Raw genomic sequence first — 68,974 nt, 5'->3', positions numbered from 1 at the left:
CAGTAACTTGGCTTTCTCATGTCACCCGTGTTGGCCCCTGAGGGTCTCTGCTGCTTGTTTTCCCATGTTGGGGGTGTGTCCTGTTGGGTATTGAGAGACAAATGGGGGGCTTTCCCCGGTTTTGTTCTTGCAAACGGCACTCACCTTACTTCTTTGCACACGTGGGCCCCCATCTCACCAGATCACAGCCTATTTGGGGAAAATGTGAGCGGACCTTGGAACTGGGGCGGCTGTGCAGCCCAGAAGCACCTTCCCCACCAGTGTCCGCTGTTGCCAAGAGGCTCTCCGCTCCTAGGGCAGCTGAGCTGAGCTGTGAGCACCCTTGTGAAGGAGGGCCACCCACCGCAGCCAAGAGGCAGTCCTCGCCTGGCACGCCCTACCCCCCCCCCCCCCCCCCGCCGGGAATTCCCGGAGACAAGTGACTAGAGCTGAATGGAGAGGTGAGCAGTGGGGGGAGAGAAGGATGGGGGGGGCTCTAGTGGGGTGGGGTGGGCCGGAGGGGCTTCTTTTTGGGGCACGGAGAAAGTGCCCGTGAGGCTGCCAAAGCATCCAGTGCCCTCCCACACCAGGAAAGACCCAGTTTAGGCCTGGCAAGAGTCCACCTTGTAAGCCAAGGACCAGCCTGTCTTTTGCCAGCACCTTTCTCTGCAAAGCCCCAGGCAGCTGGTGGGAGAGTACAAAGCGGCCTGGAAAATCCATAAACTGCATAATCAGCCCCTGCATCTTGGCCGCTTGACTCTGTTTATTGCTTCCTGTCCCCGAAAGCCCTTTACAAACAGAGTGGCTTTGAGGGGGGTGAGTTGGACCTGGTGGGTGGCCTGCCTCTGCCAGGCCCTGCCCTCAACAAGCCTGGTCCCTTGTACTGAGCCCCCAGAGGACCTGAGGGAGGGGGAGAGAGAGGAGGTTGGCCGAGGATCCCATTTCTACAATTTCCTTGAAGGCCTGGAGGTGAAGCTTTAACGAGCTGCAGGAGGGGAGCAGGTGAAAACCTTAGCCTCTGACTGACCCCTGCTTAGATGGGCGTGGGGGCAGCAGGGGCCCTTCCCAGGCATCTGGGGACGGACCTGGTTCCAAGGACAGATGTGGCTCGTGCAAAACCTGTTCTGTTCTCGTTGTGTTACTTTTCCAAAACACGTTTTCCCCTGTTGACTGACTTCTTCCTGCCCTCCCCCCTTCCTCCCCAAACTTCATCCTCTCTGCCCCCAGGATTAACTAATGCACTTGACAGCCCTTCCTGCCGCCACTGCCCGTGGCCAGGATGTGACTCTTTCAGGGGAGGGCTGCCACCCTGAAAAAGTCCGTCTAGATGCTGCTGGGGTGCCTGTGAGGGCCGTTGGCCGCACTTCCCTCGCATCTGGGTGACACGGGCAGCAGCGGCACCTGCGTGGTGGGAGGCGGGACGGTGGGCAGGCTGCCCAGAGCTGGGGCTGCCCCTCCCAGCCAGATGTGTCAGAGCCACCCCTCTCTCTGACCTGGGGCTCCTACCTGCCAAGGGGGTGGTGAGGCCCGAGTCCTCCGCCCCACCCCGCCTCCCGCCGCTGCTGTGTTATTTCCTTCCTTTACTTGGCTTCCCTGGATGGTTGACTACAAAGCCCTGATTTAAAAAGCAGTGAAGGGGTGTCTGAGTGGCCAGTCATTTAAGCACCTGACCCTCGATCTCAGCTCAGGTCATGATCTCACAGTTTCACGAGATCGAGCCCTGCATTCGGCTCTGTGCTGACAGTGCTGAGGCTGCTTGGGATTCTCCCTCTCTCCATCTCTCTCTTCCCCTCCCCTGCTCGCTTGCTTGCATGACCCACTCTCACAGTAAATAAATAAACTTAAAAAAAAAAAAAAGTCAGCGGACATGGCTTGGGCTGCGTCGTTTGTGGGTTCCTGCCCCAGGGAGAGGCCGTGGGTTTGCTTGTGCTTTTCCTCAAGGGGCTTGTCTATACAGACTTCCACATGGGACCTGTGTGTGTCTGAGCCTGTGTTTTTGGTTGTGCAATTCTGAGCCAGCCCCACCCTCCCAGCTTCTTCCTGAAAGTGAAATGTTACAGTCCTTGCTCAAGAACAAAAGCCCCAAGTTCAGCCCTGCATGTTAATGATTTTCAAGTGTGGCCACTTCCTCCTGTGGGGCCTGCGGCAGATTGTTGAGGCCAGCCCAGACCCTGGCAGGGAGGTCCGGCAGGGGGTGGGAGAGGGAGCCTGGTGCTGCTAGGGCAGAGGAGGCGTGTGGCGGGCCAGGCTCAGCTCTGAGCAGGGCTGCACCCACTTCTTTTCTGTTTCCCTGCTCCGGGGCCTCCTCCACGCAGGGCTTCTGCTCCTGCTTCAGGATGCCTCACGGGGGCGGGGGGGGGGTCATTGCCAGGCTGGCCAGAGCCTCAGTTTCCCCGTTTGCCCCACGCAGAGGTCAGAGACCCTCTTGACAGTGCGGTGCGGTGACAGTACAGGAAGTGGTTGGGAGCGTGGGCTTTGGGGAAGAATCCTGACTCACCACTTCCTGGCTGGGAGACCTCAGGCAAGTCAATTTCTCTGTACCTCAGTTTCCTCATCTACCACATAACCTATGTCCTGCCTTGGAGGATTGTTTTTGAGGATTCTGTGCAGGTGGAGTGCCCCACCCAGAGCCACGGCGAAGCCCTCTTGAAGGGCCCGTGCCCAGCCTAGAGCCTGACTGAACGGAAAGGGCTGTGGACCCTCCCCCAGCACTGGAAACTCTGAAGTGCAGAGCCCAGGGAAAGCACGGTCATTTGGGGCAGTCGGCACGCTCAGAGTGAGAGAATGACCGGTTTCAGAATCCTTAAAGGAGTAGAATCGGCAGGCCCTGGCAGTGATTCCCAGATGTCCCCCACTGTAGAAGTTGGGTTTTCATTCTTGCCTTTTTTTTTTTTTAATTTTAGAGCGAGAGAGAAAGCATGAGGGGAGAGAGGCAGAGGGAGGGAGAGAAGATCCCAAGCAGGCTCCACACTGTGAGCACAGAGCCCAATCTGGGGCCCGAACCCATGACCCTGAGATCATGACCTGAGCTGAAATCAAGAGTCGGGCGCTCAACTCACTGAGCCACCCAGGTGCCCCCCGTTCTTGCCTTTCTTGTTTGTCCTTCCCCTTGGTTAATTCTGTGAGAACACATAAAAGTTCACCATAAATGTAGCGTGAAGCTGAATTCACCCTGTGTCTGTGGGCTGTGGGCCTGGGTGACCCCCCCACCTCCACTGTTAAGGATACATAGACCTTGAAAGACGAATCAATCACATATTTGCTGCTAGTAAGCAATGCTTGAGCACTAGCTGGATACGTTGTGTTTTAAGTGGTGATTATCAAGGAACCCGGGGACTGAGGAATGCCCGGCTGCTTTTTGAAGGACCCAGCAATGGCTGGTTGCTTTCCCAGGCTGTTGCTTCACACCCCTTAAGTCTGGACACCTTGCAGCCCACTTGCCACCGCTGGGGCCATTCTGGCCATAACCTCTGTCTGACCCAGCCATCCCGTGCCCATTCTGTGGAGGGAGGAAGGGCGTGCAGGGCCCGCACATCCCAGACTGGGTGCTTTCCCTTGAGAAACAGCGTGGGTGCAAGTTTGGGCTTGTGGGGTGATTTGGCAGAGCCTTTGTTTGCTGACTGTTGACTAAGCCCAGGTGTGCAGACACAGTGTTTACAGAATCCTGGTGGCTCAGGCCGGAATGAAGAAAGTAGCTACTCAGGGGAGGGGGAAGTGTCGTGGATAATCCAAAAGCCATTTGTTTAGGGCCTGGAGCCAGAGATAAGGTATTTTTGCAGATCTCCCTAAATGAATCAGACTGGAACTCCTTTTAAGGTGTGCCTACAGCGTACATTGGCGGCTATAGGGAATGAACAGTCCCTAAAATTCAGTTCATACACCTGTGGACCATCTGGGGCCTTAGGGTGGACACAGAGGATGTTAGAGGAGGAGAGGTCTGGAGATTATTTAGTCCTCGCTGCCCATTTTTCAGATGGGAAGCTGGAGGCCCAGGAGGCAAAATGACTTGCCTAAGGTCACTTAGCTGGTTACTGATGAAGCTAAATCCAGAATCAAAGGTTTCATAATGCATCACCCTGTAAGATAGCGGTCCTTACGCTTCACTGGGCACCAGAATCATCTAGAGAGCTTGTTAAAATGCAGATTCCCAGACCACGTCCCCAGAGATTCTGATTTCGTAGTGGGCGGAAAATATATGTTCTTAGCAAACACCTTGGGGTAGTCTGATACCACTACCCTCTGGGATACTGTTTTTTATTTTTTAATGTTTGTTTACTTTTGTGTGTGTGAGAGAGAGAGGGAGAGAGAGAGAAAGCGGGGGAGGGGCAGAGAGAGAGGGAGACACAGAATCCAAAGCTGGCTCCAGGCTCGAGCTGTCAGCACAGAGCCCGATACAGGGCTCGAACCCATAAACTGTGAGATCATGACCTGAGCCGAAGTCGTACATGTAACCGACTGAGCCACCCAGGCGCAGAGATGCAGACAGCTCAGGAGATGAGAGCATGGGGTTACACCCAGCCTTTAAACCTCTTGCAAATAATTAGGGTGTCAGGAGATTTGGCAGGCACACCGGTCTCTGCCATGGGAGGCCATGCAGGTTGGAGGTGGCTCAGCCCTGGACAACCTCTAGGTCCCACATGACTCCAGAAAGTGGCTCTGATCATGGTAGACGGCAGTGATTTACAGTTCTGGGTGATGGTGAGGATCAGCCGACACTGTGCCTGGGCAACATCGCCCACCACTCCGTGAATGGCAGGCTCTCTGACGATGCATCCGCTCGGGGAGGGGGAGCGAGGGTGGGTTTCTGCTGAGCGTCATTATAGAATGCACTTCCGCCGAGGATTTCATACAAGGAAAGGGGTTTGGGTCTGTAGCTAAGAGGGTACCGGTCCTTCCAGCCCTAGGGAACTGGGCTCCGGCCGCTTCCTTCTGCAGAGACACCATCAGGGTTTGTAACTAGTACAGTGGTCCCTTTCTCTGGCCTCGGTTCATCCCCGACCCCACCCCTGTCCTTGCACCCCTGGGAGATTTCACAGATGGGAAAGCAGGCTGTTTCTGCTTCCAGAGTGGAGACCGAGATACCTGGAGGCAAAAAAGGCAGGCTATGGGATGCCGCAGAGCCCCTGCACCCTTGCTCTGTCAGATTTGAGGGCCAGGGCTACCCGCCCGGGCTGGCCAGAGGCCCTTCCCCACACTCCGTTCCAGGAGCTGGTCCTGCCTGCGAGCGGGAGGGCCCTGCCTCCGCCAGCGTGCCTGCCTGCCTGGTTCTGGCCACTTCTGCTGCCGGTCAGGTCGGCCTGACCTCACCTTTGCCACACGAGACGGCATAAAAACAATTCTGGGCCCAGAAGGGGAAGAGGGAAAGGGTTTGGGGCCTCCAGTGGCCCTGCCTAGTGAAGGGAGTGGCCTGCACGGGCTGCGAGAAGGACAAGGCTGGCGTTTGTGCGGTTAGTGTGTGCGGAGGGGTGTGTGGCTGTAATTTTTTTTTTAAATGTTTTTATTTATTTCTAGGAGAGAGAGAGAGACGGCATGAGCAGGGGAGGGTCAGAGAGAGAGGGAGTCACAGACTGAAACAGGCTCCAGGCTCCGAGCTGGCAGTCAGCACAGAGCCCGACGCGGGGCCCTAACCCACGAACCGCGAGATCATGACCTAAGCGAAAGTCGGACGCTTAACCCACTAAGCCACCCAGGTGCCCCAGTGTGTGGCTGTGATTTTAAAAACACCGCTTCGGAGTAAGGTGAAGGGAGAAATGAATTGGCTGGCTGGGAGCATTCAGGAAAAATCTAAGGAAGGTTGTTGTGTCCTGTGGCCATATGCGTGAACGGGTCTGCGTGAGCTGGTGTGTGTAGCACACGCACGCGCGTGAGCTGCTCTGGAATTGCTAGCGTGTGCACCACACGGGGAGGGAGCACTGGCCCAGGAGCCTGGGGTCAGTCACATCGCAGGCTCCGTGACCTTTGGCAGCAGGCACCATCTGGAAGGGAGACCATGAGGTTTCTTCCTGGCTTCCCACCCCGGCCTCTCTAGAGGGCGTGTGCGGGCACATGGCTGTCTGGAGGGAGGCAGGGTGGACAAGTGAAGGCCTCAGGTGGGGAGGGGACGCCCGGCGGCTGGCTCCTGGGTGCCTCAGGCTGTGGAAGGGGAGCTGTGCTCTGCACAGACGGAGGAGGGGCCAAGGCGAGGAGGGGGGAGCCGCCTGTGGTCGGGGAAAGTAGCCGGCCTGCTAAGTGGCTCTAAACAATCCCATCTGCTGTCTGGGCTGGCCCTTCTTGCTGGCGTGGAATTTCTGATGGTGTCTTGGCTGCCAGAGCGGGAGGGCCACGGCCCTCCCAGCCACAGCTGCTGCCTGTTCTTTGGAAGCTCAGGGCCAACCGCCCCCTCCCCAGCCTCTGCTTCCCTGCCCTGAGCCTGCATTCCTCAGCTGCCGCAGGCAGCCCTTCTGAGGAGGCCGCTCAGCCCGGGGCCTGCGCTCCCGCGGCGGGTAGCGAGCCCCTACCAGAGCGCCCAGGCGGAGCGGGCGGGCCTGGGCGACCCAGACCCTGGCAAACTCCAGTCACCGCCCCCACCCGACGCCCCACGAGGAAACACAGCAGAGAATGGGCAGGAAGGGGGCCACAGAGCCCCCAGCCTGAGGTCCTGAAGGCCCCTAAGGGGAAGCCTTTGTGCTGTACACCGTCCCTTCAGGGCTGGATTCAAGATCCTAACCTCAGGTTTGGCTTGGGCCAGGCTCTAGACTCAGCGCCTGAGAACTGGGTGGCCTTAGGGCCTTACCAACAGCTGCCCCGGGCTGAGAGCGTCCCGTGTGGGGCCTGTGTGTGCCCAGGGCATGAATTCCCCTCAGAGAGGGACCCATCCGCAGAGGGACAGGCGACCTGTTCTACGGGCGACGAAACTCACTCAGAGAAGCTGCACTCAGCCAAGCAGTGGTGATCAGAATGTAGGCCGAGGTCGGCCAGAGCTAAAGCTCTGCTTGTAACCTCTGTGCTTTACGGCCTCTTGTCCCTGACTCCACACTATTCAAAAACCAACTTGTGGGGGCACCTGCGTGGCTCAGCCAGTTAAGCATCTGACTTCGGTTTAGGTCATGATCTCGCGGTCAGTGGTTCGAGCCCCGCGTCGGGCTTTGTGCTGACAGCTCAGAGCCTGGAGCCTGTTCGGATTCTGTGTCTCCCTCTCTCTTTCCCCCTCCCCCACACATGCTCTGTCTCTGTCTCTCTCTCTCTAAAATAAATAAATGTAAAAAAAAAAAAACCAACCAACTTGTGGGAGTGCCTGGGCAGCTCAGTCAGTTAAACGTCTGACTCTTAATTTTGGCTCAGGCCATGGTCTCACAGCTCCTGAGATCAAGCCCCATGTCGAGCTCAGCACCCGACATTCTCTCTCTCTCTCTCTCTCTCAAAATAAATAAATAAACTGAAAAAAAATCTAAGTTAACTTAAAAAACAAAACAGAACAACAACTTGCGCTTTCCTCTCTGCAGGGAGCTTCCTGGCCAGACCTGCCCCTGCCCTGCCCCAGGGGGCCCCCACTCTAAGGTCCCCTACACCCCGTAGCGGTCTAACCTCTGAACCGGCTGTGGCATGGGCCTTCATTCTGCCCCGTGAGGCCACCAGGGTTGCGCGGGTTCCTGAGCATGAAGGGGCGCTGTGAGAGGGGGGACGCCAGGTTCCCACTGAGTCAGGACTGCGGGAGACCTGCTGAAATAGTAGAGTCCGAGATTCTCAGGACTACAAAAATTCTAGAGTCGGAGGCTCTGTGGTTCGCTTTTTTCACACACTTTTCTTCTGTCACCATTCAGTTTTTGTTTTTTGTTTTCTTTTGTTTTAGAGACCCAGTGTAAGGTGGAGGTTAAGAAGAGCATGGACTCTGGGGCCAGACCGTTTGGACTCAGATTTTGGCTCCATCACTGACTGTGACCCCACGTAAGTTATTTGAACTCTCTGGGCCTCAGTTTCCTTATCTGTAAAGTGGGTATAATAATTGCTTTACTTTGAGACTTGGATGACATAATGCATGCCAAGTGCTTAGAAAGTAGATGGCATACAGTTCACATTCCGACGTTTGCTATAATTATTATTAGAAAGTAATTCACGTCCACTGTAAATAATATACATATGCAAAAGGAAGATTAAAACGTCACTGGTAATGCTGTCTCTTTGCTATTCTTTATAGGCTCTTATTTTATTATTATCTTTTTTTATTTTTTAGAGAGAGAGAAAGATGAGCAGGGGAAAGGGGGTGGGGGGAGAGAGAGAGAGAGAGAGAGAGAGAGAGAGAATCCTAAGCAGGCTCCACACTCTGCATGGAGCTCAATGGGGGGCTTGATTCCACAACCTTGTGATCACGACCCAAGCTGAAATCAAGAATCAGATGCTCAACCAACTGAGCCACCCAGGTGCCCCTACTTATTTTCCTTTTAAATTAATAAATGAATGTGAATCAAAACTTAAAAGATCTACAGAGGTTTACAGAGAAGTTTTCCTGGTCTGTCTCTTAGGACCTAATCCTTCCAGTGGAAACCTATAGAATTGGTTTCTTATGAATCCTTTCCGAGTGTCTTCTCCATACACACTGACATACACGCACTGTAACGCACCATAGTGCAGTCTGTACCCACATTCCCCTTAGCGAAGGGTCTTGAGCATAGAGACACATAAATATGCTGCATTCTGTTCACTCTTGTGTAGTATTCCACTATACACAGTATACGAATTCCATAGAAGTGGGGTTCGTGGATCGGCGGGTGGGTGCACAGCGTGTGTTAGTGTGGGGGAAATGGGGCAGGAGACGGACTTCTCTGCCCACCCTGGGCACCCCTCCCTAACCTTGGCTCCTTGGCCTGGATTCCCGGGCATGCTCAGATACCAAATCGTGTGGCGGCATTGACTGACCGGCCGTCCCCGGGGGCCCAGAGACATCTGTGACTGTCTGGACTTGAGAGCTCCGTCCCAGATGGCACAGGCCCTGCCTGTGGAGGGGTCTTCAGCCTGACCGCCTGAAGGAGAGGCCCAGGGAGGGGCTGCCGGCCCCTCTCCCCCAAGGCGCTGGGCCCGGGCCAGCATGAGCTCACGTCTGGAGCCAGCCCAGCTTTACTGCCTTGCACCTGAGCTGCCCGGGGCGCCCTTCTCCGGGTCTGGGCCACTGACTGGGCCCCAGGTACACATACATGGCTGCCAGCCCTGCGGGGGGGCTTCGGTCCCCTAGGTAGGTCAGCGGGGAGCAGCCCCCGCCCCGTCCACTGAGGCCTGATCTCCGGGGCGCCTCAGCTAAGCCGGTACAGTTTGTTGACGGGGAGAGGGATGATTGTGGAAATCGTTTTTCAGCAGCTCAGGTGGAAGCAGAAAACAGTTGGTCGCCCAGGCAACTAGCACCCTCGGTGGGGTGCGGAAAGGGGTTTGGTAAGGAGGCTGCCCTGGGTCTGGCTTTCCTTCAGGACGAGGCTTTGCCTGCCAGCGTCCCCTCCCCCTTCCCTCACTCCCCCAACACAGACACCAGGCATCCCCAGCCTCTTGAAGGGCAGCTCTGCCCCATTGGGACTCAATTCAGTCCACAGTGATGGCGTTCGTGCCACGCGCCTGGCTCTAGGAGTACAGAGGGGTGGCTGAGCTGGACGGGTGTGTGGTGCTGGCTCTGGAGTCAGACCTCCCGGGCCTCGAGGTCAGCCTGGCTGTGCGACCTTAGCAAGTTACTCGGCTTTTCTGTGCTTTGTTTTTCTGTCGGTGAAGTAGAAACCGCAGTGACCACCCGCACCGCATAGAGCCGCAAGGAGGGGATGAAATGAGTTAACGTGCATAAGGCGCTTGGAATATGGCTACTTGTAAAGAACTGGGTGACAGGGTTATGTTCCCATTTTCCTACCAAGATGCGCCGCGCACGTGACATGTTCCTCGCGCCCAAGGAACTTCACCTTGGGCCTTTTCAGCTGGACCGCAGAAGCGGTTTCCTGACAGCAGCCACGCCCTGCATGGGGGCCTCAGGAGCTGAGAAGACGGACAGTGCCCTTGGGACCGAGGCTCCCACAGGGGCCCGTGCTTCCATAGGGGAGGGACCATGTTAACCCCTTGCCCTAGGTCTTCCCGTATACGGCTCCTGTTGGCCACAGACCTGGCCGTGGGAGTTGAGGCAAGAGAGAGGAAAATTAGGAAAGACAATGTCATTCTTTAACTTTTTTCTCTTCTACAGACTTTTAAAAGATTTTTTTCTGGGGAGAAGGGATTTTTTTTTTCTTTTCTGCCCCAGCCTTAGACTGGGCTGAACCATGGGGTATGGCCCAGAGAAGGTAAGTGGGCAACCCAAGGTCACACAGCAAGACATGACAGAGCTGAGTCTGTCTCTCCCTCTCTCTTCCCTCTCCTGTCAGGTCCAGCCAGGCGTCCTTCCCCCTGCCCCTCCCCTGTGGCTGTGCCCGAGGGTCTTCTCTGCCCAAGTGCCACCCAGAGGGGGGCACAGGTGTGGCCGCCCAGCAGCCCAGTCGCCTCAGAATGAGGCTGGCTTTGTCGCAGCCCCAGCAGCTGTGGCCGCTTGAGTTTGCATTGAGCCTTTTCCGCGCCTTGGGCAGGAGCCGGAGGCTCGGCATTTAAAGGTCACCCGGCTTTTGAAGCTGCAGCGACATTAATAGCTTGGGAAGAAAACAAGCCTGTGCAGGGCAGGAGGACAAGGCGCCTCTGTCAGGGCCCCCCCTCCCCCCGCCGGGCGCGCACACGCGTACGTACACGCTTGCACGCTCCTGCACCCACACGCAGAGCCTGAGAGCCTCTCTCTGTCTCGTGGGCCCCCACCTTCCTTCCTACCCGCCCCCCCTGTGGCGGCCTCTCGGGCTCAGAAGCCAAGATGCTCCGCAGCCTTGCCTGCGCCCTGCCCCTGTCGCGTCCGAGGGGACAGCTGGACAAGGACGCAGCTGCCCTGGGCCTGGCAGCCTCTCCATTAGCGCTGCCATTACCCGCTTGAGGTGTCCCCGGGACTTAACCATGGTTACACAAGCCTCCCAAGGGTCATGTGACCTCGTCCTGGCCCCGCTGGCTTTTGCAGCCCGGATTCCTGTTGAGGCGAAGGAAGTCTGGCCTCGGCCTCAAGCGGGAACGAAAGGGCCGGTGCGCGGGTGTGTCTTGCTTGCCGAGCGAGTCTCATCACTTGGTAGAGGCTCCGTGGGCTCCAGGGGACAAGAACACCTGGATAGATTAGTGATGTCTGCCAAGGACCCGGGCTCGGAATTGATGGCCTGTGTGCCTTGCATTTCCCACTTGGAGAATAAGTCGTTTTGAAACTTCCCGTCTTGGATTCTGAGACCCTCGGGCTGGGTGGGTTCCTCTCCTTTTGAGTCCGAGGTGGGGGTGAGACAGATTCATGGGCTCCTGGAGAGGAGCCGCTCGGTTTGCCCTTTCCCTGGCAGGGGCCGGGCCGAGCCCTGGAACTCCACCTAGTGGCCTGGCCTGGCAGTGCCACAGGCTGGGCCCCGGAGTCCCCTCTGCAGGGCGGGGTCACAGCAATTACAGATGGGTCACAAGATCTGGTCTGTCCCTTGTCCCCCGGGGATTTTCAGGGGAGGGTGCCAGGGGTGTTAAGAGACAGAGCTGCCTCGGGCAGCCCCTCCTCCTTCTAGAAGAGAAGGGCTCGGGCAGTTGGGACCCCTGGCCTCCCAGCCCCAGCTCTCTTCCTGAGGCCTCCCGTTCTGTCCGTACATTTCAGGGTTGGGTTCTCCCCGGGGGCAGTGGAATGTCAAGTCCTATCTTGGAGGGAATCGACCTCCTGTGCCCTGGAGCTGACTCTGGCTTGGAAAGGGGACCATCCTGCCATCAGCCTTGTGTGCCTTTGAAGGGAGGAGGCCCTCGGGCCAGGCCCCAGAAGGCTCACGGGACCTCAGCCTTGTCACTGACTGCCTTGGCCTCAGCTGTTTCGTCTGTGAAGTGTGATCATAGCGCCTGCCCCTATAGACACGATAGCTTTTTTTGTGAGGACTAAACGAGAACGTAGATGACAAAGGGCTTCGGAAACTAAAACATCCTCCCGCTAAGCCCCACCTTGCTGTGAGCCAGAGGAGGAGGGGAAGGGAAGACAACCCGCAGGTGATCGTGCTCCAGCCGCTTTCCTCCCCTTCTTCACCCACCTAACGCGTCTCTGTTGTCGGTGTCGGGTACTCTTCCAGGCACTTTCCTCAGGACAGTGAATAAAGCGGACACCTCGCCCCCACGGAGCTTCCAGGCGAGTGGCGGAGATGATGTGTAACCTCTGCGGTGGTCTGTTCCCCGAGGAAAACTGAAGCAGGGCAAAAGGGGACGACGTGGCAGACGGGGCGGGGGTGTGTCTCTGGTACAGTCGTGCTTGAGTAGGGGCCCGAGGGACACGGGGGGGGGCGCGTGTTGATATCTGGGTGAAGAATGGGGCAGGCAGTAGACATGGGAGCGCGTGGGGCTTGCAGGTTGATGAGCAAGGGTCCAGGATGCCCGGAGAGGGCGAGGGGTGGGGACAGAGTGAGGCTGACGGGGAGGGCAGGTGCGCAGGCAGGGCAGCGTGGGGCCCGGCGGACCACGGCAAGGCTCTCGGCTGTGTTCTGAGGACCGGAGGAGCCATTGCGGGTTGGGAGGGGGGTGGAGCCGAGGGAGGCCATGCCCGCCACGGTGCCCGGTCTGCAGGAAGGCAGTGGGGGACACAGAGGCAGGCAGGGACGGTAGCCTCAGAGGTGGTGGGGCGCGGCCAGGTGCTGGCACGGTTTTGAAGCGAGGGAAGATTGGATTTGCTGCGCCTGGGCGTGGGGTGTAAGAATTCCGGCACTCGAGGAGCCTCTCAAGCTTTTGGCCTGAGCCGTGTGGAGTTGGCGTTCGCAGAGACAGGGAAGGCGGGGGGAGCAGGCTGGGCTTGGAAGGAATCCGGGAGTCGAACTCAGACGACCCATTATGTCAGATCTGCTGCTGGATCACATCCAAGTGAAGGTGGCAGGTCAGAGGCGCAAGTGTAGAGGTGAAGGCCATGTTCCCTGGAGGCCTCAGGGCAAGAGAAGGCTGGGAGCCCGTATTCAGCATGTAGATGGTACGTTTAAGGTCACGGGACTGGATAAGATTGTTCGGGCTGCAAATGCAGCCAAGGCAAAGGGCCACAACCTGTGCCTGAGGCCACACCAGCCTGTCTCCTTGGGTGCTTACTGGCCCCAGGCACCCGGGGAAGTTCCATCAGAGCACCCCTTCCAGGGTGTATTCTATCAGTTTTTACGAAAGAGGGAGCAGAGGTTCAGAGGAGTGAAATGATTTCTCCAAGTCACGTAGCCTTGCTAGGCCCAGTCAGCAGCGTGGAAACCGGGCCCCTGGCTCTGGGGCCCTCACGTCTCCCCAGTGGACCCGACTTGGTCCTGCGGGACACTGGCTGGGACGACCTCGGGCAAGGTCAGGAGACGAGCACGCGGGCAGCCTGCCTACCTCACTGGGCCAGGCCAGGAGTGACTCAGGCCTTGGCTGCCTCCTCCCGCTTGGATTGAGGACTGGCAGGCTGCGGTCCCCCTCCCCCCAGTCCCAGATGCCTTTGTCGGGGAGCCGAAGGCCTGGCTCCCTGGGACCTGGGGGAGGACAGGTGTGGGAGTTCTGCTTCCCAGTCCCCAGGTCACTCATAGCCCAGGGTTCAGGAGAGCCTCGGAGTTGGCCTCCAAGACCAAGACCTCCAACAGGCTCAACGGGTTTCGTTCACTTCCCTTTTCAGATGTGGGTCAGGGGTTATCTCTCTCTGAACCCAACAGCTGGGGTTCAGAGAGGTGGAGCGGTTTCCCCAAGGTCACAGAGCCAGCCCTGGGGCCAAGCCAAGAGACACTCTTTCCTCTCCCCTCCCCCAGTGCTGTCTAGGTCACATTTCCTCTGCTGGAATGTCAGCCAGGCCGGGCCCAGTCTCCTGAGCCTGGGCCACACACGGCTGCACTTCTGAGCCGCCTTGGCTCCTAGCCGGTCCAGCCTGACTTGGCATTTTTGACTCTCTATATACTGGCTGTGTGACTTCATGCAAGTTACCTGACTTCTCTGAACTGGTTTCCACAGCTATGAAATGGAGACAAGAGTGTCTATCTCTGGAGTTGTAATGAAGATTAGATGTCGGGGTGCCCAGCACGGGTTCGTAAACCTACGTTACATTGCCTGCCTTAATTCTTTCCGGGGGGTGTGTGTGTGTGTTTTAAAGTTTACTTATTTTGAGAGAGAATGAGGGAGAGAGAGAGCAAGTTGGGGAGGGGCAGAGAGACAGAGAGAGAGAGAGAGAGAGAGAGAGAGAGAGAATCCTAACAAGAATCCTAACAGGCTCCATGCCATCAGCACAGAGCCCAGTGCAGGGCTCAATTCCTCGTTGACGATCATTCCGGGAGCCCAGATAGAGTGGGACACTCAAACGACTGAGTCACCCAGGAGCCCCCTTTCATGTGTTTGAAACTGCTTCTCATTTGAGCTGTGCTCATTGCAAAAGGCAGCCTGGCCTGGATGACACTGATCCCTAGGACTGTCCTTCTCCCTGCGCCCAGGGGTGCTAGCCCAGCTCAGCCCTGGCCTCATGCTCTGTGCTTGAGCTTAGCAAGGGCTGGTCCTCTCAGAAGGGGGAAGGAAATGCACGGCCCCACCTGGTGCTGATTACAGGCAACTTGGTTTTGGGATCTGTGCATTCTGGCAGGGTCCTGTGGAAATGGTGTTTCTGAACGACGACTCCTGTTCCCTCACACTTCCCAGTAGCGTTTCTGAGCCACTTTCTCCTCACAGAATGACCTTGGATGGAAGAGTCTAGGCTTTGCCACCGCCGGCCGTACGTGGGCAATTCCGACAAGTCTTGGGCGTCAGTCTCTTCATCTGAAACGTGCTGTGGGCTGTGGGGCTGTCCCAGAGTTGCCAGCCATTAACATGTTGGGGGCACACACAGAAAATGCTGTTTTTCCAGGCTTTTCCCCTGGGGTAAATGGAAGAGGAGGCTGCCTGACCTGTGGTGTCTCCAGCTGCCCAGGCCTCCCCTGGGGCTTCGAGGATCAGCACTCCTTCTAAGGGCTGAAGGACCCCCCCCCCCTTTCATTTTCCACATGCCTCTCAGGATGTAGATCTTTCCAGTAGGTTAGAATCTGAGCGTGGTGGCCCTGGGGAACAATATGCCCTAAGGGGAAAGAGGGAATCCATGGTCGTGCTGGATCTTCTGACCCCAGGGTGAGTGACAGCCCATGTCCTGCACTTTCCATGCTCCTCTGCTCTTGTCTTTCTTTCTTTTTTCTTTTTCAAGTTTTTAAAAAAAATTTTTATTTTTGAGAGAGAGAGAGACAGAGTGGGAGTGGGGCTGAGAGAGAGAAGGAGACACAGAATCCGAAGCAGGCTCCAGACTCTGAGCTGTCAGCACAGAGCCCAATGCAGGGCTTGAACTCACAGACCACGAGATCATGTCCTGAGCTAAGTCAGACGCTTAACTGACTGAGCCACCCAGGTGCCCCAAGCTCTTGTCTTTCTTATACCATCAACTGTTTGACTGTTGGGAACTGGGCAAGGGGGACCATCATGTTGATTTGCTCACACGAACGTTTCAATGTCAGCTGTTATGATTCTGATCCCAAGTCCTAGAAAAGGGAAAACAGGTTTGCACTTGTTTCATCAAACTTAGGAAACAGTCTTTGATGGAATGGTCCCTTGATATGAAGTTGCCAATATGCATGAGAAAGTCGGCATTTGATGTTTTTAGATATTCAACTCTCAGATGACTGCACTAACAAAACGGTGACCCTCGCAGTGACTTACGCGCTTGGTTGTCCGTGGACAGAACAGGTTTCTGTCGCAGATATAGTGGCACTCTCCACAAACTGGAGGCCGTGGTAGTGGGATCAAGTTGGGGTCCTGACGTGAGACGCACAGACTGGGTGGGCTGGAGACCGGGGGACAAGATGGGGCCTGTACAGACCCCTCCCGCCTCAGGGCCTCAGGGCTCCTCCAGAGTAGGAGTAGCGATTGAAACCAGCAGCCACAGTCCTGGGTTCAAAGCCTAACTCCTCCACTTCCCCAGCATCCTCAGTTTTCCTAGCTGGGAAATGGGGATACTACTAGCGCCTGCCTCACACTAGTGTCCTGACTCAGCCCACCCGGGACCCATGGCGCCTGGCCCAGAGTAAGCCCTGGCTAACTGGTAGCAATCCTGTGCCCATACAGAACTGTGTCTGTTTAATTACTGCAGCTGGAGAGAAAGCACAAAGCAGTGGGTCTCCCGCGGCCGAGGCGGGGGTACCCCCATCCCCTTGGCATTCAGCCCCTGACTCAGCCTTCCTCTGTTTCAGGTGGGAGTGTCGGTGGAGCCGGCCCCAGGATGCCCCGGGGGTGTGGATGACCTGCTGCCCAGGCCCGGATGCCGCCGCCCCGCGAGGGCCGCTCCCGGAGGGCCGCAGGTGGCCCCGCGCCCTAGCCTCCTGACCCGGGACCCCGCGCGCCCCGCTCCCTCCCGGCCGCCCAGGGGAGCGGGAGCCACGCGAGGGAGCCTCCGGAGCCCGCCGAGAGCGCGGCCACGGCACAGGGACCCGGGGGCAGGGGCTCGGCGCTGGCCGCAAACATTTTCCCCCAGCGGCTCGGCAAGATGACCAGCCTGTTCCGCCGGAGCAGCGGCGGCGGCGGCGGCGGCGGCGGCGGGGGCGGCTCCGCAGGGGCGCGCGGGGCCGGGGCCGCCGCGCCCGCCTCTCAGGAGCTCAACAACAGCCGGCCCGCCCGCCAGGTGCGCCGCCTCGAGTTCAACCAGGCCATGGACGACTTCAAGACCATGTTCCCCAACATGGATTACGACATCATCGAGTGCGTGCTGCGCGCCAACAGCGGCGCCGTGGACGCCACCATCGACCAGCTGCTGCAGATGAACCTGGAGGGCGGTGGTGGCAGCGTCTGCGAGGACAGCTCCGACTCGGAGGACAGCATTCCCCCGGAGGTAGGGGCGCGGCCCGGATCATTCACGCGGAGCTCCAGCGCTGTTTGAACCCCACAGAGGACTTGGGTTGTTTCCCCTGAGTTCCAACTGGCGAGTTGCCGGTTTCTCCTAGGAACACCATACCCAAGGCAGTCAGTGGTCCTTTTATGGGCAGAAATCATGCAGTCATTCAACAAACATTGATCCCTACTCAGGGGTCATCAGAATCGAGGAGCTTGTTAAAAATGCAGACACTCGGGCCCTATCCCAACATACTGAAACCAATTCCAGGCTGGGGCCCTGTAGCCTGTATTTTTCTAGAAAGGCTCCCTTTGCACCTCTGGGTGTCCACGTTGGCCAAGTCAGCAGAGGTTCTGCTAGCGCAGAGCTCACAGGAGTCAGGCAATGACAGCCTCCTGCGGTAGGTGCTCTCGTGGGAGAAAGGGAAGGAGAAAGTTCCAGGATGGCTTCCCTGAGAAGGGAGGGCTAAGCCGAGGCCCAAGGAAAGAGTATGGAGCGAGGGAAAAGGTGTGCAGGCAGAGGGAACCACTCGTGCAAAGGTTCAGAGGTGAAACAGAGCATGAGTCACTAGGGAGCTGGCTGGGGGACCTTCTGTCAGGACCCTGGGATGAGCGGACACCAGCAGCGTGAGGAGGCCCGGTGGTTGAGAGCGAGCAGGGCCACATCCTTAGAGCACAGGGAGCCGTGGAAAAGGAGGGACCTCAGACTTCCTAGTTCAGTTCTTCTGGCCAAAGCATGAGGGAGGCGGGGGCAAGCAGTGCCCTTTCCTCCTTGCTCAGGGAGGCCGCTGGGGGAGTAGCCCCCCCCCCCCACTGCATCAAGGCCCACCCGACCCCACCCAAGAATCCAGTAAGCATTTGGCCGCTCCTCAGCCTCCGCAGGGCCCGACGTGCTGGGGAAGGGGCGCACGGAGTCCTTCTGTGATAGGGTCACCGCCAGCAGGGACACGCGCCCACGGGCAAGACTGAGCAGGTGGGATTGAACTCTGCTCCTCATGGAGTCCCAGCCCGTGCCAGGCACCGTTTATGTTTAGATGTATCTAAACTGCATGTTTAGATGTATCGGTCCTTCTAGCCCTCACACGCCTTGTGAGGTGCATTATTATCACCGTCATTCACAGAGAAAACCTAGACCCAGACGTGGCCTCAGGTTCGATCTCAGCACAGCCCTGCCGCATCCAATCTCCCGCCGAGTACTCCTGCAAGGAGGCCCCCTCCCCACCCCACCCTGCCTCCCTTAGTGGGTGCTGCCTGGGATTTCCCTCTCCCGGTGGGGGACTGACTGTGGCCGACGGCATCTGCCTTGCCCTGTATCACCCGCAGCACCCAGCACCGTCCTGGCACATAGCAGGGCCCCAGGGAACGTTTGCTGCTGTCTTTGCACAGCGTTCTTTAGTCTTTTTCCTGGGGAGACCACTCCTTTGACCTGCCTGGATTAGCCAGCGGAAGGAGTCTTAGAAAACCCAGGTCGTCTTTGTGGAAAGGAGGGGGGGAGGGTATGTGTGAGCGTGTGTGCATGTGTGTATGCGTGTGCGTGCATGTTTGCAAATACATCCTTTAAGCGTGAGCCAGAAGGAAAGTATTCTGCTACCCTGACCCCTTCCACAGTCTCATTTATCCCACAGTCTGGCAGGTGGGGGAGAGTAATCTTTCCTCCTGTGTGCAGGGTGCCCACCGGCCCGTGACCCTCCACGGGGCTCCACCGTCCCCTAGTTAGGCCTGCTCTGTGCGTGCTGCTGTTTTTCCAAGAGCCTTCTCAGCACCCCGCCTTGGCCGCGTCTCCAAACCCCCACCTTTGGAGCTCTGCGTGGCCCATCGGCGGGCAGTTCCTGAGCCAGCGGAAAGTGTTTCAGAAAATTTATGAGCAGCAGCTGGAATGACAATAACGGCTGACTGGAAAAAGCCCCCTCGCTGGGGGCTGATGGATGGGGGGCTGCCGAGGGGTATCCTTGCCACTGAGAAATATCTCCTGTCAGATAAATGGCCCAGACCCTGGCCCCCAGAGCACCTGGCAGGCATCCATCACCCACACCGAGTTAAGCCAAGAGGCCACAGAGCCGAAAACTTCAGCACCTTTAGAGCCAGAAGAACAACCTCTTTGTGGCTGGTGGGGTTGCAGGGAGAGAGGCAGAGGGAGGCCAGAAACACGGCTGGGGTTACTCTCCCTGGAGACTTGGGCTCGGCCTTTCTGGAGCGTGCCTGGCCCGCTGCCCGCCTCCTTGGCGTTTCCTCACTCTGCTCCAGGAGCCTCTGATGCACGTCTGGTTCTGGCAGCCCCAGGAGGCTGTGCGGAGGCACAGGAGCGGCTGCCGGGGGAGGGCGGCTCCTGGTGCAACCCCGAGGCCCTAGCTCCCGGAGTCTGGAGGCGGGCCGCTGCAGGCCACAGTCTAGGAAACCCTGAGCAGCTTCCTTCCTTCTGGGAACAGTTCCTTCTCACTCTCCCTTCCTCCCCCATCTCCTTCATGCCAGCCTCAGTGGGGCCGGCCGGCCACTGAGGGAGAAGCCGGCCTCCTGACCTGGGTCTGGAACCCCAGCCCGCAGAGCAGTGGGGTCTGAAGACCAGAGGGCGCAGGTTGGGGGTCAGAAGCCACCCATTCTCGGGGTGCGCTCGGTAGTTGCTGAGCCACTGTCCTGTGCCAGGCACCAGGGGCTCCCCAGTGAACTGGACCGGGGCCTGCTGCATTCTCTCTCTCTCTGTCTCTCTTTTTTGCTTCTTGTGGAAATGTGGGGTAAGCAGAGCAGTGGCCCGCAAAGCAGCCACATTCTTCTTTTTCTGCAAAAGCATCTGTTTAAATACTTTCCGCCTCAAAGGAAAGAACATTAGTGCATTCCAGGGCGGGAGGAGGCCTCTTTGGGTCGGGGCGGCTGTGCATGCGTGAAGTGTGGCAGTGTGTGTGTGAGTGCGGATGCACTCATGTGTGTGCTCACCCACCTGCCAGGGTGTCCCTGTGAGACCCCGGGTGCCTGGGCGTGGATGGGCTCAGGGCAGAGAGGTGCCAGTGCAGCCTGCCCCACCCAGGCTTGCAGAAGCAGCCTGGTGTGACTTCTGCAAACACATTCGGAGTTCAAGGCCCTGGGGCCTCAGGCCCATGGATACCTCTGAGCCGTTCCCATGTTCTTCGGTCCTGGAGGAGATGGGAACAGAAGTGGGGAGCAGAGGTGTAGGTCAGCTGGGGTTTGTTTGACCTTGGGGTCTCCTGGTTGCCGGTCGCCTCGTGCCCCAGACTCCCTGTGGATCTCTGGGGAAGGATCCAGGCCAGTCCACGGAGCAGGGGCTCTGGGTTTTGCTCAGCCCTTGGCTTCTCCCTGCCCACTTTCTGGCTTCTGGATGAAGAGAGGAGTCCAGGAGGGAGAGGCCACCGTCCACCCTGAGAATCCAACCAGGGTGTGCTATGCCGGCGCTGTTTCTGAAAGACAGATCTTTGCTGTGGAGACTGCGTCCAAGCTGAAAACTCAGTTCTAAAAATAGCGTACGGCTTTGTCATGTCACTGAGCCTGGGTCTCAATTTCCTTATCTGTAAAATGGGAGTAATGATCTTTATCCTACCTCACTAAGTTGTTTGAGGTTACGGTGAGCTAATTGAGGTGGAGGTACTTTGAGAGAGAGCATGAATGCCGTTCAAGTTATTTATCAGAAGTAACACATGTAGCGAAGGGCACAGGAACCATAGGTGTGTGGCTCAATGCAGTTTCCCTAGCACCCGGGTCAAGAAACATCAACGGAGCCTGGAATCCCCCTTGGGTCCCTTCACAGCCTTCTGCACCCCCCACAGAGGTCATAATGCTCTGACTTCTTTCATTGTGATTTGTTTTGCCTGTTTTTAAACCTTACTTGAATGGGTAATGCTGCCCTGAACATTCTTTCGGGGACGTGTGCTTTCATGCCCATTGAGTATGCCGGAAGTGTAGGGTCAGAGGCAGCTATGCGTTCAGCTTTGCACCAGAGCAAACAGGTTAGCAGAGTGGTGGCCGTATCCATTCCCCACCCCCTCGCCCCCCACCCCCAGCCACACAGCGAGCCCTTACTATGCGTCCTTGCCTGCGCTTGTGATTTTGTCTGGATGGTATTTAAATTCAGGGAAGGATTGTTAACATTTATTTTATTGTGTCTGATACAGATCTTGGAGAGGACTTTGGAACCCGATAGCTCTGATGAAGAGCCCCCGCCGGTCTACTCCCCGCCGGCCTACCACATGCACATGTTTGACAGGCCTTACCCGCTGGCTCCTCCCACCCCACCTCCCCGGTGAGAATCTGTCTCCTTCCAGAGTGCAGGGCAGGGGGGCTAGGGATCAGGGGGTGGGCTTGATTCACAAACACAGCGGGAAACTTGGCTGGACCCCTCAGGATATTATTCCACCAAGAACAGCCTCCTACTGCAGCAAGAGACATTTAAGCTAGGTACCAAGGCGAACTTTCACGCCCGAAGGATTGAAAGGGCAGGTAGTCACTAGATTCCGACTCTGGGTGAGGTGCTGTGCAGAACGTGATTGGGACACAGAGGTAAAGAAGGCTCAGCCCTGCTTTCTGGGATCTTACATCAAGGCCGATACAAGTGGGAGGAACAAACACAGGGAACATGTACTGACGCTTCCCCTCCTGAGCCGTTGGCAAACGTTACGAATTGATCACTGTGCTCTTTCCTGCTCAGTTGAGGCCGAACTTCAGAATCCTCTTCAACACAGCACTCCCAGAGTCCTCAGTGATCGACGGAATGGAGATCTATTCCAGATCTATTATCTATCCCTGGACTAGGTGTGCTGTGGGTGATTTTCAGCCAATGGGAGCGAGTTCTGTCTTTTTCTGGGATAGTTTGATCACTGGAGGCCAAGGAGTAGACTACTGGGTCCTTGGAGACTTCTGACAGGTGAGGGACTCGAATTTGGAGGTTGAGCAGGATGCTGGCTGCCGGCGGGGTCCCACGGTCTCTCAGGTGCTTGTTTTTCTGTGCTTCGTGTCCGTAGCGGGGCTGCTGGATGGAGCCCAGTTGCCTCTTTGTCCCAGAGCTGCGTTTCCTTAGAATGGCTCAGGGCTGGGGTGGTGAGGCGCGGAGGCGCATGATGGGCCAGGGGACTTCTCCAGCGGATCTTTCCTTCCGGAGATCTCGGGAGCCTCAGAAGGCAGGAGCAAACTCTGTTATACCTGTGTGGAGAGTAACAGCAGCTACCATTTCGTAAGTGCTGGAAACCCATGAGGCTTTGCACGTAACTGCTCAGGAGGCAGCCACTGTTACCTCATTTTACAGATGAGGAAACTAAGAGAGGTTTCGTCACTTGCTCAAGACTATAGAGCTGAGCTTTGAACCCAGGCCGTTCTGATTCCAAAACCAATGCCCTAGCTGCTGTGTGCCTCCCTTACTGAGAAAATTCTCTGCAGTTGCAGCTCAGGGGCGCTGATGGAGGCCTAGAAGGTTATAGGACGGAGGGGACAATGTTGTGAGTCAGGGACGGGAGCAGAGCGGGGGTCCTTCCTTTATTGCAGGGGGGACCAGGAGGCTGCAATGTGGGGGGTGGGGGAAGAGGCAGGGAGTAAGTGGGTTGGTCTGGGTGAGGCCTTGGCAGGACGGGCAGCCTGTCATCGGTCATGGAGCCAGGGTTAAATAGTTTTCCTTTGACTCTTTTTTTTTTTTTTTTTTTAAATATTCCAGTATGCTTTTGCAAACCGTTCCGTTTCTGTCAGGCAAAGTGTTTCTGCCTGTTTTTCACAAGCAAACACTGAGGCCAAAAGAATCCCAGCGTGAACCCAGGGACACCCCGGCGCGTCCTTCCTCCCCTCCCTTGGCTGGTGTTCAGCTGCTGTGGGTGCAGCAGGGCCGCGGGCAGGGGCGGTGCAGCTCGGTGACGGTGACGGGAGCCGCTGGTGAGGGCAGGACGACCTCAGCACTAGACCAGGGCTCCGGAGGCCTGAGATTCAGGGTCCTGACCTGGAAACGAAGGCTTCGCTGGGCCTGGGGAGGATACAGGGGCGAGAGCTTGAGTTGTGGAGTCTGGAGAAAGGAAAGTGCTCTCCCACCCTCCGTCTTTCAGCTGCCCAACTTCTGATACTTTAGGTGCTTCTGCTGTGCGGGCTTTGGCTCACTGCTTAACCTCTCTGAGCTTCGCTCCCCTCACATGTGAAGTGGGACTGCTGACCCCGGCCTGGGCACTGCTGTGAGGACTGAACGAGATAATGAGCGTGAGCACTTAGCACAGTCCCAGGCGTGGTCAGACCTACTGTCTGTGGTTTCCTGCTCCTTGCTGTCCCGGGCCGTGCGGCTGGCCTCTGAGCCCTAACGTGGAATACTGAGACCACTGCTGAGGCTTCTCTCAGCGGCCGGTGTTCCGAGGAAGCAGGGCCAGGCTCTGAGCGTGCGCCCCTTTGGCACAGGATGGCCCAGATCCACCCCTAGGCCATCTCCGGGCCTAGAACATTCATTTCCAGCATTTATTAAGTCACCTGCCGCATGCTGGTGCTGACCCATGTGTGAAGTGCTGAGATGAATATGGCACTGCTTTGACCCCCAGGGAGATCAGAGCCTGGGGGAGGTACAGAGCTGGGGGCAAGAAAATCTGCCTAGAGGAACTCATGTCTGAGCTGCGTCCTGGTGAGGCAGAGGACAAGAGGGCATTTTAGGCAACGGAAGCAGCATGTGCAAAGGCCAGGAGGCAGGAAAGGGGGAACCATCCAGGAGCTTCAGGAGTCTGGGGAACTCCAGGAAATGTGGAATGGGCCTCGAAAGCTGGAGATCATGGCGGGCGGGGGCTGGGGGTCCTCTGAGGAGCTTTGGCCTTATCCAGCAGCCAGCAGATTTAAGCTGGAGAGTGACAGGATCAGGTTAGTGGTTTAGAATCTCCCTCTGGCTATGGGACGGGGGTGGGAAGAAGAATAGCAGGAGGACCCTGAGGGACTGCACATGGTGGGGTGGGGGGTGGGGGGGCGGGAGAGGAGCTTGCCCAGCTGAGACACAGGCAGGGCGATCCCAGGGCTAAGTGGCTGGAAAGTCAGGACCCCTGAGCCCAGATTTTGTCTGCACGATCTGTGTGTCCCTGGACAGGGCCTGACTCCATCAGGGCCTCAGTGTCCGGTCTTTACCAAAATTCCTGCCTGGAAGGTTTATGTCTGAAATCTTCCTGGAGTCTGATGTCCCATGGGAAAATCTGCGGGTCTGATGGGTGTGAAGCTTGAGTTTTGGGGGCCAGGGGCCAGGAGAGCCTCCCAAGCCATCTCTCCCCTTCCCCTCCCCCAGCTTGCCCTTCCCTCTATCTCCGGGATGAAAGAGGTCTCTCAAACACAAGGCACCCCTCCACACAGGCCACCTGCTGTTTTTCCATTGAAATTACAGCCTTGGAAGTTTTTTATTTGCCTCTCAGCTCATTTCTGACATTCCTTTCCAACCACAATGGAGTTGCCTGGGCCGCCAGGGCTCAGGGCCCCCCTGGCTCTCGCAGCTGCGGCTGACCTCATCTCTGCCGGTGCCAGGGCAAGGGCCCGGGAGGGACTGGGCATCTCCTTCCTCGGGACCACGGGCCCAGCCGCCCGGGAAACAGGGCTGAGGAGGGGGGCCTCCCGCTCTGTCCCCCCTCCCCTCTTGGGCTCAGTAACTAATGGCCAGAGGGGGCCCAATGCAATTCTGGGACTCTCCTTCTGCCCTTGCCTGGGTGGCTCTGGGTGTGGTTGAGTTGGCGAGGTGGGTACCTGTGTCCTAGGCGAAGATGCCAGGGAGGAATTCTCTGTGCTGGGGCCAACCCCAGGTGGTCTGCGAGACCCTAAGAGACGGGCATCCTCTCCCCTGCCTCGGGCCCTTGGGAGAAATGAAGCCTTCAACAGTGACAGGAGGCAGAGCCAGGTGGAGAGAGATCTGCCGGGGACTCAGAGTGCTGGGTCTTCTGGAGCATTCCATCACCTGTACAGCGAGAGGGTGGACAGCGTGCGGGTTTCCTTGGCTCCCACTGCGCACTTAGCAGCTTGTTATCCCGTCTGCTGCCGCCCCCGCCCCCCCCCTCGTCCTGCCAGGCCACCCGCCCAAAATAGAAGAGGAAAGGAAGTTGTTTCCACAGTCAGCGGCAGCCCAGCCCGGAAAAGCTCCCCTCGAGTGAGGGGGCGGGCGGGATTCCTGGAGCTGGAGGCGAATCAAAGCCAGGCGAGAGCTGCCGGCCGCCGCCCCCGGCCCGCTGCCTTCTGTGTGTGTCATTTCCCTGAGTCAGCAGAACACGTGTCCTGCGGTCGCCACGCTGCAGGCTGCCGAGGAGCCGTGGGGAGCCCCTGGCCCGGCCCCAGGCTGCCCTTAGGCCCCGGACTGCAGGCAGCGGGCAGGAGGCTGGGGTCGGGGAGGGCTGTGGCCCCCATTCTCTTCCCACACTCGCCCTCCTGCACACCCTTGGCCTCTGCCCTGACCCTCGGACCTCCTGCCAGGCACCTTGCGTAGGAGGCGTGACTCCCGAGCCCCCCTGGGAACAAGAAACTCTCCATTCCCACCTTCAATGTGACTTTTCAGAACACTGTTGAAGACCAAGCCCTCGTGAGGGGCTCCTGCATGCTGGGCGGGGAGGTGGTATTTCCCTGAGGAATTCCCCTCCCCAGAGGGGCCAGGGGCTTGCCCAGGACCATCCTGCTGGCCATGACTGAGCCAGAACCGGAGCCTGGACCTGTTCTGCTCTGTAGGGACCCTGCTGTCCCCGTGTCCCCCCTGCCCCCTGGCAAACCAACGTTCGGGCAGGCCGGGCTTGGTGGCAGAGGTGTTTGGTCACTGGGAGCCCACCTGTTCTCAGCAGCCACCAGCTGGCACTGCACTAGGTGCTAGGGACATGCCCGCTGTCTGTAGAGGGCATTCATAAACATCTACCTGTAAATCCATGACACCCAACTTGAGCACCATGAACAGAGGCCCCTAGGCCTAGAGACCTTGAGGGTACAGGGTGGCTGGAAAGCAGTGACTGTCTGGAGCACAGGGAACCTGGGCCCCGGGGCCATTAACTGATTGACTGAGGTTAGCAGATGCCTGATTGGGAAGATGCGATGGGGTGCTCGGCCTTTGTCCTGGAGGCTGTGGAGGCCTTGGGAGACTTCAGAGCAGAAATGCCATTCTAAGCAGGATCCCGGTGTGATGGGCCGGGACACCTGTGTTTGGGCCTGACTGTCCCCCCCCCAACCCACGTCCCCCATTGTTCCCTCTCACCCTCCAGCATCGATGTGCTGGGCTCCGGACCCGCTTCGAGCCAGAGGCGCTATCGTAACTGGAACCCGCCACTGCTGGGCAACCTCCCTGACGACTTTCTCCGCATCCTGCCCCAGCAGCTGGACAGCTTACAGGTACCGGGGGAGGCCCCCAGCTGCCCCGGCAGCACCTCCGCTTGCCGCGGTTGGTGCCAGCCCGTTTCACTTCCTGATGTGTAAGCCTGGGCTCAGCTATTTCTGTTGCCCTGGGTTCGCAAGGAAAGAATGCTGAACCCAAAGCCTCATTTCCTGTCTGGGCCTGGAGGTTTCCTGTTCCGCCCTGGAGAGGTGACAGCCCTGAGGAGTCTGCAGCTCCGGCCATCAGCTCAGGCTGGAGGGAGGTGGGCCTGGGGGCGGCCGGCAGCAGAGGGGCAGAGCACCTTCCCTCCCACCCACGGGAAAGGGCCGCTTCTGCCTGACAGAGGCACGACCCCAGGGGCCCTTGCAGAAGGGGCCTCCCCCTGGGCCAGGCAGGACAGGGAGAGTGTGAGTGTGGGAATCCATGTGGAGCTAACCAAGCTACGGAGCAACTCGCAGCTCCCTTTCCAGGATGCTTGGGCTATAGATGAGGGATGGGCGCCCAAGGGGGAGAACAATAGATTTTAAGACCTAGCCATTTCCCCCCAAGAGGCCTCTGGCCTGCGAAGTTGGAGGTGGGCTGACCCCCAGAGCCCAGTAGCAGCTCTAGCCCCAGGGTGTGGCCGGAGGCTCCTGGGCAAGGACACGTGTGCACCCAGATGCGCGTGGCTGTCCGTGCGGCACGTGCCCTTGTGAGCATCCTCTCGGTGTGCTTGCTCCCCTTGTCAGGGTAACGCCGGGGCCTCCAAGCCCACGAGCGGGGACAGAGGCCCACCCCCCGCGGCCGAGCCCGGGGCCCGGGACCAGGAGAACCGCTGGAAGCAGTACCTGGAGGACGAGAGGATCGCGCTCTTCCTGCAGAACGAGGAGTTCATGAAGGAGCTGCAGCGCAACAGGGACTTCCTGCTGGCCCTGGAGAGAGGTGCCGCCCCCGTGGCAGGGGCTGGGGTTGGCGTTAGCCCGGGGGCTCAGAGGAGGGACTGAGCTCGGGCCCAGGCGGCCTGTGTCCTGTTGCTACATGCCCCCCACCAAGTGAGCCTGGGAGAGCCCCGGGAGTCTGCCAAGAGGGACGCAGGCCAGCAGCCAACTCTTGTCCCGGGGACTCACAGGAAGAGGGGTGTGCCTTCTTAGGCCCTCTCTTTGCCCCTGCGCATCTCTTGTGTGCCAGGCGCTGGCCGTGGCCTAGAGCTGGGTCCACAGGGGCCTCCCTGAGCATAGGACGTCAGGGCAGGGGGCTCTCAAATGTTTCTGCAGTTTGGGTTACCTCTGGCCGGGGGCTCCACTCCCCAGTTGTGGCTGCCTTTCCCCTTCAGCGTGGGAGCATTTGTGGTGGGGTGCAGTGAGAGGCCTGTGAAGGTGTGTGTGTGTGTGTGTGTATGTGTGTGTGTGAGACTGACAGTGTGTGGTTGAGGAGGAGTAAGGTGTGCAGAGACAAGGTTGTTTTATTTAATTTCACTTTATTTTTTTTAAGTTTATTTTCAGAGAAAGAGAGAGAGAACAAGTAGGGGAGGGGCAGAGAGAGAGGGAGACACAGAATCCCAAACAGGCTCTGCGCTGTCAGTGTAGAGCCCGATGCGGGACTCTATCGCATGAACTGCGAGATCATGACCTGAGCTGAAATCAAGAGTTGCTTAGCCCGCTGAGCCACCCCGGTGCCCCAGGGCCTTTCCTTTTATGAAGGGTTAGACTATACGATCTCTCAGCGTCCTTCTGATTTTGACATTCTGACATTCCAAGTGCTGGTCGGGGCGTAGTTTCTATGGTTCAGCTGGCTCTGTGAGAGCCGGTGGATGTGTGTGTGCACACATTATGTGTGTGTCATGTGAGATCTCGGGGCTTAGCCTCCGACAACCTCCTGCGTCTCAGCCCAGGGTGCCCCTGGGAGAGAGCTAACTGTCCTGACAGGAATGTGGTCCTTTTCCAGATCGTTTGAAATACGAGTCCCAGAAATCCAAATCCAGCGGCAGCAACAGCAACAGTGTGGCTGTGGGAAATGACTTTGGCTTTCCCTCTCCTGCCCCAGGTAACCTTGGCCTCCTAGGAGAAAGGCCGGAGGGCACAGAGGCTCACACCCCAGCTGTGTTTTTGCATGTTTGGAGTTTGGAGGTGGGATGAAGAAAGAGGCTGGCAGGGAGGGTTCTGACCCCACCACCACACTGTGAGGTCAGAGCCACTCAGCACACCTGGATTCTTACCAATCCAGTGGCCGCTGGGCCCCCCTGGGATTGGCTAACAGGCTGGGTGAAGTCCTCAGAAGGTGTCTGGAGCATGGGCAGGAAGGGGACATACCACACCACAAATGTCCCATGGTGGATGGGTTCAGGAAGGACTCAGAGACTTCCAAGGCTTGATCTCTGCCCTTGGGAATGTAGGAGAAACATCCAAACAGTGCATAGAACCAAGCAGCAAAGCTGAGGACACACTCACTGATGTAGCAAACGCTCATGGTGAGAAGAGCAGGGAAGGGTTCATTCATTCAGTCGCTGGGGAAATACCGTCGAGGCCAGGCCCCGCCCTAGCGTTGGAAGAAGAGAACTTTGAGGTTCATATACAAGACAGTGAGAAGCAAGAACAGTCTTAAAAGAGGGGCAGCCCCTCCCCCGCCCCGCAGGAGCCCCAACCCGCTGGAGGGGGGCCAGCAGGGACAGCAGGCTGTTGGGATGCACGAATAAGCATTGGGCTAGAGCCGGGAACATGGGAACAGAGAGGTCTAGAGGGTCTGGATCCCCTACTTGATATCTGGCCCTGCCTGTGTGTCCCTGTGTGTGTATTGTGGTCCCTAGCCAGTCAGCTCCTCCTTGTGTACGGAGGCTGCCCACCGCAAGAAGGAAGAGGCAGCGGTGGCTTTTGCCGGAAGCACACCTTACGTGACGCGGTGGAGTGGGGTGGCGGGGCGGAGGACCGGGAGCGCAGCTGATCCCAGTTCAGAGAGAAAATCCTGTGGAACTGATTCATAAGCAGCAGGCTTGGGGCTTAGGCCCCACCAGATGTGCTTCTGGGAGTTTTAACGACAGTCTCTTGTCCTTGATCCTGAATTAACTGGACGTACCAGGGCTGCTGAGACGGATCCTAATGACTCACAGGGGACTTAGCAGGCAAGGTGACTCGGGATTAGCCGAGTTGCAGGGTGGAGAGCAGGGCCTTTAGAAGGGCAGCGAGAGCCTAAGTGAGTGCTAAGTGATCCGGGAGACTCTAGGTGGCCGACTGGGTTTTGACTTTGGAACTAGCCCTCTTCTCATTCCTACTCATTGTCTAAGGAGTCTGGAGGGAGTTAGTGGAGGGGCTGACCCAGGCAGGAAGGAGAAGGGAATTGGCACAGACAAATGCCTGCTCTGTGTCCACATCTCCCCTCCATTCCCTTATCAACTCTCACTGGGTCAGGCTGCAGGTCAGTGTGCTGGTGAGTGCCTAACAGCCAGATCAGGGGCAAGAGCAGCCCCAGTGCTTAGCATCTGGTGCCTTGCACGATGGAAACACTCCCATCAAGCTGGTTTCAAGCTACCGGCATGACTTTGCAGACGCGGAGCTGGTCAGAGAAGCACATGGTTGGGAGCGAGTGTGAGCTGCTCACGCAGCAGGCCATACCCCAGCAAGCGGGGCTCGGCAGAGAGAGAAGTACTCCTCCAGTCCTTGGTGCCCTCCTGTCTTTTTATTTATGTTTATTTTTTAGAGAGAGAGAGACAGAGACAGAACATGGACAAGGGAGGGGCAGAGAGAGAAGGAGACACAGAATACGAAGCAGGCTCTGAGCTGTCAGCACAGAGCCCGACATGGGGCTTGAACTTAGGAACCGTGAAATCATGACCTGAGCCAAGGTCGGATGCTTAATCTACCGAGATACCCAGGACACCGCTAGTGTCCTTTCTTAAAGCTCCCTCTTGGTTAAGAAAAAAGACCGATCTTTGTTCCTCTCCTCAAATGGAAGGGTTGGGGCCATCCCCTGTCCTGGGACACCCCCGACCCCCACCCCGGGATCCTTGGGCAGCCGCTCTCCCTCTGCATCGGCCCTCAGAGGTGTCTTCCCCTTCCAGGAACCAGTGACACCAATCCTGCTGTGTCTGAAGATGCCTTATTCAGGGACAAGTTAAAACACATGGGAAAATGTGAGTCCAGCCTAGGCCCCCTCCCAGTCTCCCCTAAGACAGGACCTGTGGCCTCGGAGGAGGGAGGGAGCCTGGGTGTCTTTAAGGTAGTTGACTTGGGGTGAACCAAAATGACATTTTAGTCACAGGCTGGCTCCCTCAGCCTTCCTGCCTCACTTCCCTCTCTGCGGCTGAGTCTGGATACAAATTAAGTTTTAAATCCTCTTGAGCCAGCCGTCTGCAGAAAAATAATAATGTGCTGCACCCACCCCACCCCGTCCCCGTTACAGAGTTCACGTTCTCTGTGGCTTAAGGGGACTTGGCCCAGGCCCGATGAGTGGGGAGGCCCGTGCGAAGCCTCACTGTCTGCGGGCAGGAGGCCAGGGGGTCGGTGACCTCTCCCCTCAAAGTCCTGCTGGCCAGGACGCGCCTCCTCCCTCCCCCCCCCCCCCCCCCCCCCCCCCCCCCCCCCCCCCCCATGAGCACATGTGAACGAGGCTGCCATCCTTCCAGGCTCCATTTCAGGGAAAATCTCGGATTAGTCATGGAAATCCCAGAACCGCCTCTGGAGGTGGCGAAGGGGGCGGGGGAGGCGGCGGGAAAGACAGCCGAGACGCGGCAGTGTCTGTCACAGCTGGGGAAGGAGTACCCTGATCTCAGCCGCCTGCCTGGGCCTGGCCCCGCTCTTGGTGGCCTGTGCTGCCCCTGCAGGCCCCGCCAGAAGGGCAGCCTCCCTGCTTGGGGACGCCGGCCACCCGCTCCCATCCGGGGAGGGGGGTGGGGTGGGGCGGCCCGTGGCTGTGGCCCACGAGCCCAGGGCTCACCGGTCTCTCTGCCCCAGCCACCCGGAGAAAGCTGTTCGAGCTGGCCAGGGCCTTCTCCGAGAAGACCAGGATGAGGAAGTCAAAGAGGAAACACTTGTCCAAGCACCAGGCGTATCCTTTCCAGCCTGGCGCTGGGGGCCTGCGGGTGCCGGGGATGCTGATCCCCCTGGGCGGAGACCGCACCCTCCCTGGGGCCCGGGACCGGCTCTGCGGCCACCCCTCTCCTCTGCGTGCTCTGAGGCCAGCCCACCGCCCTACACGGACCACCACCGTGACCGGCCCCGGGGATGGGCCTGCATCGCCTGCTTCCTTCTGTGGGCTCCCCCGCTGTCCCCCCGCCCGTGTCTCCACTTTCTGGCCCAGCTAATCTGCTCTTGGGAGAAAAGTTGGTGCTTCCACTGACGTCAGCAAACCTCTCCCTAGTTTCCCGAGTGGAACTGACCTGTAGATCATGCCACCTCTCCACTTTCCTCTTTGTCCCCTGCCTCCTCACTTTGTCCCCTGCCTCCGCACTTTGTCCCCTGCCTCCGCACTTTGTCCCCTGCCTCCTCACTTTGTCCCCTGCCTCCGCACTTTCAGTTCCTTGAGGGAAAATAAGGTTTTCCACATTTTCACCCACACTCCCACCCATGCTTGTCACAAGGGAGCCAGGGTGTTAAGAGCTGAGCCGCAACCAGTGGGGAACAGGGAGGAAGCCCCTTTTCTCCCATCCCCAGAGATGGGAGCTGGGTGAGAAGGTCCGGCCCGGCTGCTCATCTGACCCCCAGGAGGCTTTGGGGAGCGCTGGGGAGAAGGCCCTACGGTGGGAGCCACCTGGGCTTGCGGTGGGTGGTTGAAGGCCAGGGGCGGGGAGCGCTACACCTGGAAGACGATGGCAGCCCCCCCCACACCCGCCCCCGGTCCCTGAGACGTTTTCCTGAATGGCCTGGCAGGCTGGGAGCTGCGGTGTCCACGGCTAATCTGCTGGACGACGTGGAAGGTCATACTTGCGGTGAGGCGAGGGGGGTGCAGGGAAGCTTGAGCTCTACATTGCTTGTGATGGGTGACCCTCCCAGAGGAGGGCCCCGGGGATTTCATGGGTGGGCCCACCCTGGGGGGATTACATCATGGGCATGTGGGCAGGTGACCCAAGGAAATGGGTCCTCCCGCCTGGCTCATGTTGCCTCGCCCTTCCTTCCACTCCCCAAACGGGGCCCCAGCCACACCTCCACCTAGATCTCTACCTGGAGCACAAAGTGTCAGGTGCTGTTTCTGGGGAGTCTTCTCTGGGGTGAGAGGGGGCAGGCAGGCCTACTCATGTGGAAGGGCCTCAGCTTGAGAACGAAGCGCTGTGCGGTTTTAGTCTCGGGGCCCGGCGGCCTTTCAGCATGCGTGCAGTCCCTCCCAAGGGCTGTGTGGGCCAGAAGACACTGCCTTCGACGCCAGGAGGCCCATAGCTGAACCTGATCCTAATGCCTCAGAGCAGAGGGCCCCTTTGGTCAGGAGATACCCAGAAGCAAGGGCCAGGAAGGTCTTAGAGGCCATAAGGAGGGTACAACATACCCATTTTACAGATGAGGAAGCTGAGGGAGGAACTTGTCCAAGGTCCCAGAGCTCAGCGATGGAGCCACACTGTGCCCTAGTGCCCTCACCAAACCCACATACCCGCCCCCCCACCCCAGAATCACCTTGTGCCCTAGCAAACAAGGAGGATGGGGAGAGTTGGGTCGGCTCCCTTGCCCATGCCTGGGTGACACCCTGCCCAGTGGAGGATGAGACAACTTCCCTCTGCTTTTCAGATGAAGACTTCCGGGGAAGGCATCAGGAGGCGCCCAAGATGGAGGAAGCCCTGCGGGAAGGACAGTAAGCGGTAAGGCCCGGAGTCACGGCTGTCTAGAGACTGGGCCTGCCATGCCCTCCCCGAGGAGTCTCAGGGTCCAGAGGCACTGGGCTCAGGCACTGGATGGCACTGATCCCGGTTTTCTTCTCTTGTTGTGAGACAGGACATGGTCTTCTGCATGGAATTCATCTTTTGCCTCCCTCCTTCCCTTCCTCCCTTCCTTCCAGCAAAGTAATCACACCTGCCTGTGCCAGATCCTGGGAAGAAGGGGGAAGAAGTCAGCTTTGCCCTTGATAGTTTACAGCCAAATTGAGAAGACGGTCCAGGACACACACTGCACAGTGAGAGGACCACTTAAGGGACGTGGCCTCACCACAGCCGAGCGCACACACACAACCCTCCCGCGGCCTGCCTGGGTTGGGGGTGAAGGACGGCCTCAACCCGATGAGGAACCTCTCTCCCCCTCTCTGTTAAAGTCCTGGGCCCTCAGGCTGCTTTTCCGTATCTTCTGTGCGAGGCGAGGCGGGGGCTGGGGGGGGGGAGGTGCGGCGCGGGGATCAGGGAATGTCAACACCTCCTCCCGGGCTGTTCCAGCTCCCTCCCAGTCAGGAAGCTGTTTGCCCGCCCTCCCCCTTCCCCCCTCCCCCTGGCGCTGTCCTACGAGGCTCTCCTGAGCTGACAGTGTGGCAGGTATGACCCTGGTTCAGACCGAAGCAATACTTGCTTCGCTCAGGATAGCTGTGGTGGAGGTGGACCAACCAGCCTGCGCAGCTGGCCTTCGTGTCACTTCGGGTTGACTGTCACATCCCCCAGGATGTGGGCGCACTGCGCCCCTGAGTCCCCCTGGGACAGAATGCCCAATACAGCCGGCGGGAAGGGCCGCCACCATCCAGAGCCACCCCACATCAGAACCTTGCCATCATTTACTTCTCTCCCAAGTCTTCGAGCTTTTCCTTTTCCAGCTCCTTCCTCAAGTCTATATACCCCATTCCTCATCTTAAAAGCCAAGAGGTTTCGCTATTTTCCTTCATTGCCCAACTTGCAAAAAAGTGGCATCCTCTCCACCATCCCCACATTGATACAGGAAGGTCACCAGGCAGGATCCACATGCCATGCACGCCTCCCCCCCCGCCCCCCCACCCCAGTGTCTGTGGCCCGGGACTCCTGGGCCTCCTTCCTCTCTGCTGTGTGCTTTCTGCTGCTCCCATTGCCCCTCAGGGTCCCTCTGTCCCAGCTCTCCCCCGAGCTCTGCCTCTGACTCTCTTCCAAGTGCTCTCACTCCTCTCTGGCATTCCACCGCTCTCTTTTACAGCAACAGCAGTGGTTGCCACTGCGCAGTGGGCTCCGGAGTGTGAATCTCCCTCTCGGTCAGCCCGCCACATCCACTCTGCACCCCGAGCTGTGCCCAGGATTCTTTCCGGCCCTGGGCATGAACTCACTGGAAGCCAGACAACACCTCTGGACTTCCCCGTTTCATGTCCCCCTCCCCCCTCATCCCCGCACTGGTGGACTCCGAGGCCTGGTTAGCGCTTGCTGGGCTCTGCGCTGTCCCTGCTCTGCTCACTGCATCTCCAGGACCCACTCTCCTGCCATGTCCCCCTTCCTGCCTGAGCGAGGACTCCCATTCCAGGCTTACGAACTCCCAGCCTGGTGTGTGGGCACCACCGAATTCTGGCCCCAGTTTATTTTTCTGCCCCTGAAGACCCCCTTGGTCCAGCTCATCTGAGCTACGACTGCGTCCTAAGCCACTTCCCCACCTCTCAGCCGTTACACAGCCGTTTCCCCCTGGACTTCCACCCCCTACTCTATCTCCAGCTGTGAGAGGCCCTGCTCCACTGCTGTTGTAGGAGCTCAGGTTTGGGGGGCAGGGCACGACCCCAGGCAAAGTTCCACGGCTGGCATGGACTCCCCAGAGGAAGGAGAGGGCGCCTGCCTTTGGTATCTTCTGCCCCAAACCCATCTCTCCAGGAACCACTGACAAGGAAAGACCACAGGGCTGCCCTGAAAGACTTCTTCCTTCTCTTTTCCCTTCCAGATGCCAGCAGCCCTCCTCACCAGCGATGAGCTGACCTGGCGGACGCAGCTGGAGAACAAAACCGGCCCGCAGCTGAGGGGCCCAGCTGCAGCCGGACCGAAGGTGCTTGCGTACTGAGGCCTCGGGATTCTCCGGCCCCAGTCCAGCCCAGACACTGCCACGCCACTGCCACTTTCATGGGACTTAGAACTTCGGAGTTTTGTGCTGTGATTGGAGGAAGGACCTGGGGCCCCTAGGGCCAGCAGCCAATCATAGCCCCTTTTGTAGCCAGGCTGTTCTTTGGGCGATAAGCAAAAATGCAGGAACCACAACTTGCCAACTCCCCCCCCCCCCATTTTCTTTTTAAAAAAATCCCAGAAATAGGCAAGGGTTGGAGTGCCCAAGAGGGCAGGATGGTGAAGCCTCTGCCTCCCTCCTTTCCCCATCTCTCCTTCTGGGCCACAGACACTGCCTGACACTCCCGCCTCCCCCATCCTTATCCCCAGCTCCCTCCTGGGCATCTTGGGCCCTTTATTCCCAGGACTCCCTGCATCCCAGCCTTTCCCCCAGGGCTGCTGACCCTTGGTACCACCCCTACACAGAGCTGTGGGTAGGAGAGCCCTGCGCAGTCACTCAGGCTCCCTCTGAGTTACGGGTCACTGCAGAGGAGAGGTATCTACTGACCGCCCCTCCAGCTGCCTCTGCTTGGGGTTGGCGTGAGCCCCCCAGCAGGGACAGGGGACGGTGGCCCCCGGAGCTGGAGGACTCTGGCCAGACAGGAGGCTTCTTTACTGTGGCAGAAGACAAGAGCCAGTTCTGGATGGGAAGTGGGGAGGGGGGTGCTTCAGCGTGGGGTGGGGTGGGCTGGGCTCTGAGCAGAAGTCCTGCTGTCACTAAGGGTGGGGGCAGCAGCTTCTGAAGTGATCCTTGAGAAAGTGCAGGACTGAAGAGCAAGGGGATGAGGCTGCCAGCCTGGGGAAGGGGGTGGGGGTGGGGGGCACCTGGGCCAGAAGGGCTTGCTGGGCGTCTCTTGCCGAGAACAAGGTGAATGATCCGAGGAGGCACACTCCGGTTCTACGAGCCTTACCGGGCACCGACCACTGCCAGTGGGAGGGTGGCTGGCCCAGACTCTCCGGCCAGCCTTCAAGACGGGACAGCGCTGACCTCTCCGGAGAGCTGAGCGCCTGGGCAGGCACGGGGCTTCGGGGCCCCCCCGCTGGGGAACCAGCCCAGCCCAACCGCTCGGGGTGGGGAGGTTGGGAGTGGGAGCCAAGCCTTGGAGGGGCCCTGGTGGCCGCAAGTCACCCCTCGATAATGAGGGCTTGGCGGGCGCGATCGCACCCAGCTTTCCGGCGTGAAGAGGCAGCCCCGGAGGGGATGGGGTGGGGGTCGGGACGTGCAGCGCCCAGGAGCCCGACCAAGTTTGGCACCCGCGCGGTGCCGGGGCGCTGGTGCGGGGCCGCCCGCCCTCTGCTGCTCCCTGCCACCCGCCTGTGGTCCCCGAGGAGCCCCTGGGCCGCCAGCCCAAGCTCTGGTCGGCCTGGGCTGGGGGGGGGGGTAGAGGAGGAGCCCCTGGGGGTGTGGTCGTGACCCCTCCCTGCGCATGGCGAGGAAGCCCCAGACCCATGTCTGTGTGTGTTGCTTTGTTAGTTGTTTTTCCTCCTATGTGTGGGTTTTTTCTTGGAGCTGTTTCATAGGAATTCCTGTAATAAAGACTTGGTGTTCTCTTGGTGCTCTGATGTGGCCGGCAGTGTGGGCTGGACCCTTCCTCCTCTCTTCGTGTCCTGGGCAGGGTTTGGCCCCTGGAGCCCCTTCTGCACCCCCCCCCCCCCCCGCATCTGAGGTCACCTGCTTCTCAGCTGCCTGGTTAACCAGTTAACCCACAGCCTCTGTAAGGCCCCAAGGGCCCAGCTTTCTCGCAGCGCACTCCCGAGGGGAGACCTGCCACCCGCAGGGTGACCTCGCCCACCTGCTGGCTGTGCTCTGCGCCGTCGCCTTCCTGTTTTGCCCCCGGGGAAGAAAACCGCTAGCTCATCGGCAAAGGAGGCCGCCAAGGCGAAAGCCGGTCACTTCTCCAAATATCCAGAAAGCTTCTGGAGTAACGCTGACCGGAGGCTGCAGGGAGGTGCAACGGCCCCTAGAGCTCTTCCCATTCCAGGGCCTCTACTTTCTTTCCCCTGCTCCCCAGCCGTGCAGGACTATCGCCCGTGCCAGGGCACTCCCTGCCCAAAGCGGAAGCTGCCGCCTTCTGCAGACAGGGCCCTTCTCAAGGTCAACAGGCTCTTGTTGTGTTGAGCCCACAGGCCTCCTTGTGGCTTTCACTCACGTCTTATTCTGGGTGCTCAGTCACCCAGGCCAAGGCCACAGCGCTTCCCTCTGCTGCCACCTTTGAGCTTGCTGCTGTAGGAACCATGTAGGTCCTCCCTCACCCCCAGTGAGACCAAGGTGAGACAGCTGGTGATGCTCTCCATGCATGCTGTTTGGATGTGGGCAAACCAAGCTTATCCTCTAATCCTGGCTCTGTGCATTGCAAACATATATATATATATATTTTTTTTTTTTTTGAGAGAGAGACAGAGCATGAGTGGGGGAGGGGCAGAGAGAGAGAGAGGGAGACACCGAATCGGAAGCAGGCTTCAGGCTCCCGAGCTGTCAGCGCAGAGCCCAATGTGGGGCTCAAACCCACAAAGAGCGAGATCATGACCCGAGCCAAAGTCAGCCACTGAGCCAACTGAGCCACCCAGGAGCCCCTAAAAAATATTTTTAAGTCATCTCTACACCCAACATGGGACTTGAACTTACAACCGCAAGATCAGGAGCATGCTTTCCTGACTGAGCCAGCCAGGGGCCCTGGTGTTGTGTGTTTTTTACTGATAGGTGTGTAACCCTGGAGCATAGCACTGGCACCTGGGGCCTTGTCAGAAATGCCAATCCTCAGCCCTCCCCAGACATACTGAATCAGAGATTCAGGGAGGGCAGCCCCCAGTTTGAGTCTTGTGTTTGGAAGCTACAGTGCCAGGCCACTGCCTCCTACTGGCTGCACAGTAGAATTACTGAGTAGCTGAAAAAAAAATCCCGGTGCTCAGTACCCCGGACCAATTAAATCAACAGCCATGGGGTGATTTATGTTAAAGCTCCTCATGGAATTCAAATTTGCAGTCAAGTTTGAGGACCAGCACACTAGGCAGTCTGGTAGGTGTTTCGTATCAGCTCAATTAATCCAAACCACTTTACAGATGAAATGACAATTCAGAAAGGTTGTCACTTTGCAAGATTGCAGAGCTAGCAAGGTGTGAAGCCGGGAGCGGGGCCCGGGGCTGCCTGAGTCCAAATGCTGTTCAAAGTGTGCTCTGTGGACCCGCAGCCACGGCACTACCGAGCATATTAGAAGTGCATGTGCTATTAGATATGTGTGTTAGGGGGCCCTACTCCAGATCTATGGAAGCTCAAACTGGGAGTATTTTAACAAGCCCTCCAGGTGACTCTGATACACGCCAAGTTTGAGAAGCACAGTTCTGCAACCTTGCTACCAAACTTTGGTCTGCGGACCAGCACCATCTGTATCGCCTGGAGCTTGATAGACACACACAATTTCAGGGTCTACCCTAGACTTGCTGGACTGGAATATCCATTTTATTTTTAGTTACGCATTTATTTTTTAATAGTTTCTTTATTTTTGAGACAGAGACAGAGACCGAGCGGAAGAGGGGCAGAGAGAGAGGGAGACAGAGAATCAGAAACAGGCTCCAGGCTCTGAGCTAGCTGTCAGCACACAGCCCGACGCGGGGCTCGAACCCACGAACTGTGAGATCATGACCTGAGCCGAAGTCAGATGCTTAACTGACTGAGCCACCCAGGCAGGCGCCCCTTGAATGTCCATTTTAATTTTTTTTTTCTAAGAAAGAGAGCAGGGGAGAGGAGCAGAGTGAGAGAGAATCCATGCTGAGCATGGAGCCTGATGTGGAGCTCGATCCCACAGCCCTAGGATTATGACTTGAACTGAAATCAAGAGTCGGACACTTAAGTGACTGAGCCACCCCGGTACCCCTAGAATGTCAATTTTAATAAACTCTTCAGGTGACTTGAATGCACACTGAAGCTGGAGAAACACTACTCTAGCACACCTGTTCTCAAACCTGCTCTACACTGGAATTCTTTTTTTTCAGGTTTATTTATGCCTTTTAGTAATCCCTACACTGAATGTGGGGCTTAAACCCACGCTGCCGCGATCATGAGTTGCACATTCCTCTAACCCTCTTTCCAGCCAGGCACCATATACTGGGATTATTTCTAAAACTTGGGTCCCATTCCCAAAGATTCTGGTTTCATTGGTTTGGGATTTAGCCTGGAAATCAGAGTGTAAAAGCACCTCAGGTGATTCTAATATGCAGCAAAGTTTGAGAACCACTCACTCTTTTGCCTTTTAGTTAACAACTAAAGGTAATTGTATCCAGAGAGGGGAGGTGGGGAGAGAAGGCAAAGAAAGTGTCCCGGATAGGACGGAGACGCACAGCAGATGAAGCTTCTGCTCCGTGATGAGTCCCTCTGTGCTGAACAGCATTTATGGGACCTAGGAGGGTGTCAGGCTGGGCCAGATACCCCCTTACCCATCTGTCCTCACATGCCAGGCTCCTCTGCAGATATTGGGCTCCTGGTATCCACAAGGTGATCCTTGGAGATTGACCTCCTGCTAAACCACTGAGCCGGGCTATCTGGAGTCTGGTCCAGCTAGTGCCTCTCCTCCTTGCTTCAGTGTCCCCAGGGCTCAACCCAAACTTGAGAGGAGATCATGGGTCTGGAGATTGCTGTGCCCAGAACTGGCCTGATTATTACCATCCTGGGGTCTCCACCCTCCCTCTGTTCACTTGAGGCACCCGGTAGAGACTTGAGTTTGGAGAAAAATCAGGAGGAGAATTTGGTTTGAAGAAGGCAGAAGATGGGCAAGATACGGGATGATGAAGATGATAGCTGCTTATTGAGTGCTTGCTGTATGCAACTTTTCTGGGGAGCTTTATATACATTATTTTACATAATCCCCATAACTATTATATGAAATCAGTATTATTACTTGCATTCCACAGATCAGGAAACTGAGGCACAGAGATGATAAGGTCCTTACTCAACAGGCCCCTCAGTAAGTGGTAGAACTTAACTACCCAGGCAGCCAAACTCGAAAGTTGGTACCTAAACACTAAGCTCTACATTGGCGCAGGGGGAGAGGTGATAAGACCTAGAGCCCCTCCATAGACACGATCTGTTGAACCAGAAAGTTCTGCCTGCTTAAAAACATCTCCACAGTGACGTGTGATCCAACAGTGTGCCTGGAACTCACCGATTAGCATTCTTTATTTGGTTTTAAAAACGCTCTCTTAGCATTCCCATTAAATGGAAAATATGCTATTTAGAGAGAAGCACATGAACTCCTTTGCCCATTATCAGAGCAGAGATTAATTTGTTGGATTAGCTGGCTAGGCCAGCTGGAGGAAGATTTAGAAATTTCTGGAGATGGGGAGGAGGGGAGGGAGGGGGGGCATCGAAGGGGGCTGTGTGGATATACTGCCACCTGGTGGTCATCTCTCAGAACTGGCCATTGAGAGGCCAACACAGTTCTCCCAGAAGGAAGCGAGCACCTGTTTGGCCAGAGCCCAAACAGACAGAAGGGAATTTACTCTGTTTGCATGGTTATATGTTTTGCAAATTTTGGAAAACAAAGATATTTTTGTACTTTTTTTTTTCTTAAAAGAGCCACTAAGATTATATAAGCTTTAGGCCCCACAAAGCCAGCATCTACCTTGTCATTTCTCGAGATTAAAGAGTCATAATTCTTTATCAGGTCAAGAGGATTATTCAGGGGACTCTGAAGTGAAGGGCTGTAAAGCTCGGTACAAACTCAGCTGGCTATGTCCTAGCTACTCAAAGTGTGGTCTGTGGATCCAGTGACCAACTGTCCTGGGTTTCCAGGTCTGAGTGTTCCTTGGACGTGGAAATCTGAGTGCTGAAACCGGGAAAGTTCTGGGCAAACTTAGGCCAGCTGGCTACCCTACCTGCAGTTTAGCAGCACTGGCATCAACTTGGAAGACTGTTAGGAATTCAGTCCTCCCCCCAGACCTCCCGAAGGAATTCAGTCCTCCCCCCAGACCTCCCGAGTCAGAACCTGCATTTCCCAAGATCCCAGGAGGTCCCGGTGCACATTAAAGACAGATCTGCTCTGCCTTCCACAAGGCAAGAGGGGCCCACACCGGCCTGCAACATCTGCCTGCAAGGGGTTCATCCTCTGCTGGGGAAGCTCCAGAGTGATTCCAATTGGCCTTTAATTCTGATAATAAGAGGCCAGCTTATTGCTCCGGGCCCAGCTGGCTCCCGTTTCCTTAGCTACCAAAGGAGCCATGGTGATACAGGGCTGGTGGCGGCCTACAGTGCTTCTCTTTCCTCTGCCTGAACTGGATTCTTGTTGGGGGCAGGATTGTTTGGTGAAGAAATGAATGGGCAGCCGTGTGGACCCGCCTTGCAAATTGTTAGGTGTGATTTAATTGTAGGTGTGACTTAATAAATTGTGAGTTGTTGCTCTTAAACGTGCAGGGGTCAGAAAACCTTATCATCACTCTTATTTATGGAGCCCATACACTAGGCGCGGTTTTCAGCTCTCTGCGGGTATTAACCCATTGACTCTCTTTATAACAAGGTGTATGGTGGGTGATACGATTATGCCCCTGTTACAGATAACAGAGCTGAGGCCCAGGGGTCTGTAAAATGGATCTACTGGTGAGTGGGGCACAGAGGATGGCCAGAACTAGAAATGACCAGGCTCTTGGTGGAGAGGAGGATTATTTCCATTCAACCCCAGCTTGTGCCCGCACACCCATGGAGTATCTGAGGAAGGCCTCCAGGGAGGAGGCCTGGGATGGCTCCAGCCTCATTTGTCCTAACGTGACTTTATTCATCCTCGCTGTTGATGAGAAGACTCTCTCTGAGAGGCAGCTCTGAGCCAGCAGGAGGCTGGGTGTGGGGAGGCAGAGATAAGAGAACCAGTTCCTGCCCTCCGAGAGGCCCAGCTAGACAGACTCAGACAAGAAAACAGAGGGACAGCACCAGGGTTTGGGAGGGATGGGCCCGGGAGCCAGGGAGCAGGGTGCACGCTGAGGTGTCTTCCGGGCTGAGCCTTGAGAGGAAATGGAAGCACGGGCCTCCTGGGAGGGTGCTGGGCTCCAAGGGAGAGCAGCGGCCTTCGGGGGGGGGGGGTGGTGGCGCTCCGGCCTCCTCCTTGAACACCTCCCTCTTTGCTGTCCAGCCTCCTGGGCCCCGAGCTGTGTACTGAATATATGCTCTTGTTTCCCTCCGCTTTTGAGGCGAGCAGCTAATGTCTCCCTGACCCTGGCTCTCTGCCAAAGTTGAGTAACGGTATTAACGGTTTCATCAGTACCCAGGGATCGGCACTTACCGAGGCCGTTCCCCCAAAGTGGGGATGCTTTTCCACTTCTTTGTCTGACACGCTCCCAGGCACTATTTAAATAAGGGCACTATGTACAAAGATGTGGGCACAGTGCAGGGAAGCCCCAAAGGGCAGAATTCCTTTTCTCCAAGTTTATTTATGTTTTGTAGTAATCCCTACACCCAATGTGGGGCTCAAACCCACCTACGGCGAGTGACAGAGGGCCGCGGTTTGCTGAGTCTCGGCCTTCAGGGCCAAGGGAGGGGACAGTGACTGGACCCTGCTGGGAGCTCTGCGTGAGGAGGTCGCTCTGTGGAGCTGGGCCTCTATGTTCCTGGACTGTACGTGGAGGGAGCCAGGGGAACGGACACTAGCTTCACTCTCCTCCTTCCTTCCATCCCCCTGCCAATGCCTCCCACTGGCGGTACCTATTGGAAGCCAGCTGGGAGCAGAGAGCAGGGTGGGGGGGGGTTGCGTTTCATAGAAGTCAGCCCCCCTCCTCCCCCCCGGGCAACAGAGCAGGGTGCGTGTGCACCTGGCCGGGCAAATGGGCACCATTCAGCACAAGTACGTGTGCTGTCAACGTGATGGGGCTGGACCGTGTCCCTCCAAAATTCATATGTTGAAGTCCTAATCCCCAGGACCTCAGGATGTGACTGTGTTTAGAGATAGTCTTTAAAGAAGTATTGAAGTTAAAACTCACCATTAGGTTGGTCTCAGGTCCGATATGACTGGTGTCATAAGAACAGTGCACAGGCACACACAGGGGGAAGACCACGCGAGGACACAGGGAGACGGTGGCCGTCTGCAAGCCCAGGAGAGAGGCCTTGGGAGAAACCCATCCTGCCAACTTGATCTCGGACTCCCAGCCTCCAGAATAGTGCAAAAGTACATTGCCGTGGCTTAAGGCACCCGGCCTCTGGTACTCTGTTATCGCTGCCCTAGCAAACTAATGCAATCCACATGCTAGTCAGCACGCAACGTGTCCGTTAGCAATTCGCCGGTCTCCCCCACTGGGCCGTCAGCTTGTCCAGGGCCCTGCACAGGGCCAGGCAGGTGTCAAATGCTTGCGAGATGAATGGCATCACTTAACAAGAAAATAAAACAACAAGGCCGTTTATGAAACAGCATCGAGATGCTGCAGGCCCGGGTGGCAATCAGGACATAAGAGCAATGCTGTAACTGCCACCAGACTTGTTACTTACCAGGTCTCATTTAGTCTTTGCAGAATGGTGGCTTCTACTGGCGCAGCAAGCTATACAGGGAGCTGACACTATTTAGTGGGCACATCTACCGGGGTCGGGCAGGTAGTGGAAGGGATACGGCCTTTTGGAGAGTTGACAAGTCCTATTTCCTTCTGTGTAAGATTGTCAGGACATTATCTATGGCATCAGGTAGTTGAACTATTGGATAAGACACTCCAGATTGCTGGTGCAGTATGAGGCACGAGTGTGTCAGCCCCTTGCAGCCTTGAGAAGTCCTGGTGGGAAGAGAGAAGTCTCTAATATCCAGTTTGCCTGCCCCCGGCTGCCCGACAGCTTCCTCCTTTTCATGAATGAGTGCTCCCTTGGGCATGGACTTCCTGTTGCAGGGTCAGAGGTTCCCAATTCATCCTGTTCCCACATCCCCAAGGTCCTCCTAGCTACCCACCAACATTCTGCTCTTTCAGTCGCAGAGACATTAAATACGATGCTGAAGGGGAAACTTCAAAGTTTATTAATTTATTTTGAAAGAGAGAGTGTGCGTGTGTGCAACTGGGAGGAACAGAGAGAGAGAGAGAGAGAGAGAGAGAGAGAGGGATTCCCAAGCAGGCTCAGAGCCTTCAGTGCAGAGTCTGACTCGGGGCTTGATCCCATGAACCATGAGATCATGACCTGAGCCAAAATCAAAGAGTTGGACGCCCAACCCACTGAGGTACCCAGATGCCTCAAGGACGGCAAACTTTAATGGCCTAGAAGAGGAAGTAACTTCCCCAAGAAGAACTAGAGGAAACATTCCAACCTTGCAATTCCTCCCCCATTGAGAGTTTGGGTCCTTGGCTCTCCTCCCTGAATACATTCTCCTAATTTGGTACCAGCGGTCACTGCAGTGGCCTAGGGGAGCAGGCCTGAGTGGGAGAAGGGAAGTGTGTCTGTGATCTGGGCTGGCAGCTCGCTCTGAGTTGGACAGAATTAGAAACTTGTTATGAGGCCTGGGAAGACTATATTTAGCTGGGAGCGTGTTTGCCCTCCCTAGAGCAAAGCCTTCCAGACCTTCCTGAGACCGGGAGACTGGAATCTCTACGCTTGCCCCAGCAGCCAGCCCTGTGCTCTCTCTTCTCCGCACCGCAGGGCCCCACAGCGGCGGTGAGATCCACCTCTCAGTGTAGCCCTGGGCCTCAAATCCCCCAACTCCTGCCCCCCGGGCCAGTTTCGTCCGACTTCATGGGTCTACCAGTCTCTAGCTTGAAACAGAGCTAAGGAGTCTTGTGGGTTATGGAAAGGGCCCAGGCTGTGCTGGAAGGCTGGCTCTGTCAGTGAGGTATCTGCCAAGTTACTTCACCTGCTATGGCCTCACTTTCTCATCTATGAAAGGGAAATAACAGCTACCTTCTGGGTAGACAATACAAACAAACTAACTGCTGCTCAAACATTCCTTCCCTCCTCTTCACCAGCCTCCCATGGAGTGGGAGTTCTCTGGGATGACTTGCTGTTTCTTCTGGCTGAGAGATGATAATGGGCTCCCGGGAGAGATTCTGTGTGTATGCGATTCAAAACATTTCACTGGATTAAAAAGTTCAAACATGAATAAAAACTCTAGAGGTCAAGCTCTGAAGGAAACATAAAGAAAAACTTCTGTCTTCTCTGACAGTCTCCCCGGAGATAACCAGGGTTCACAGTCTTGTGTGCCTTCCACCTAGTTTCTATCTTCATATAAACACGCTTATACAGGTGTTTTCTTTTAGCAGGTTAGGATCCTACTAAAAGGTGTTTCTCTGCAACTTCCTTTTTCATTTAAGGATAAGTTATAGGCATTCATCTAGGTGAACACATGTGGATATCACTTGTTCATTGTTAACAGCTGCATAGGATTGCATGGGACACACGAACCAGAATTTTCCATTTGATTTTTTCCCCTCCCTACGATGCTGCAGTGACGATCCTTGCACATCCTCATGAACTTGTGCTTTCATTTCTCTGGGGTACTCTCGCGTAAGTACGACTATTGGACCAAAAGGTAATCCTTAGAGGTTACTTCTCCCGGATTTTTGAGTCTCCATCTGGGAATCTGTTTCGTACACTTTCGCTTTGCCAGGCCCCCCGGAGGGGCGAGCCCGCCACGCCTCCCGCGGAGAAAACACTAGTTGCCGGGCGCAGCGGGATGGGAGCAGATGCAGGAGGCGCTCCCGGGCCTAGGGCCTCGCGGGGCGCGGGGCACAGCAGGGCACGGAGGACAGAGGCTCGAACTTTAGTGTGACCTCAGGCCAGTGACTGCCTGTCTCGGCCCCGGTTTCCTTCTGCGGAATCTGTGGCTCTAAGCAAGATAAGGCGCAGTCCGGACCCAGCGCCAACGTGATCTCAATCTTCCGTCCTGGCCTGGCTGGGTCCCCGGACGTGGGCTGCGCCTCCCTCCGTCCTTACCATCATCTCCCCTCCGCACCGCCCCACCTTCCTGACCGAAGTCAGGTCAGCAAGGCCAGAAAGGCTAAAGCAACCGCCAGCGTGAATCCCTCCTCTAGATCGGTCATTTATTGCTTCTGCCCGGCTCTGGCCCGCTTCCTCCCTTTCGGCTCGGCTATCGAGTGCTCCCGTCTGAGCCTGGCCGAGGGCCGCGCCAGTTCGGCCCATCCTTTGCTTCCGCCTGGCTCGGCTCTCCCGCTGGGGCTGCGGAGGGAGCGCCGCGATCCCCGGCTCCGCCGGCAGCCTACGCCCACTTCGCCCGCCGCCGGCGCTTCCGGTTCCGGTAGCCGCTGGCCGTGTGCGTCGCAGGCACCAGCCATGGCAGGCAGCCGGCTGGAGACCGTGGGGAGCGTTTTCTCGCGGTGTGTGCGCGGAGGCGGGGTGGGCTCAGGGTACCTGCCCCGGGATGGGGACCCTCGACTGGTCGCGCGCTTTCTGGGTGCGTCCGAGTCGGGGGAGGCAGTTTCCAGAGCGCGGAGTCCGAGCCGCGCGAGGCTCTCTCGTAGTGTCCGCTGTCTCTGAATAGGCGTGCTTGACCTCCCCACTCCCCGAATGTACCGTTCTCGTTCAGGATTGCACCTCTCGCCCTGCCGGGGTGGAGGTCTCTAGGAAGAGAAGGGAAGGAAGATGCCGATGGGCCCAGATGGACCATCTTTCATTTTCCTTTGGACGGAAATGGGGCGAGGGGGCGTGGGACGCACCCGAGAAAAAGTAAGGACTTAATCCCTGAGCGTTGTTAGTTGGTTTTGGAATATGTAAAGATCTTACCTATAGGTGGGGAGCACCTGTGCTCCGGCCTTCGTCCGCTTCTGTCTTGCGGGCTCCTGTCCCAGGCTGTGACTAGACTGATTCAGGGGCTCATATAGGCTGTTGTAACGGACTGGCCTTCGCTATTTTTCCTTCCTTAAGGACTCGGGACCTGCTTCGGGCCGGGGTGTTGAAGGAGAAGCCCCTCTGGTTTGACATATATAACGCTTTTCCTCCGCTGAGAGAGCCGGTCTTCCAAAGGCCCCGCCTGAGATACGGCAAAGCCAAAGCTGCCATCCAGGACATCTTGTACCCCGAGGATCGGATTAGAGCGTGAGTGTAGGGCCCCCGTGCTGGACAGGAGGCAGCGAAACTTCAGAAGGAAGGTTTGGCTAGCAGTCTGGTGACTTTTATAGGAATGGAGTCTGGGCTTTCCCTCTGTGCGGAAGGTCTTGTGTGTCTCGCCTGTTAGGGAATCAGTGCCCCTCCCACATGTTAGAGAAACAAGTTCTAGGAAGTCGAATCTGGAGCTCTGCAACTGCACCTGGTCATTGCAGTTATAGCCGCCTGTTTCTGTGCATGGATTAGCACTATGCTAAACCCTTAAAAGCAGTCATTTAGGCCTTACTCTAACCCTGCAAGATTGGCGTCTTGTCTCCTCTTTATTCAAAGGACTGTGAAGTTCAAGGAGGTCAGCTTGCTGAGAATTTGGTGGCAGAGCTTTTTTCCCCTCAGATGTTGATGTTTTTGGTACCTAGAATTTGTATGATTCCTCGACTCTTAAATGTTAAGATCAGAGATTGTACCTTATTCAAGCTAATACATATACTTTATTGTTATCTCTATTTCCGGTTATAAGAAAAGAAAATTTATAAAGTCATATTCTCATCTGAGGTCCAGGCCCCTTTCGAGGAATCTCCTTCCTCCCCCTTCCCTGCCCCCAGCTCTCCTTGAGGTAGTAGAACAAGTATGTTCATGTTCTACTTGGAAATTTTCAGAGAAGGACACGAGATCTTTGGGGGTATTACTTTGACAGCACTTTTCCGCACAGGCTCACTGCATGCACTTGGAAGCATTTGGCACTTTGGAAGGCCTTATTGCAATTGCACATACCTTGAGCCAATAATGCTGTTTATATGAGTTTATTCCAGAATTGCATAGTGCACTGAGAAATACTGATAAAGGTCATCATTGCAGCACTGTCTAGAGTAGCAGAGGATTGGACACAGACAAGTTCAGTGATTTGAAATGACCTTTAAGAACTATTGAGGAGAAGAGGAAGGTGTACTATAGTGTTTCTTGTCCTTGGGGTTAAATTACACAGCTTGGAACAGGGAAGGATAGAGGACTATATGCTTGTCTGTTAGGAGAATATTCTTGGATGCATGCCCAAGAAACAGGTTAGTGTTGATTCCTGAGAGGGTACTGGGGGCTTGGGGGAGGGTGAGCAGGAATGTTCTGTTGCATTGGATACCTTTTTGTAACATTTGTTATATTTACCACATGTATTAATAATAACAATAATAATAATAAAGCTTATGCTTGGCCTAGTAATTTTTCTTGACTCTGTTCTTGGCCATGATCGATAGTTGCAAATTTATATTGTGTTGTTTATATCTTCTAGGAAATTTTTTTCAGCCTATGGATCTGGTCAGAAAGCTTTTGATCTGTTCAACCCAAACTTCAAATCTACCTGTCAGCAGTAAGCCATTTTACAAGCCCTGGGTTGTTGTTTTTTTTGTTGTTGTTGTTTTGTTTTGTTTTGTTTTTTAAGGAATTTAATTACCAGTTTGAGGAGTTTAGTTGAATTCTGCTTGGGAAAAAGACCCATTAAGGGAAAGCTTGAGACCATCTAACAGCAGGTCTTGATGGCTCTCCCAGATACAGACCTAAGATGTGACTGCTTGGAATTCCAGGTTTGTGGAGAAGTACAGTGAGCTGCAGAAACTTGGAGAAACAGATGAAGAGAAATTATTTGTGGAAACAGGAAAGGCTTTATTGGCAGAAGGTGTCCTTTTAAGACGAGTAGGAGAAGCAAGGACTGTGAGTATTTTATTATTAAAATTGTTGTTAGGAGTAATTGCCTATTCATTAGGAGTAATTGCCTATTCATTAGAAGTTAAAGGAAGGCTTGGTTTTCCTTCCCCAACCTTGGCTTATGTCTCCTTGAACACCAGGTCAGACACTGGTAGATTAAATATACCAAAATTTAGGAAAATGGATACAATACACACACATACGTACACTGAAATTTTGTGATTGATTGCTACTTGGAGCAAGTGAGTTGTCGTTAGGGTTTTTGAAATAATTATGGTTCTGTAGAGATTTTTATCATGAGTATTGCTTGTTAAAATAGTATTTGACCTGGAATATAAGTGTTCAGTTTGGGCTCCGTGATAGAATGCGCTTAGTCCTATAGCTCCAGCCCGTCAGTGGAGCAAAAATGACAACATCTGTGTATTTCCGTCTGGTCTTTTAAGCAAAAGGAAGGCAGTCACGTTTCCTGGGAATCTGAACCTTCGAATGTGAAACCCCAAACAGCTCTGAGGGAAAACCAGCCTGTGCCAGGAGCCCTCCAGGACCAGCATACGGAGGCGGCTGCGGGACGGTCGCAAGGTCCCTCTCCTCCCTGAAGAATGCGTGTACCGTGTATACTGACATCCAAACTGTATTCACTGGATGAATGTTGAACTGTTTTTAACAGTTGAACTGTGTAAATGTTTCCTGGTCTCTAAGGCATTATGTTTGCCTTCTTTGAGTTCCTATTTCTAGGTTGTCATAAAACTCAGTTTCATGGTTTGAATGAACTTTTATGTCGGGATGGTATTAAATAAAGAATTCCCTGGCTGCTTATAAAGTAAATTTACTTTAAAATTGTAAATAGCATAAGGAAACCTTTATAAGTATTGTTTGAGTGGGACTTGTTCTGAGTAGGTTTGCTTGGATTTTTGTGTTAATGTGTGGATTGGCTCTGTTTGATCCTCTGGTGTCTTTCTCTTTTCTGGCCCCATCAGGCTTCTACTTGTGGTTTGTTCCCTGGGCTAACTGTTTCTGTCTGCAGGTAATCTTTACATTTTGCTGTGGAACTATCGATCTTCAACTTGAGAGGCTAAGCTGACTTGTGCTTTGTGGTAAGAGTGAGAACCCATCATTGATGATAGACAGGTCAGAACTCTAACTTTAGTCTCATAGATTGAGGGTGCTGGAGACAGTTAGCATCGGCCTAAACATAGGAGGCTGCTCGGTAAAGACTTGAATGAATAAGTGATTACATCCAGCTAAAGACTGAATTCGGATGACTTCTCCATAGATAACTGGGTTGCCAAGAGTGGGCCAGCTAATGTAGCTGCTGCTGCTGCCTGCTAGCGCCCACCAGCCTCCCCGGTGTTGAGATGCACTTACAAGACCTTACCAACGGCTCTGCTTTCTTCGTTTTCATATCTTTTACCGAATACACGGAATATTTCTCTGAGTTCTTAGCCTTATTATTTGTGGTCAGGCCAGTGGTTTTCAGCTACTAGTAATAAACTGCTTCAGAAATTGTTTGTTTTATTTATTTACTTTATTATTATTATTATTTAATGTTTATTTTTGAGAGAGAGAGACCGCATGGGTGGGGGCGGGGCAGAGAGAGAGAGGGGGAGACGCAGAATCCAAAGCAGGCTCCAGGCTCTGAGCTGTCAGCACAGAGCCTGCTGTGGGGCTCAAACACACAAACCATGAGATCGTGACATGAGCTGAAGTCAGACACTTAACTGACTGAGCCACCCAGGTGTCCCAGAAAGTGTTTATTTTAAAATTCATAATCGTTTTTCTGTTGTTTGTGTACAGTCTCCTCTGTGTCCTGGTGGACTAAGGGCAGAGCCCACCCGTCGGCCTGTACGCAGCCTTGCACACGTGCTTCGTGAACGGAAGGTGAATGAGTACATGAGGCGAAGGCGATTTTAAGCCGTGCTGCACCCTCCTGCCACCTTTACCATTGTTTGGCAGTTCCTCTCGTTTGGGGATGCTCTACTTTGATTTTGCTTACTTGTTTATTTTTAAGTTATTGGTGGGGAGGGGTAGAGGGAGATGGAGAGAGAGAATCCCAAGCAGACTCCACACTGTCAGCGCAAAGCCTGACACGGGGCTCGATCCCACAAACCGTGAGATCATGACCTGCGCTAAAACCTGCAGTCGGACGCCTGACTGACTGAGCCACGCAGCGCCGTGGGGATGCTTTAACTTTAGGTGGGAAAGTAAATCTCATCCGTTCAACGACCGTGGACAACCAGTGGGTGCCAGGCCTTGGGAGGAGGACTTAAGCAGGTGAAAGAGACAACTGTGCGCTCAGAGGAACAGTTGGAGGTCACTAGTTACTTTTCTAAACCTTATGTTTCTGGGGTTTAAAAGGCAGTTTCTTTGCCATAATCATGAAGACACTTTTAGAAAGTTGTTGGATACTTTTTTTTTTTTTTTTAATTCTGTTTTAGAGAGAGAGTGTGAGCCGGGGGGCGGGGCAGAGAGTGGAGTGGGTGTGGAGCCCAACGTGGGGCTCGATCCCACAACCCCTGGGATAGTGACCTGAGCTGAAACCAAGAGTCCGACGCTTAACTGACTGAGCCACCCAGGTGCTCCTTCATATACTTTTAAAAAATACTATACATGCACATGGTTCAGGATTTAGAGATAAAAAGCCAGTCTCCTTTCCAAAACCTGTCCTCAGCCACCTAGTTTCTCCCTCAAGGCCACCACCATCATTGTGTTCTTCCCAGAAGTATTTTGGGCATGTGCACGGGGACACTGCTTGCCGTCCTGTACCGCGGTTTCCTCTTACTGGGTTTCCCTTCCTCTGTGTGGGTGTGCAGCAATTGAGTGAGTGCCAGGGGACAGAGTGGCGCTGTGTCTTGTGCTGCGAACAGGCCGGTGTTGCTGTGGGCACATTCTTAGCAGGGGTGCTGCTGGTCTCGGGAATAGCTCGTCTTTACTTTCAAGACTGCCCTGCATAGAAACCGCTCACTTCTACTCCTGCCAGCAATACAGGTTGATGCCTGTACCCCGACACCCTCACCAGCACGATCCGGTCTTGTTAAGTCAGGCGAGGACTCTTCTGTGAAGACCCCCAAGCCTGGTAGAGGGGAGAGAGACTAGCCCTTATGGCAGACTTCCTTTAGGTTGAATCTCAGTGGTCAAAGCAGTGAACATTGTGAAGTTTACTAGAGAATCCAGAGCTCTTCCCACAATTGGTGGCAGCAAAAGCCACGGTCGGGTCCCTATAGGGATGTTTGGAGAGAATGGAAGTGTGACCTCATTCCTTTAGGGAGCTTAAAATCCAGCTGGGGAGACCGAGGTGACTTTGGAAGCCATAGATGAACAGGAATCCGTTTAAATTATGATAGAAAATTACGGAAGAGCTGGGGGGAGGAGCCACCTCTGGACCAGTCCGGGAAGATGCAGAGAGCCTCGTAAGATGGGGGCGGTTGGAGAATGCACAGCATTTCCTCTGCCAGGAGGGCCCTTCCTGCCACCACAGTCTTTAGAAACTACCTTCACTGCCATTTCCAAATGGTGCCTGCTCGGATGTGAGGGCGATCTGGCTGCGACATCTGTCACCCCGTTGATCGCCAGGGTTGATTCGGCTGATCTGGCTGGCTAGGCAGGCGTCCCCTTCCTCCCTCACCGCTCCATGTGCGTCCCTCCCTAAGCTGTGCACTCGGTCGAAGAGGACGACCTTCCCCGATAGAGGAGGACTGTTCTTCGGTCAGGGGTATACTGCGCTCCCCTGCTAGAACCTCCAAACAAGCTCCCAAATGGTGCCTGCTCAGAAACGTTACCTGATGTTCAAGTCCGATCTCAAGTCCCTTACGGAGCCCTTCCAGGCCGCACTCATGCACGTCATTCAGTTGGCGCATCTGGTCCGCTACTTACAGTCCTTCCTTGCTTACCCTGGTCGTCCATTCCAGGGTTCCTCTATCTTCCCTTCCCTACCCCGCCCCCACTCACTCCCCTTCTCTCCCCTCCCCTCCCCTTTATTTTCAGGCAGTTTCTTCTTTAAAAAAAAAATTTTTTTTTAACGTTTATTCATTCTTGAGAGAGAGAACATGTATGGGGGAGGGGCAGAGAGAGACACACACTCAGACACACAGACACACAGAATCCGAAGCAGGCTCCAGGCTCTGAGAGCTCGACGTGGGGCTTGAACCACAAACCCTGAGATCATGACCCAAGCTGAAGTCGGACGCTTAACCGACTGAGCCACCCAGGCGCCCCTCTTCTTCTTTTAATGTGTATTTATTTTTGCAAGAGAGAGAGAAAGATCCCAAGCAGGCACCATGCTGTCAGAGCAGAGCCTGCCTACGCAGCGATGAACTCCCGAACTGTGAGATCATGACCCGAGCGGAAATTAAGAGTCAGACACTTAACCAGCCGAGCCACCCAGGTGCCCCAGGGTCCCTCTTTCTATCCAGAGTATAAACTGTAGAAATTCTTACTTGTACCCACTAAAGCAGGAAACAGAGGCTTTCTAGGGCAGGCCCTCCATGTGGGTTTGCTGAGCCAAAGCCAAGGAAGGCCTATGTCCAGGTTACTTGCAAAGACAAGTTTGAAGATCTGGGACTAGCTCTGGTTACTCTAGTTTTTGCTGGTGTGACCTTGTGCCTATGCTGGTCTCTGACTACAAAATAGGGGTAATGTTTGCTTCTTTGGCTTCTAGACAGTATTGTGAAAATTGAGACAAAGAATGCAAAGCTCACCTGTAATACTACGCTTGAGGAGTAGTGGGAAAAGGTTTGAACAGATGGGCTGGGATCAGACCACCGTGGCCCCAGTAACTACCCAGAGTTGTTCCGTTGGGTATAAGAAAGTTCGACCAGGAAGTAATGTAGTGAAAGCAGTGTCAGGTGGAAGGAAGATTTGCTCAGATGTGATCCAAAACATGGGGTTGGCGGAGCGCGCAGGGAAGGGAGAGGGAGGGGAGAGGAGACCCGTCAGACTTGGGTCTCTGCAGCCATCCCAGTTGGAGGCGGGTTCCAAGGTTACAAACCTGAGTGGACCAGAGGAATAGCTGCCTCACCAACAGGCAGCAAGGTTGGGAAGAGGCAGTCCTCAAACAGTGAGTTGCGGATGGGGGCTGGGGGAGGAAAGAGGGGGTGAGGGGGTGCTGCGTCATCTAAGTCGCAGACGGAGATGAGTCAGGTGTCTGCGAGATGGGGAGCAAGTTCCTAGCAAAGGGGAAGGGTTGGAGCCAGGAGAATGGATGAGCTCTCCAAGGGGTGTGTAGAGAGGTACAGGGTGTGGGGGGCTGACCCAGGCAAGTGCTCTCAGTTAAGGGACAGAAGGGACAAGAAAGCCAACAAAGGACATAGGTCCCACATCTGCCATCATCTACATAGCAAGACTTAAACCTGGTCCTGGATTCACAAGGTGGTTTTTTTTTTTTTTTTTTTTTAATGTTTTATTTCTGAGAGAGACAGAGAGAGACAGCATGAGAAGGGGAGGGTCAGAGAGAGAGGGAGACACAGAATCCAAAACAGGCTCCAGGCTCCAAGCTGGCTGTCAGCACACAGCCTGACATGGGACTCGAACCCACGAGCCGTGAGATCATGACCTGAGGCCGAAGTCAGCTGCCCAACGGACTGAGCCACCCAGGTACCCCTGGACTCACAAGGTTTTGTAGAGTTCTTCATTTTGTTCAGCAGGCCTGATTCTTGATCGTACGCCCTTAAAAGGCGTAGCCCTAGTCTTTTTGTAATTTCGTGTAATATTTAGTGTCATGTTTTCTGATAATGAAAGTAGTTTACAGAAAAATCAGTGCTCCCACAGGTCCCTGATTTTGTTAAACTTTTCCCTGTAAATAAATGATGGCTTGCCACCTAAAACATTCTACAGGTTCTGTGGCTCAGTCGGGTAAGCGTCCGACTTTGGCTCAGGTCATGATCTCACTGCTCTTGAGTTCAAGCCCCCCATCAGGCTCTGTGCTGACGGCTCAGAGCCTGGAGCCTGCTTCCAATTCTGTCTCTGTCTCTCTGCCCCTCCCTTGCTCATGCTCTGTCTCTCTCTCTCAAAGATAAAAAATATAAACTAAAATAAAACATGAAGTCATTTGTGTGGAATGGTAAGATTTTCTCTGAGCCTTGCAACATCTGTCTGCTCTTGGGAATCCAGACAGGCCTGCAGCCATGACCAAGCCTAACTGAACTGGGCTGGCAGTTTTCTGGACCGCATGGGCACTGGGGCATATGACATGATGGGGCTTTGATTGTGGGAGTGCATGGACTGCCTCAGAGGCATGTGGAGCTGGGAACGAGGAATGGTGAGTGTGTGTGTGTGTGTGTGTGTGTGCGCGCGCGTGCGCGCGTGCGCATGGTCCCGGGCATGCAATGATTACTTTGTTCTGGGTCTCCATGTGCCTGAGCTCTCTTCCAGAACAGCCAAAAGGTAGAGGGCTGACTGGCGGCCTTAGTCATGTGTTTTCAGCCTTTAATGGCACTCAGTGAGATGGATGTCTGACAGGTTCAGTGGGCAACTTAGTTGGGGTCACCTTGAATGGTGGAGGAAGGGCACCTGCCTTCCCGGGGGTAAGACAGGAAATGGCTTCCGTGTCACTCCTAGGGTGGTGCACCGTATGGCATTTGGGTTTGTCTGTGACTGGGTGAGTCTGGTGCTGGCACAGTTTCTGGGGAAATGCTGAACCCGACCATTGGTTTTCATTTTTGCTGCAGCACTCAAATGAAAAGGTCTCTAGGGGAAGGCGGAGGGGGCAAGAAGTTGAGTGCTACGTCTTCTCCAAAATGTCACCAGCGCCGACCCCTCCAGCCAGATGTGTTACAGGAAGAGGACTTTTCTTGAATGGTAGCTGACAGTGAGATTACATTTTGGGTATAGTTTTACTCTCAATTGATGCTTTTCTTGGACTGGAACTTAAAATGTCAGTCACCTGACCTTCTAGTTGTTTGGTTCTTTTAATTAAAAGATGATTCTAAGCAATATCCAGTAGTGGTCTATTTATTATTTATCAAGCATTTTCCTTCCAGCAGTGAGTGAAAGGTCAGTGGCTTCAACGGATGCTTTGTTTTTGGTGAGTAGCTTAGATGAAAAAGATATACAATCAATCTCTGCTCCCTCCTGTTTGCTCATGGGCAGGACACTGTTTAATAGTCATTGTGGCATTTAGGATCGCAGGCCTCTGAAACATGCAGAAAAGTGCATGTGCATCCCTTGCCGCTGAACATTTCTCCAAAAGTAAACATCAGGTTGTGATTATGGTTAATAATGAGATATTGATTGTTTGAAAATGTCACTGCCCGGGACCATTGGCCCAAGAACCACTAGGTGGCGCTGCACTCTCATGCTGCTTCACCACAGTAATTTTATTACCTTGCCTCGGGGTACCTTGCCTTTCAAGGTTGGCGAGTGTCCTTGTAAAATACCACTCTGGCTGAGATTTAGGCGCTCTGGGGTGCCTGGGATAGGGTAGAGACGGGAGCCATAGGCCACAGGACAAATGACAAAGGCCTGCGGGGGCCGGGGTGGGGTGGGGGGGACCGACACTGTTTGTGCCATCATGGGAGGAGGAGAGAAACCGCTCAGATCAGTGTTTCCTAACCTTCTCAGGTCAATGACAAAATCTGCGAATTTGCAGAGAGCAGTGCAGGCAGCGTGGAGTAGTGGAAAAAACCCAGGCCTTCTGGAGTCAGACCTGGGACTGAAGCACTGATGGATGGCTTTGTCTTGTGACATTAGGGGAGCTGGTGAATAACTTGACCCTCAGTTCCCTTGTCTGTAAAGCAGGGGTCCTGACCTCTCCCTCATCAAGTTGCTCTGCGGGTTAAATAAGAACAGAAACAGAGTTCTTGGCACGGAGTGGAGTCAGTCGTTGCTCTCAGTGCTTGGAAGCTTCTCAGCAACTGTTGCTTCCCACTGGGTGGAGACGAATGTGCATTAGATTAAAACAGAGAAGGAACAAAAGACTAGGACTGTGTACCTTTTCACCAGCTCCTTGTCTAACCGCTTCTCTTTCCTCGGCCCCTCCCCACAGCAGTTGCTATCTCTTTTATCTCCTTCAACCTTCCAGCACCAAACCAATCAATCGGCCAATCAATCAAACAATTATAAAAGAAAACGACAAAGGAGGAAACTAAAGAACAGCCTGGGAACTCTTCCACTATTGGAGCTTAACCCAGTGCTGGTAGGTTTCACCGGAAAACTTGCTTTTATTTAATTATTTTTAAGGCGGAGGCGGGGGTGGTGGTGGGAGAGAAGAAACCAATGTCTTAATGTCATGCCTTCTGTTTCTTCTTTCCTTCCTCATTGTTGCTGCCGCCCACCCCCCATCCCCGTCCTCCTTGCAGTAAACTTTGCTCCTTTCTTCCTCCCTCCTGTCCCCCCAGACTGTGGAGGGAAGCCAGAGGGTCACTGCCTAGAGGTCCAACAGAAGAAAATGGCTCCAACCTCAGAAAACATTGTTTCTGGGGCCCAGTGCTGCTAACAGTTTGGGCAGGAGTTTCTGGAACTCCCTCTGGTCCTCCTCCCAGTGAAGGGCAGGGGGGATGCCTGGGTTGCAATGGTGGATGGGATGGCAGTGAGGTCTGGAGAGCCAGAGAGATCTATTTATGTCCTTCCCACTGTCCCGTGTCCCTCTCCCTCTGTTTGACTTGAGTTTGTCTGTAGGTGGGCTGTGGGTCCCCTCTGCCACTGGTCACCTGGGATGCTAGGTTAGAGGACACAGGGCTGAGGGTGCCACGGAGGTACCCTACCGAGGCGGAGCTCTGGCCTCTCTCCTCTTTAGGTCTGTCTCAGTCAAAAGAGCCGGGCTCCAGTCGTGCCACTGCTACTCCTCACGTGATGATGGCTTTGTCAAGTCATTTAACCCTTCTGAGCTGCATTCGGTTCCAGCACAGGGGCTGGAGCCTAATGGATCCTTGAAAGCGTGCTTGTTGAGTGAACGAGTGGACAAATGAACGGTTTCCCGTCTACACGTAGGGATACTAGTACTTGCTCCAAGGATGCTTTGGGGTGCAGAACCCCAAGAAGATGCTGGTTGTGGCAGGACTTTGTAAACTCAGCCTTCTGCAATGACACAAAATAAAGATGTGGGGCAGAAGGAAATGGCTATGGAGCTGCTGGGGCTGGGCACCCCCGGGAGGAGTCCTGGACTCGGTGGGGCGGGGAGGGGGGGTGATGACTGGTCTGGTCTCTGCTTGCTGGGGAATTGGGCAGGAAATGCCAGGTTGCTCCTCAGCCCCTTTCCTGGGTGCTTTATTTCAATCCCAAGCATGCTCAGGATTCTCGCTTGAATATGAAGCCCAAAGAGAGTTGGATCCTGGGCTTTATCACCAGCCGCCCTTGGCTCCCGCCAGGTGAGGTGCACCGGCCCTGCCCCATCTCAGGGAGGATCCCCCGCCCTCCTGGAATTCATCTCCTTCCTCCGGCTGGCCCCCTGCTGGGACCCCCCCCCCACTCTCCACCCCCGCCTATATATGGCACCTTGGCTCCTCAGGGTTTCCGGCCCCTTCAAGGTATAACTTCAGAGACCCTTGGCTCAGGAAGGGGGGCGCTCTGTGCCTGGATCATCTCGGTGAGTGCCCCAGAGCCTTGTCCCCGGTGTCCTGGTCCAGCCGCACCCCCCCCCAGCCCCCCACGGGGCTCCTGAGATTAGAGCAAGAGGCAGCCAGCTTAATCCCTGAAAGTTTTCAACGGAAATAAATCCTAAGAAGGAGAAGCTGGTCTTTGGCCACCCTGCCTCATCCCTAACTTCCCGACTTTTTGGTTGTGAGAGAAGAGGAAGGGGCCGTGGGAGACAAGCCAGAAGAGTAGGAGGGGTCTGGCAGGTAGAGGGCACTAGAACATTCCACAGTTCCGCTGCAGTCCCTCCTACTTTTCCTGGCCTCCAATGCAGCGTGTTCTCAAGGTTGGAGCTGTTTATTCCTTCCGTTTTGATTATTGATTGACACACCTACCGTGACTTTTTTTTAAAAAGAACCACTTCGAATACCTGTAAAAGTCAAAAAGGTCAAATTTAGGAAAATCTCACTGGCAGGACTTAATTCCCCTGCATGGTTCACTTATAATTAATAATTGTGTTATAATATTATTACAATATAATTGATTATCATTGTTATTATATAATAATATTAATGAAGTTAATTAACGTTAGTGGAAGATAGATGACAGATACTTGTGGCTCAACTGACATACACGTCGTCAGGTCCCCAAGGGGTTACTTTAAGATCTAAAGGACCCAAACGTGCTTTACCGTTGTGTTGAAGAGAATAGAGCTTTCAGGTATAATCAAGATTTCTTACATATGAGAACCCAGTGACCCGTAGGCAATGTCCGCCTTAAAAAAAAAAAAAAAAAAAGAACAGCGTGTGCCTCCACTGTTAACTGACATTTAAAAATAGCTCAGTTAGCCCACAGCTGAGGCAGGGGACGGCGTGGGACAGCAGCCGGGGCCCTGGGTGGGGCTCCCCAAGGCCCTTGGCCGGTCCCAACTCAGCCACACTTGGCTGTGTGACTTTGCAAAGTCCTTCAACCTTTTAGCCATTTGTGAAATGTGGTTGAACTACAAGACCTTGGGAGCCCTGTTCTTTGGGTCTGTGGATCCGAGAAGAGCTGCAGTGGAAAGGCAGGCACATCCCAAGACTTACCAAATACTCGTTTCAACTCCTGTCACTTTAAAATTTTGATTATGGAAACACTCGCAATAGTAGAGAGAATGGTATAATCCTCCATATGTCTGTCATGTAGACTTAGCCATTATTAGTATTTTGCTCTATTTTTTTATTTTAAATTATATTTTTTATATTTTAAATTATTTTATTTTTTTAATGTTTATTTGTTTATTTAAATGTATTTAAAATTTATTTAAATTTATTTTATTTATTTCTGAGAGAGAGAGACAGCGTGAGTAGGGGAGGGTCAGAGAGAGAGGGAGTCACAGACTGAAACAGGCTCCAGGCTCTGAGCTGGCCGTCAGCACAGAGCCCGACATGGGGCTCAAACCCATGAACCATGAGATCATGACCTGAGCCGAAGTCAGACGCTTAACCGACTGAGCCACCCAGGCGCCCCTGTTTATTTATTTTTGAGAGAGAGAGAGAGAGAGAGAGAGACCCAGCAGGGGAGGGGCAGAGAGAAAGGGAGACACAGAAACCAAAACAGCCTCCAGGCTCTGAGCTGTCAGCACAGAGCCTGATGTGGGGCTTGAACCCACCAACCATGAGATCATGACTTGAGCTGAAGTCAGATGCATGCTTAACTGACTAAGCCAACCAGGTGCCCCAGTTTTTTATTTTATTTTGAGAGAGAGAGAGAGAGAGCACATGAGTTGGGGAGAGGGGCAGAGAGAGAGAGAGAGATTGAGAATCCCAAGCAGGCTCCACACTCAGCAGTGGAGCTCGACGTGGGGCTTGACCCTACAACCCTGGGTTCATGACCTGAGCCAAAATCAAGGGTCTGAGCCACCCAGGTGCCTCATCTGTATTTTAAAGCAAGTCCAGACATAACCTCTCTCACTCGAGGCTTCAGCCTGCTTCTCTGAAAAATAAGACCTTTTCTTATGTCAAGACCATTGCCATTATGAAGCCTGACAAAATGGTAATTAACAGTAATTCTGTAATGTTACCTAATCGCCAGTCCACATTCAGATTTCCCCACGGTCCCTTGAACAAACTCTCTCTGCCTCCTCCTACCTCCTCCTGTCCCTGGGGCCAACCAGGGTTCACTATTTTTCAGTTAAGGGGCTTCTAGTGATTACCGTCGCACATCAGTTGACACCCCTACCGCAGTCCCTGTGTGCGGGCTCTCTTCCATGATGGAGGAGGGCGAGGTAACTTAGATTCTCTCTTCTTTCCACTGTGGTTCCCCCACCCCCTTTAGTTCCTCTGCGTATTAACACTTATTAAGTGTTAATTAATTAAGTGTTAATTAAGGTTCTGTTTTGGGTTGAAGTGAGTACTCCCTCTCCCCTCAAAAAGAGATGTTGAAGTTCTAACTGCTGGTACCTGCGAGTGTGACCTTATTTGGCAGTAGGGTCTTTGCAGATGTAATCAAGTGAAAATGAGGTCATGGTGGAGTAGAGCAGGCCCTAAATCCAATGACTGGCATCCTTATCAGGAGAGAGAGCTTCGCAAACAGACACTCACAAATCAGGAAGTCAGCCTACTGAGGCCAAGACAGAGATCGGAGCGGTGCAGCCACGAGCCAAGGAGCAGAGGGTTGCTAGCTGCCATGGGGGGCCGGTCGCTGGGAGAGCGAGGCAGGAATCTCTCTAGGGCCCCCCGAGAGAGCACAGCCCTGCGGACACCTCGATTTCAGACCCCTGACCTCCAGACAGTGCGAGTGAAATTACTGCTGTGTGAAGCCACTCCATTTGTGACGACGAGTTCTGGCACCACTAGGAAACTGACATGGTCCGTCTACGCTTGGAGCATTAATGTAAGGGATCCCTTGGCTTTCCACCTTCCAGCTCGTCCTCCCTGCTGCGTTCTTCCCCATGACTCTCCTTTACCACCCACATAAAACACTTTATGTCTGGTCACCAAATGTGGCAGGGCGAGGTGGGAGGGGGTGTCCCCACAACCAGCAATCGTCTGCTACACCAGCTCGGTGGCTTACAGTTTAATTTCATTCTGACACTTCCCAGACATGGTGTCAGAGCCCACAGGTTAAGGGCTCAAGCCCACAAAACTGCCTCTCAACTCCACCCCCCCACTTCAGATGCCAGTTGAAAGTCTAGATTATCACCTACACTTCTCACCGCCCGGCTATAGATTGCAAGTTCCAACGACCTTCTCCTTGGGTTCGATTGATTTGCTAGAGCAGCTCACAGAAATCGGGGAAACACTTACATTTAGTGGGTTATTAAAGGATAGGAGACAGCGGAATGTCCAGATGGAAGAGATGCATGGGACGAGGTATGGGGGAAGGGGTGCGGGCCCCCATGCCCTCTCTGGGTGCTCCACTTTCCCAGCACCTCCCTCCACGTGGTCACCATGCTGGAGGCTCTCAGAAGCCTGTGCTTTTGGGGTTATATGGAGGCTTCATCATGTAGGCGTGACTGATCACTGGCCCCACTTTCTGCTCTTCTCCCTTCTCTCAAGAGAATGGGCGTCAGGGCTGGAAACTCCAAGCTTCTAATTACGGCTTGTATTTTCCAGTGACCAGCCCGCATCCAGGAGCCACCCAGGGTCACCTCATTAGAACAAAGGACATTCCTATCACACAGGAAATTACACAGGTTTCAGGAGCTGGGGGCAGAGACCAGGATGTACGCCTGATTACAAATCACATAAAGTGCTTACTATATCTGGTTCCTTCCATGACCTCTTGACTCCCTACTTGTACGATGAGGGTAAAGAGAGGGGGAGGAGGAGGAGGGGGAACAGGGTCGGGATCAGGTGCTCAGCTGGATGACTCCAGGGTGAAGTGAAAGTGATCATGAGTAGCACTAGGCAGAGGGTGGATGGGGGCACCTGGGTGGCTCAGTCGGTTGAGTGTCTGACTTTAGCTCAGGTCATGATCTCGCGGTTCATGAGTTTTGAGCCCCGTGTCAGGCTCTATGCAGACAGTTAGCTCAGAGCCTGGAGGCTGTCTTCAGATTCTGTGTCTTCCTCTCTCTCTGTCCCTCTCCTGTTTGTACTGTCTCTCTCTCAAAAATAAATAAAGCATAAAAAAAAAGGGTGGAAGCCTTCTGATCCCAGGGCTGCCACGGCTCCATCTTCTCAGCCTGCAGAGACACTGGCTGCCTGGATGCCGTGTCCACAGCTCCGTGTCCCAGAGAGGAGCAGACATTTGAGGGAGAGAACTGCCCAGAGTCAAGGTGATTTCATTCCCCTCCAGACACCAGCTTCTAGGGTCTGCCTGCTTCCCTGCTGCCTCACCCAGGCCCCTTCCTCTGGAAATGTCCCAGACGCTGTCAGGAGAGACTGTCCCCTCACACAGCAGCTCCTTCTGAGTCCCGCCCTGACGTTAAGCCGTTGGGGGAGGCCAGAAAATGGCTGTGTGATGTCCCTTCCCCACTTTTATTCCTGTAGGAATGTTGTTACTAACCATCTTTTGCACCGTGAAGACCCATGGACGAAATTCCTGTCACATCTTGATTCAAAGAAAACCCGTGTTGCTTCTGAGAAACGGAGATAGTTTATTGTCGTGGTCTTGGCCAATCTGGTGCCTTAGTGTCCCTCTTGCTTTGGCCATGAGTAAATTCAGAGCTGAATTTACAGTCACATGCAGCTACAGTCACACAGGAACCTATGATGGCATAGGCGCTTAGATAATTACAAAATATCTTGGGGTGCCTGTGTGGCTCAGTCGGTTAAGCATCCGACTTCGGCTCAGGTCATGATCTCACGGTTTGTGGGTTTGAGCCCCATGTCGGGCTCTGTGCTGACAGCTAGCTCAGAGCCTGGAGCCTGTTTCAGATTCTGTGTCTCCCTCTCTCTCTGACCCTCCCCTGTTCATGCTGTCTCTCTCTCAGAAATAAATAAAAAAAACTTAAAAAAAAAGATAATTACAAAATATCAGGCGCACAAAAATTACAGAGAGCACGTAACAAATGTCCCCCCACCCAGCTTTGGACGCAGAGCTTAGCAAAGACAAACGCAGCCCTCTGAGCACCTGGCCCCATTCCCCCTCCTCCCAGCCCTGTGGGAGGGCTCCTCTTGGACTTGCTTTATCCGTTCCTATTTAAAAAAGAATAATTTTCCTCCAAACATATGCTTCTGTAACAAACATATGGCATTGTTTTACATATTTAAAGACATTCTATAAGCGGTTTCACAGTATATGTATTGCTCTGTAATTTGTTTTTTCTTTTAACTTGAGGATTATGTTTTTGTTTTTAAGTTTATTTATTTATTTTGAGAGAGAGAGAGTGCGAGCAGAGGAGGGGCAGAGAGAGAGAGAGGAGAGAGAGTCCCAAGCAGGCTCAGCACTGTCAGAGCAGAGCCGACATGGGGTTCGAACTTACAAACCATGAGATCATGGCCAGACCTGAAATCAAGAGTTGGATGCTTAACTGACCGAGCCACCCAGGCGCTCCAAGGATTGTGTTTTGAAATCTAACTGTGCTGACACATGTAGCTCTAGTTAATTCATTTCTCACAACTGCATAGTATTCCACTGGAAGAGAAGACAAACCATTTAGTGGTGTCTCAGAGTTTTGCCCTGGGGCACAATGCCAAGGTTCAACTCCTAGCTCTGCCGCTTGACTAGTTCTGCGACCTTGGGCGAATTAACCTCTCTATGTGTCAGTTTCCCTGACTATAAAATGGGCAGATGATAGTACCTACCTCAGAGAGCTGATGTGAAGATGACATGATGTAACAGACGTGAAGCATTAAAAATAGGGCTGGCACCCAGCGTGCACTATGTAAGAGCTGGCCAGCACTGTTACACACTTATTTTCCTATTGGTGGGCGTGTCTAGTTTTTTCCTGTCTCAGGGATGTAGCAGGGAACATTATTATATCAGTCCCTTTGTGCATGTGTGCAAGAGAGAGTCCCTCCGAGCCAGGGCACACCCCTGGGAGTGGATTGCTGGGCTGTCGGGTGTGCCCATCTTTGGTTTCCTGGGCAACGCTGGAGCTCCCGAGAGTGGCTGTGCAGAATCTCACTCTTGCCTGACAGCATGAGGGTGCCCGTTCCTCCTACCCGGCCCATTCTCTGTGTTGTTTTGGTGCACTATTTTTGCTTAAACTTTGCTAAATCTTTCTTTCCCTTTCTTTGCCTGAATGTCCCTATCTATCTATCTATCTATCTATCTATCTATCTATCTTAAATAATGTTTATTAATTTATTTTTTTAAAGTGTTTATTTACTTTGAGAGAAAGAGATAGAGTGTGAGCAGGAGAGGGGCAGAGAGAGAAGGACACAGAATCCCAAGCAGGCTCCAGGCTCTGAGCTGTCAGCACAGAGCCTGATGCGGAGCTCAAACTCACAAACCATGAGATCATGACCTGAGCCAAAGTCAGATGCTTAAGTGACTGAGCCACCCAGGTGCCCCTATTTATTTTTTTTAGTTTATTTATTTTGAGAGAGACAGAGACAGTGTGGGTGGGGGAAGGGCAGAGAGAGAGGAAGACAGAGAATCCCAAGCAGGCTCCATGCTGTCAGTACAGAACCCCACGTGGGGCTCGAACTCATGAAACTGCGAGCTCATGACCTGAGCTGAAACCAAGTGTCGGATGCTTAGCCAACTGAGCCACCAGGCACCCTCCCATTTACTTATTTGTATCCTAGTATGTATTCCTGTAAGTATTCTCTTGCCCAGAGGTAGGAATTAGCCCTTTTTCTTTTGAATGATGCAGGATATAAATACATAACAATTAGACAAGGCCCCACAGAATGAAGAGCCCGATACCTGGGGGCTGACTGCTGCCCCAGCCTGGACCTACAGGCTTCCAGGCTCTCAAGATTCATTAAGGTTGCTAATGTGGGTTAGCAGTTGTGCTAACGCTGGCTGAGTGCTTACTATGTCCTAGGGCTCTGCATACATTATCCTGTTCAATCTCATAGCAACCCCATGAGTAGCACCACTATTCCCAGAACCCTGACTCAGATGAGGCCATCTGATGCCAGAAGCTAGGCTCTTAATCAGGACCTCCTACAGGGCTGTCATGCGAGGTGGCTCAGGCTGCACACTGCACAACTCTGGGGGGCACCATTTTGCACAGACTGCGATGCGAATGGCACCCCTTGGATTTGTGCAGTGCAGTGGTCCTGGCCTTCCAAGTAAGAGCTTAAAGAAAATGCTTTCTACTTACTTGGCAGGCTTAGAAGGGTAGCCCCCACTACCCACTGAGGGCCTTTTCTGCTCAGAATTTATAAGACTTTCTTAAGGTCGTGGTGCTTCATGTTTTAAAAGCCTTTCGGGGGGCGCCTGGGTGGCTTAGTCGGTTAAGGGTCCGACTTTCGCTTAGGTCATGATCTCGCGGTTCGTGGGTTCGAGCCCCGCGTCGGGCTCTGTGCTGACTGCCAGCTCAGAGCCTGGAGCCTGTTTCAGTCTGTGACTCCCTCTCTCTCTGACCCTCCCCTGCTCATGCTGTCTCTCTCTCTCCTAGAAATAAATAAAACATTAAAAAAAAAAAAAGCCTTTCGGCATGAGAGCCCTCCCACCTATATAAACATTTGTTGAGGAAAGGGGAGCCCAGCGTGGGCCTCACGTGCCGACACCAACCATGTAAGGTCACAGACTCGGCTGCTGTTCGTGGCTTTCCCCCTTGGCCACTGCAGACTTATTGAGCCATATATTATGAGTGCGGCTCAGTCCGATGATGTGTTATGGATAAATCATTAAGGAGGCAGCTCATCACCGCGGCGATGTATTGGGGTAATAGATCATCAGAGTGCAGTCTTCTGCCGGCACACGGGCTGGCTCAAAGGGTGCTGTCATTCAGGGAAGAATTAGCCCAGCAGCAGATCGGGCTTAATTACAGGATAAAAGGTTTGTGAATGATAGGCTGAAGTCTGCGGCGCTGGCATTTTGATTCTTGATGTAAAAATATAATTGGGCTTCCTGAGAGAATTTTTGATTATTTTCAAACAGCCCTTCTGCTTTATCACAACAGCACACCCTGCCACATGGTTGCAGGGGTACCTTTCATCGGGGGGTCTACGGGCCCTTTCCGAGTCTGGGTTATCATCGTCCTTTCAATTTGTAGGTCACAAGATGAGTTACGGGAGATAAAATCCAGGAGGTCTACCTTTAAGGCCTTCAGAATGATGTCCTTAGCAACCAGACCACTGGAATTGAGTGATTTATTCAAATCATCATTAACTAAGGCAGTGCTTCTCGACTAGATCTATGTGCACGTGTGAGGAATAGGGGGGCAGCCTGGTGAGGGTGTGTGTGCGAGTGTGTGCATGTGTGTGTGAGGACATTAGCATCTTAGGGATAATAATAATCATCATGTTTATCAGACACTTAACTTTGTGCTAAAGGCTTTGCGTGTATTATTTAATCTCACTTAGTCCGTTCGACAACACTGTCAGACACACATTACTCTTCTTCTCATTTTCCAGTTGAGAAAACGAGCTAAGAGCAGGCATCACTGGCCAAGGTTGCACAGCGGCTCAGTGGCAGATCCAGTGAACCTGGTGTTGTGGGGGCCTCCCACAGCTTTCCTTTCCTACCTCCAGACGCCCTTCCATGAGGACCCCAAACCAGCGCGTCTGTGAACTGCGGGCCTCGGTGAGTGCAATTAAAGATGCTTTGTTGAAAATTTGTTTTGTCTTGTTTTTAATTTTTTTTTATTTTTTATTTATTTAGTTTTTTATTTCTAGGAGAGAGAGAGAGACAGCGCGAGCAGGGGAGGGTCAGAGAGAGAAGGAGTCACAGACTGAAACAGGCTCCAGGCTCTGAGCTGGCAGTCAGCACAGAGCCCGACGCGGGGCTCGAACCCACGAACGCGAGATCATGACCTAAGCGAGAGTCGGACGCTTAACCGACTAAGCCACCCAGGCGCCCCAGAAAAACTCTTTTACCACGAATGGATGATGAGATTTGGCTCCTGGGGGCTGGCTCAGGGCTGCTGAGGCTCGGCCGTTTACAGGGAACCTTTTCATAGAGAGAGCTACTTACTCTGGCTTCTAAAATCAAGGGCATCTCCTTGCGAAGGTAGAAATCCAGGGAAGATAAGATTGATAACCGTGCATTGCAGAATTTATTAAAGATGTCCAGATTAAAAAATTGGGTTGTCTGTCAATCAATCAGCCTGTTTTCTACGGTTTTCTCTGTCATTTACTAAAAATATTCTGTCCAACAGTGAACCCCCTGTAGACATCATAATGGCTGAGCTCACTTCCCTTCCTTTCAGAAGGACAAGCTTGGTTGTGTCCCCAGCAGATGTCCCTGTGTTTGTCCTTGGTTGCCGAAGGCTTTCCTATTAATACTGAGAGTTTTCTGGAGTCTTAATGATTCAAAGTGAGGAAAAAGAGCACATGAGTGAAAGTCACCAGTGAACTGTGGTTTAGACTGCGTTCTCCTTTTTTTCGGTAGCTTCCTTGAACCCCGGGGAGAGGGGACAGGGTGGAAACAGCCAACCTGAAGGTTGAGCTAAGGCTTAACTTGCTGGGAACCGCACTGGCCTCGCTGGATGAGTCACAGCAAGGATATGGTAGCGTTTGCACAGCTTCTGCCATGAGAAATGAAAACTAGTATCTCCTTCTGCTACTACTGGCTCATGTTGGAAATAAGCCTGCGGGTATTGACCAGGCCTCACAATATTCCAGATCAGACCGATATTCCCCACACAAATTCCTCATAAGGAAAAGCATATCCCTGCCTTTTCCAAAGAGACTTCAGATGAAAGCACTGTGAATGATTGTCAAAAGGCTCTTCCTTAAGGGCCTTGAAGATCCAAGACTTACATAATAAAAGGGGCTTGAGCCTGGCCCTGAGACGAAGAGCCTAACTTAGAGTTAAGGGCAAATATCCACCCCCACCCATTTGTTTCTGCTTAGAGCATTTTCTGGCCTTGTGTATGCTGATTGCTCCTTGTGAGGGAACCTATTGAGGAACTTCTTTTGTGATTATGAGAGCAGAGGTGTTCCCTGAAAGACCTGTTTTTCTTGCTACTTCCACCTTAAACAAACAAGCTGTTGACCCCTGCTCTCAGAGAAGTAACTTCACCCTTTTTATGCTGAAAACTTTCTCTGGTATGCTAAAGACGCCTTTCTTCCCCGTAGGATAGGCATGTAAATCCCCTACCTCAATCACTTTTGTAAACGTTATGCATGAGTCTTCTACATATCTATGTTCTGGGAAACTCTTACATATCAAAGAAGTTTGTTGTCAGAAATCATTGTCTAAGGCAAATGCCACTTCTGTGCTGTCCCCCAAACACTTAATGATAAAATAAAGTTGAGCTCCAGTCAGAGCAGAGATGCCTGCCTGGTGACCAGAAAGAATCTCAGGGCTCTCTCACTCTCTCTCTCGCCGACACCGTCCATCCTTCAGGGACCCCTGGACCTGCGGGAGCCGGACTCCCACATTAACTGTCTATCAGTAGGTTGCTGCACAACTGTTGGGGTTCCTTGTGTCAAGGAGCTGAGTCAGCCTCCTCAGAGTCTCCTAACATCTCGGCCTGAGTTTGAGGATGTTTTAGGCTGGGTTCCCTGGAGGCAGCTCTGAGATGAAGAGCTACATGTAAAACCTTAATTAGGGGTGCCCTCTGGAGCTACACGTGTAAGGGGGCGTGGAAGGCAGGATCAAGGCAGAGGGAGAAGAGGGCCCCCATTGTGGTTGTCACGGAGACCTCAGCTCATTGGACAAGGGCTCT

At 54.3% G+C, this 68,974-nt stretch overlaps 2 protein-coding genes and 1 long non-coding RNA gene across 5 annotated transcripts in view; 2 read left to right on the top strand and 1 right to left on the bottom strand.

Annotated features, from left to right (window-relative positions):
* CUEDC1 (CUE domain containing 1) overlaps positions 1–35,244 on the top strand; it is an 84,553-nt gene extending 49,309 nt beyond the window's left edge. For 2 of the 3 annotated variants that reach the window (XM_039241172.1, XM_039241171.1), the window contains exons 2-12: positions 7,808–7,902; positions 16,239–16,873; positions 20,991–21,118; positions 26,034–26,160; positions 26,872–27,064; positions 28,067–28,165; positions 30,174–30,245; positions 31,066–31,159; positions 31,981–32,039; positions 32,827–32,897; positions 34,903–35,244. In XM_039241172.1, the coding sequence (XP_039097103.1) occupies positions 16,532–16,873; positions 20,991–21,118; positions 26,034–26,160; positions 26,872–27,064; positions 28,067–28,165; positions 30,174–30,245; positions 31,066–31,159; positions 31,981–32,039; positions 32,827–32,894 (1,182 nt within the window). In that variant the 5' untranslated portion in view covers positions 7,808–7,902; positions 16,239–16,531 and the 3' untranslated portion in view covers positions 32,895–32,897; positions 34,903–35,244. Of the gene's footprint in view, positions 1–7,807; positions 7,903–14,020; positions 14,065–16,238; positions 16,874–20,990; positions 21,119–26,033; positions 26,161–26,871; positions 27,065–28,066; positions 28,166–30,173; positions 30,246–31,065; positions 31,160–31,980; positions 32,040–32,826; positions 32,898–34,902 lie in introns of those variants that run through there. The other variant, XM_039241173.1, reaches the window with a different exon arrangement.
* On the bottom strand, positions 21,160–26,103 carry LOC120237758. Its single transcript, XR_005530036.1, has 3 exons — positions 26,027–26,103; positions 24,547–24,754; positions 21,160–22,014 (listed from the first exon to the last, which is right to left on the bottom strand). It is a non-coding gene; the product is annotated as an uncharacterized LOC120237758 (long non-coding RNA).
* Positions 35,245–46,229: 10,985 nt separating the features above from the next.
* MRPS23 (mitochondrial ribosomal protein S23) lies at positions 46,230–50,260 on the top strand. The gene is made up of 5 exons (XM_039241181.1): positions 46,230–46,331; positions 46,879–47,049; positions 48,341–48,418; positions 48,633–48,759; positions 49,197–50,260. The coding sequence occupies exons 1-5, from the start codon at positions 46,288–46,290 to the stop codon at positions 49,347–49,349; spliced, it is 573 nt and encodes a 190-aa protein (XP_039097112.1). The 5' UTR covers positions 46,230–46,287; the 3' UTR covers positions 49,350–50,260.
* Positions 50,261–68,974: the final 18,714 nt, after the last annotated feature.

Source organism: Hyaena hyaena, unplaced genomic scaffold, assembly GCF_003009895.1.
Source record: "Hyaena hyaena isolate Hyena2069 unplaced genomic scaffold, ASM300989v1 scaffold_189, whole genome shotgun sequence".
Lineage (NCBI taxonomy): Eukaryota > Metazoa > Chordata > Mammalia > Carnivora > Hyaenidae > Hyaena > Hyaena hyaena.
Note: the sequence above shows the minus strand (reverse complement) of the source record. Positions and strands in the feature narration are given on the sequence as shown.

Excerpts from the sequence above, each read along its gene's own strand:
- MRPS23 (XM_039241181.1), top strand. The coding sequence starts at position 46,288 with ATGGCAGGCAGCCGGCTGGAGACCGTGGGGAGCGTTTTCTCGCG. Across the intron at positions 46,332-46,878 it reads GTGGGGAGCGTTTTCTCGCG|GACTCGGGACCTGCTTCGGG; the intron begins GTGTGTGCGCGG and ends TCCTTCCTTAAG. Across the intron at positions 48,419-48,632 it reads TTCAAATCTACCTGTCAGCA|GTTTGTGGAGAAGTACAGTG; the intron begins GTAAGCCATTTT and ends TTGGAATTCCAG.